The 72,089-nt window shown below is 36.3% G+C and overlaps 1 protein-coding gene and 4 long non-coding RNA genes across 6 annotated transcripts; 3 read left to right on the forward strand and 2 right to left on the reverse strand.

Annotated features, from left to right (window-relative positions):
* Positions 1-3,343: 3,343 nt before the first annotated feature.
* LOC132615766 (kirola-like) lies at positions 3,344-4,998 on the reverse strand. Its single transcript, XM_060330360.1, has 2 exons — positions 4,718-4,998; positions 3,344-3,901 (listed from the first exon to the last, which is right to left on the reverse strand). The coding sequence occupies exons 1-2, from the start codon at positions 4,902-4,904 to the stop codon at positions 3,648-3,650; spliced, it is 441 nt and encodes a 146-aa protein (XP_060186343.1). The 5' UTR covers positions 4,905-4,998; the 3' UTR covers positions 3,344-3,647.
* A 4,772-nt stretch (positions 4,999-9,770) lies between these two features.
* On the forward strand, positions 9,771-16,809 carry LOC132615938 (uncharacterized). 2 transcript variants are annotated; one of them, XR_009572905.1, is made up of 4 exons: positions 9,771-10,127; positions 10,930-10,982; positions 11,940-13,978; positions 16,305-16,809. It is a non-coding gene; the product is annotated as an uncharacterized LOC132615938 (long non-coding RNA). The 2 variants fall into 2 exon arrangements; XR_009572904.1 differs by having other exon boundaries at positions 11,940-16,809.
* Positions 16,810-23,577: 6,768 nt separating this feature from the next.
* Positions 23,578-26,527, forward strand: LOC132614589 (uncharacterized). Its single transcript, XR_009572355.1, has 3 exons — positions 23,578-24,360; positions 25,163-25,215; positions 26,224-26,527. It is a non-coding gene; the product is annotated as an uncharacterized LOC132614589 (long non-coding RNA).
* Positions 26,528-37,559: 11,032 nt separating this feature from the next.
* Positions 37,560-39,165, forward strand: LOC132614504 (uncharacterized). The gene is made up of 2 exons (XR_009572320.1): positions 37,560-38,166; positions 38,894-39,165. It is a non-coding gene; the product is annotated as an uncharacterized LOC132614504 (long non-coding RNA).
* A 720-nt stretch (positions 39,166-39,885) lies between these two features.
* LOC132615806 (uncharacterized) lies at positions 39,886-45,084 on the reverse strand. The gene is made up of 2 exons (XR_009572849.1): positions 43,632-45,084; positions 39,886-40,168 (listed from the first exon to the last, which is right to left on the reverse strand). It is a non-coding gene; the product is annotated as an uncharacterized LOC132615806 (long non-coding RNA).
* Between the last annotated feature and the right edge of the window lie 27,005 nt (positions 45,085-72,089).

Consider the following 72,089-nt stretch of genomic DNA (forward strand, 5'->3'; position numbering starts at 1 on the left):
TATATATATATATATATATATATATATATATATATATGCGTATCGTTGATAGGTGTTATACATATTCACAGTTTAGGTCATATATGTTAAGTTAATTTCAGTAACTAAGTCCAACTTTAAAAGTATTTTCATACGTTTGTGAAAAACTAATCAGTTATTAATTTAGTGATTCACTTGATGAGAGTAATTAGCTTGGTGCCTATCACGTACCTTAGATTTGGGTTGTCAACAATTATGTTTACACTATCTATATATATATATATATATATATATATATATATATATATATAAACGTACCTTAGATTTGGGTTGTTTTAAATTATGTTTACACTATCTGTGTGTGTATGTATATATATATATACAAGTTAAAATGGGTGTTGTGACTTCACCACCAGTTTTGGTAAACCATTTATGTTACCTTTCATGTAGAATCGTCAAATTGGTATTTAGAACAGGGAAAGGAAAAATAGAAGGAAAAATGAGAATTATGTTGCCCTCAGGAAGAGCTTTCAACATGGAACCCTCCTATTTCTTGCTAAGAATGTTTAAAATTAAATTCCATGAATGAGAATTCCATTTTTGGGACCTCGGAATAGAATTCGATAAATGCAACACCATACCAGGACCATATATTCAGATAATATAAGTTGAACATAGACAATAATAATCAAATGTTATCTAGAATATTGTGTAAAAGACATAGAAATTCAAGATTGACTAGTCTATTAATCATCGGGTTAATTTTACGAATATTCAATCAATTTTTATTTTATTGCACTGAAATCACTAAGTTATTTTTGTAACATAAAAAGTTATTCAACTCCGCCTAAGTATCACAAAAGTTACTAAATTATTTTTTTGTCAGTTTGCTTAAGTATTACATAAGGTCATTAGATCATAGATTGCCACAAAGTCTCGTACAGAAAACTCACTCAAATAATTCATTGACTTTCTATGATACTTAGGGTGTATTCGGTATGGAGAAAAATATTTTCAATTTTCTCATGATCATTTGGTAAAAAATTTTCTTTAGGAAAACAAGTTCCTTAAAAATGGGGAAAATGATTTTCTTAATAAAAATAAGGAAAACAAGTCCACAATGCATTCCACCAACCACTCCCACCACCCCACCCCACCCCCATCCCCACTGCACCCCCCGCCCACCACCTCACCCCCCCTCTCCAAAGAAAAAATTAATTTTATTTTGAAAAAAAAAAGTTCGGATTTTTTTTTTTTGGTGTGGTATGGGGGGGGGGGGGGGGTGGGGTTGGGGGGTGGGGTTGGGGTGGAGTTGTGGGGCTTGGGTGGGTATTTTTCTGAAAATATTTTCTACCTACCAAATGAACATGAGAAAATAAGTAATAAATTTACTTATTTTCCGCTACCCAAACGAACATGAGAAAATAAGTAAAAATTCACTTATTTTCCAAAAACACATTTTTTGTCTTCTGATGTGGGACATTTTTTTGCCAAAATTTGAGACCAAAAGATTTGTCACACAATTTCGTCACTAATTGGTGTGACAGAATATTCTGTCACAAAATCGAATATTATTCTTTTAATTAAAATTTGTCTTGTTAAAAAATTTGTGATAGAATCCTTATTTGCATTGCAATTTTGTGACGGAATCACAATTATATCATAACTTTGTGACGATATTGTATGTAACATGTTCTTATTTTTGCCATAAATTTATGATAGAATTGTGACTGACCAACATTTCTGTCACAAACTTCTAACTGATTGTGACGAATCATCATGTCTTTCACAAATTTTGTTTACATTGATGATTTTGCATTAAAATTATACAAATATGTCAGGAAATTGTGGTGACAATTCCGTCACAATTTTATATTTTTTTGTAGTGCTAGTAAGAGACTCTTTTTTCGTAAATTGAAATAGAAGTAACAACAAAGAAATTAAACCAAATGAGCAGTAAGCACAAAATGATCAATGAGGATACAATACTTAGTTATGATAGAAAAATGATAAATAGTTATTAGGAAATTAAAATATGAATGAATATATTTTACTTCCCTGGCAAGATATTGTCAAAAATCGTTTAGAATCGTAACTTTTTATTAAAAAGGGGGGAAAAGGGTAAAATTAATTTGCCCCTGAACTATGCATAACATAACAAATTTGTCCTTATTTTTAAATGGTGGAAGCTTAGCACCCGGTGATGCCCCATGTCATGCAACTACGAATTAATTGTTTTAGAAAACACAGGGTAAATTTGAACCTTTCGCATAGTTTAGGAGCAAATTTGACCCTTTCACATAATTTCAAGGGCAAATTTGACCCTCCCCCTAGTTTTAGGTTTTCAAAATTTTTTTATTCATCTTTTTTCTCTTTCGGCCACTACATCTACCACCAATCATCCTTTCTTTTTCTTCCTCGTCTCTCCCTGCCAGCATTGTTATCATCACCTGGAACCCTCACCATCTTCTCTTCCCCTTTCCACTTGACACCCATAGTTGCAGATGCTTCGAATACAGTAAGTTGTCAGTTGTACAGAATGGGTCGCTCGCGTCAGTAAGGCACTAGGTGCCTGTCCACCTCACCTATGTTGGGGTGTGACAAAACTTTCAAATTCTTGCTTTCTGGCTTCATTGCTCGATAATCTTGCCGAAGACAGCCTAATAAGGTTCAAGTACTCTCTTTTATTTGCTATTTCGTATCTATTGCTTTCGTTTAATACGTTAATAATATTACATGCAATTTAGCAACAAGAATCGTTTGGTCATTGTAATCTGTTTGTCTTTGAACCACTAAAGCAAATTAAGTTGTTATTCTAACTCACGAATTTAAGGGTAAACATATTTAAATATATTCCTTTGAAATGTCTCATTATTTACATTAAGGGTGTGGTTGCTATCGAGGAAGTTTTGATTTTTCCATATTTGGTTGGTAGAAAACAAGTTCCTTAAACATTATGAAATGACTTTTATATTATTGGACGTAGAGAAAAAGTTTCATAAGTGGCATTTCAACACCCAACCCCGCCACCCCTGACTCACACTGCCCAGCCCCCCTCCCCCCAGTGCTTTCCTAGGTTACTTATAAACACATTTAGGACAGTAATTCTTTTGTTTATTAATCAAACACCAAAATATATATAAGTAAGAAAGCCACTTATTTTCCAAGAAAATACATTTTTCTTGTCTCAAACACAACCTAAGTAACTTTTCATTCTCGTTTTCCCTTATTTTTTATCTTTCCCGTAATTTAAATGCTTTACATGAGTTGGGGCGGCTATTAATCAATTCTGCATATTGAACATTTTGTAAGTGTTAGTTCTCACTTTAGAACTAGAGAAACTCAAAAAGTAAAAGAGTTAGAATAGCACAATTACAAATATAACCTGTATTTGTTATAGGTAAATTTCATAGCTGAAAAGAACCATAATATCTGACATATACTGGCCACTGAGATTTGAGAATACATCAATAGAAGTAGAGTGCCATATACTTTATTCTTAACACAACATTCTTTATTTCACGCGCTAGCTACAACTAGCCAATATTACAAAATATAATATATAATTATAACACAAACTCACGCATAGAGACACAACACGTATATGTGTGTGTATATGTGAAAGTGCGCATGCGCACACAGAGCCATCGGATACCAATGATCTTTTACTACTTGAGAAGGTGACCCTCCAAATCTTTGACCAAATTAAGGATAAAACCAAAGGGAACAAGAGGCTCTGGGGTATCTTCAGTTTTTTTCTCGTACACAAATGCACATGTAGTCCACTGATCTTCACATGACGTGATTATAGTAAAGGAATTGTACAACTCTAGCAGATCTCCTCCAATCACTTTCCAAGTGATTGATTTCTTCTGAAGATCAACGGCTTCAATCACTTCCTTAACAAACTTTTCTTTTCCATCTATAATCATTAAAATAACAAAATATAAAAAATGTTACTCCTATGTTCAATGGTCAATTCCTCGTAAAAATATTTAAATATTCACAAAGTAATATCTTCAACTTAATTTTTGTATATCTGTTGACGTTTTTTATTTTATATTCCCCGTAATTTATCTGAAGCTCCCAATGAATGGATTATCTAATTTTTTTTTCCCTGCGAATTATCTTTAGAAATCTCAAAAGAACATTTGACATTGTGGAAAATATGAGAATTAGCAGGGAAAGCTGGAGTCTAAGTCAAACCTCCCGCCACTACAGGGCGGATTAGATTAAAAATAAAATAGGGAAAGCCACAACAAAAAAATGATTATATATATTGTTTGGTACGACCGAAGTAATTTTTCATGCAGAAAATATTTTCTGTTTATTGAAAATATTTTCTGGTGTTTGGTTGAGTAAAAGATATATTAAGGACTAATAATAATATTGACAAATTAGAGAGTGTTTTAACGAAACTTCTGAGTGCTAAAGATCAATAATATCGTCTAAGCGTTAGTTGGATCAAGTAATTAAAATTAAAAGTTAAAATAGCTGCAAGGAATAACTTCCACTCGTAAGTGAAAGAAGTTTTTCCCTTTTGATGCAAAAAAAGAAATAATTTTACCATAAATTTAATGGTAATTACCAAACACCATCAAATAATCTTTTCTGGAAATCATTTTCTTGGTAAATGACTTCCTCTATAGTCTATACCAAACGTACCCAACTACATAAATTTTTTGATGCAATTAAATCATATATAGAGAGAGAGAAAGGGAAGGAAAATGTATGTTACCGTCATTATATTTCCAGCTAACTACTGAACCAACTTTTATGATTTCACCTTCATGAATCTCAAATTTGCTAATCTTGCCGGGGCTTATGTTGGGTATATGATGAGTATTGGTGTGCAAAATATCATGAACCAAGTGTCCTCCACACTTCACCTCTACAGAACCAATCAACTTGCCTTTCACACCCATATTTCTTTCTTCGGTGTAGCAAAATATTTTGAAAAGGAAGTGGTGATAAAATGGTTAAAAGTTGTAATCTTTATATTGGTTTCAATTAGTTGTACGAAAGCTATAATAAATAGTATAAAACGTGATCCACGACATATCTATTAAACATTGTGACAAGAAGTTGGTGAGAAAATGTTCAGAAGTTATAGTGTTTATGTAGATTCTAATTAGCTGAGAAAATCTAGTACAAAACAGTATACACCACATATCTCGTATCACATGTTTTTATTGTGGTTCAGAAAGCAATGTTAGCTCATTTTGTATATAATTAGATTTTACTCTATTTTTCCAATTTATGTTAATCTAGTTTGATTTGACATAAAGTTAAAAAAAAATTAAGATATTTAAAATTTGTGATGTTTAACATGTCATAATATTTGACAATGGGTATGTTTGGTATGAATGAAAATATTTTTCAAATTTTTCATGTTTGGTTGGTTAAAATATTTTGAAAATATTTTTTTCTAAGAAAAGAGGTTCCTTAAAAATAAGAAAAACGACTTTCCTAATGAAAGTAGGAAAAACAAGACAACCAAAGTTCCATAAGTGACCCCCCCCCCCCCCCCCAACCAAACCGCCCCAAGAGTGTTTTGCTAGTTTACATATAAATGCACTTGAAATAATATTTTTTTATTTACTTACCAAACACTAGAAAATAAGTAAGAAGACCCACTTATTTTCTGAGAAAACATTTTTATTCATACCAAACACACCCTATAACAGTTTATCATTAAGGATAAATGATAAGTAAAAAGTTAATTGTTTACAAATATATAAATATATCTTTCCATTTTAAATGAATTACTACTAAGAAAATGATGTCACATATACTGAAATGGAGGAGCTAGAAGTTATAAGTTTGTCTTTCCCAATGTTTAAAACCCCGACATTTCTGCCTATTTTAAGCTGTTTGATGGTCAATTCTGATGTAATGTGATGGAAATTTAGTATTTTAAGCTTTATGTGCCAGAATTATGATGTAATGTGATGGAAATTTAGTATTTATACTATGTGTTGATTTGAACACCGTTATGTGTGTTGGGGGATGGTCTGGAGTGAGTGAAACTGGTAGTGAAGCATGATATTTGGCACAAATATCTATGTTTCTTGTCATTTTACATTCTATTTTTATGACTTTTGTCGCTTAATCTATGATGAAATCGTCGTATTTGAACTTATGTCATTATATTTCATGTGTATAGGTACGATGAAGACAAACGATGGAAAACCGGGCTAAAAGTGATTGATTTTGGAGCATATGATGATTACACGAGGTGACGAGTCGAAGACCACCAGTGATGAATTAAAAGGAAAAAATTCAACTGAAGGTCTCGCTTTTCATCCGCATCACGTGAAGAAAGCGGACAAAACAAGCTTCTGACCAAAATTCACCATCAGGCTTTTCTTCCGCATAGCGAAAGAAAAGCGGAATCAGGCTTGCGCTATCCATCCGCATCGCGGAAGGAAAGCGAGTTTCTGCGCAGCTTTCCCGATTCGACTGGGATTAGGTTTACTTATTTTTTATTTTTACCCTAGACTATATATAGACGTTTTATTAGCTGAAAATGGTGTGCTGGGATATTCTAAGACTTGTAAGCCGCCGTTTTACTTTCTCTCTCAAGATTTAATTTTATTTTCATCTTTTTAACTCTAGATTATTCATGAATTCTTGTTACTCATTGAGAATCATGAGTAGCTAAACTTCTTAATTCTAGGGTTGTGGCGAAAGATTTGAAAGTGGGTTTGACGACAATTATGCTCTATTGATTTTTCATATTTTGGGTTACTTATTTATTCTTGATCTTAATTGTTTGATTATCTGGCCAATAGTTAGACACTATATGTGGCGTGTGAATTGAACTGGGGACAGGGAATTTGCATGCGTAATAAGAATAAATAGGGCTTGTTCGATATAATCGTTTCGCTAATGAGGATAGGAATATACCCTTTAGTCTTGCTTAGTTGAATACGGAGGAGTAAATGCGTTCTTGTTATCTCTGACGACCATAGGGATATAGGCGTTATAGTAGCATCTACAGGCTTGTGAGCAACTCGGAAGATACTCATAAAGTTATAATTAATCCGTCAACTAGTAACGCAGGAAATAAGATAAGTGAAATTGTCTGAAGATCAACTGGATTGTCGAAAGCCATAACCCTAGAACCTTCTCTCATCTGATAAACCTTACAATCTTTGTCGAAATATTCTCAGTCACAAAAACACCCATCACAAATTGTTTACTTTTCAGTTTTAGTTTAGTACAACAAACATCTTGATTTTCACTTTCTTGAATAGTTTCATTCTAATTTGAATTAGTTTAACAGTAAAATCTAAGTCTCTGTGGGATCGATATCTGGACTTAACAGTCTATATTACTTGTACGACCGCGTATACTTGTGTGTGCGTTTGGGAGCAACAAAGCTAAAAGGATGAATTAAATTAATTGTGGAAAAAGCAACTATTGCACAAAAACGAATTTTTGTGTTATACCTGCCTGTAGTGGAAAGAAGAAAATTATTTGTGCTCCGTTTGCGCCACGGTGCAAAAACTCTTTAAGACCTTTTTCAAGAATTATATATAATATATATTTCTATATATAGTAAAAATTGGTTTCAACATGGCTGCTTAGTGCCATTTTAAGAAATGATTGAGGGCAGTTTGGTCATTGAGCCGCACCTCTTACCCATTTTGCAAGATTAGCTTGCTTGGAAAGGTTGTCTTCCATGCTTTGTTATTTATACCTCATCAACAGCTCCATAAAAGGCCCATTCTTTCATATTAAATTGCATATTACAATATGGCTGCTACCATTTTAAGAAAAGATTAAGGGCAGTTTGGTCATTGAGCCACACCTCTTACCCATTTTGCAAGATTAGCTTGCTTGGAAAGGTTGTCTTCCATGCTTTGTTATTTATACCTCATCAACTGCTCCATAAAAGGCCCATTCTTTCATATTAAATTGCATATTATGCCATATGTTGAAAAGTCATTAAATATGATGGGGTCATTGAAATTTTCAAAGTGACACGTATAACACAACAAGTGCTCAAACTGCCCTAAGTCTAATTTCCTCCATATATGTTCCATTTGAACCTGCTGAAGGGTACATAATTATCTATACCATGTTTATATTAAACTTTTCAAATCTATTATAATTAAATAATTTAACAAGGTGATAACTCATATTAGTTAATCACTATTTAATATTAAAAGTATACGTATAAATACATGTTATATATTCCTTGTACTTTTTTAATACCAAAATAAATCATCCTTTATTTGTCTATTTTAGCAAATCAAGAGAGATTTATTAGTTTCTTTTAATATTACCCTTATCATTAAGTAACTACATAAAGTACTAATAGTCAAACTTAGATTTTTAAAATATAATTAATAAGGTTAATTTAGTAAAATATACCCCTAATAAATACTTTCTTAAGGGTATCAAGTCAACATGGGCCAAGTAAAAAGGAATGGAAGGAGTATTTATTAACTTGATGTAAATACCTAACACAAATGACATTTTACATTTGTGATGGGTAGACAAAATTCACACTTAGATAATGTGTAACAATTCGCTATTCTTTTACATGCAAAACAAATCAGCCAGTATTTAATTAAGTCTATTACTTTATGATTTATCGATTATTACATGTGCTAAAGCTCAATATTGGATAGCAGATTTTTACGGAAAATATTATTGGATCTCTCTTTTTTGCACATACATCAGTAGGTTCATATATCCTTGAACGCACACATAATAACAGATGGATGCCATTCTTTCACAAATAAGATACTTTATATCAATACCATTTGCTTAGAGGCAAACAAGGTAAACAAAGACCAAACTCGAGGCACCATGTGAATAGTGTTCTACATTTTTTACCTCCTTTGATGTGTATTATGTATTTAACGTTCGAATGGTGTTACTAGATGGTGTACTAATGTCCTTTTGGACATACATTGTACATAAAAGTATCCTATTATACTCGCTTATATAGGAAAATTGTCACGTATGTCATGTTTTTATTTTCTCTTTTTACGTACATTTTCATGTGAAAGCAAATATAAGATTCTCTCCATCTCTATTTATGTGAAGGTGTTTTGATTGAGCATAAAATTTAAGAATGGAATGAAGATTTTTTAAATTTGTGGTCCAAAACAAGATATAAATATTGGTGTAGCTATAAATCATCTCATTAAAAGTAAAATTGAAAGTTTAAAATCAAATTATGACTAAACACATAGAAGTGTCAACTTTCACCGTATTGGGCTCGTGCTGGCACGGGCCATAACCACTGTTATACCCCGTATTTTTATACGTCGAGTTATTCGCAAAAGAATCGACGCGAGTTAAAAGACGGAACCCTTCCCGAACACTGAATAGAAACCCTTAATTTTCAATTTCTAAATTAGAACTAATTGTTTATGAATTTAATTTAGAGTAAAAAAAAATATTATTATTGGAGATTAGGAATTAATAAATTGTGAGTGGATTATTAAGTGGGAATTAGTAATTAATTAAATTAATTAATTTAATTATAATAGGTGGGCTCCACCCAAAAAATAATAATAATAAAAACATAACACTTCATGAAATTAATTGGGATTGTTGGAAAAATTATTATGTGGGCACGGCCCACATGTGTTATAGACAAGTGTTTTAATAAAATGCATGCACATAAGTGAGTAGTAGCATGATTATTGCATGAATGGGTGAAGAGTAATAAAGGGGCAATCTAGGAGGCTTACACGTGTAAGGGTGATCAGATTCCATGAAATTTTAGTTCATATCTAGTATTATTGCATAATGGAAGAGGTGCTGCACGTTGTCCTTTCTAGTTTTAAAATCATTAGCATCCTTAACTTGAAAAAGAACGTTCCAGCCTATTCATTCAAATTGCAGCATAGTTCTTTCACTTTGAAGATTAGTTCACGACATTTGGAGTTCTCTTGGAGCAAAAGAAAAGTATCCAGCAACTTTTCTTTGGATGGAGCCCATCCTAAAAAGGAAAAACGTTCCAACAACCATTTTGTCGTCTTGGGGAATAAACCTTTTGGAGGAAGAAAACTTGGCAGCAGCCCACATCCCATGTCATTAAGATTAAGAGTGTAATTGAAATGGTAAAGTCCCGTGGTGCAATTGGTGCAAGAAATTGTAGAATCTGTCCTAATTAAATTAAGGTAAGATTTTTCTTGTTTTATGGTGTAATTGTGTTAATAGTGTTGTTGAGCCGTGTAAGGGGGCTGTTGTAGTTGGCATTGATGAATTAATTTTAAGTAGTATTTTGGTTTTTGTTATCATAAATTATGTAATGAGAGTGGAGGAATTAAATGGTTAAAGTTGAGGTTGAACTTGTTTTGTGGGCTGTTGTAGGATTTGTGGTGCTATTAGCATAGTTTTCTTGCATATGAATGAATGACGTTGTTGTCATGTGTGGGCTGGTATAAATCACGAATTTGGATGAAAAGATTGTATGAAATAATGTATAAGAATCGTATGTGGTTTGCTTGGTGTATTCGTAGGTGTTCGCAAGATTTTCGAGCATCTTTTTATGTTGTTAGTTAGGGGTTGTTTTGAGTATGTTGTTATTCTTGTTGAGACGAAAGATCAAGTATAGTTAAGATTGTACATTATGTTGTTATGTTGGTTGGGCTGTTAGAAGATCGTCTAATGAAAACGTTAAGATTACGGATCATTACGGATAACTTGAATATGTAGTAGTCGTATGTGGATTGTTATCGAGTGTTGTGAATGTGGGCTATTTGGAATGTTGTGCGGGCTGTCCGGGTGTTTTCGAGTCTTGTCTTGAATAGCCTCGATATAGTACATGAACGTGTGGGTATTGATGTTGGCTTAGTTGTTGTAAAGTTGATTTGAATATAAGGGAAACGTCATCTAATTTTCTAGAAAAGAGTTACTAACGTTAGAATACGTTTTGAATCTTCCCGTAACTTAACCATAGTTCTTGATGTCTTAATATAGGTTGAAACACTTTGGACAGCGTATACGTATTGCGTTACGGATAAGCGCTAAAGGTATGTAAAGCCTATCCCTTCTTTCTTTTGGCATGTCCTAGATGTAAGTAAGATATGATATGAGCCTTGGGGTAATTCTACTCACTAGTTCCGAGCATGACTTATGATTTTTATTCATTTCTTGATGTTAGAACTCTCAGGATAGTTGAGCTATTGCCCTCGAGTCTCTTATATGATTGACTAATATATGATGTATAAAAGTTCCTATTCTTAAATAATTCCATAACGAGTGGTGTTCTTGACTTCCATAAGCTATCTCGTATTAATTTGATACATGTTTATGATCCCTGAGACGTTCCTTGATATGGTTCGTAATGATATTTAGAAAGAACTTAATATGGCTATTATCCTACCACTTGAGAGCTGATTAGTTACTTATCTATTGAGTCTCAAAAGATGATTTGTATGTATATGGTTACTTATTACTCTGCTCGTGCTTACCGTTACATCCTTCACTGAGTCCCGGGCCAGGACATGTTTTCGTGCACAGATCCACTGCATTATTCACCGAGTCCCTCACTAGAGGGCCGGGACACGTTATATATATGTATATGATGATATGATGATATGGGGATGGCGGCCAGGATGGCACATGATGATCTTATTCACCGAGTCCCTCACTAGAGGGCCGGGACACGTTATATATATATATATATACATGATGATGATATGATTTTATTTATCGAGTCCCTCACTAGAGGGCCGGGACACGTTATATATATGCATATGAACATGATGATTCTCTAATGGTGACATTAAGTTTCATAACGAGTTAAGTCTGATATTGACACCATGATTTATGATTCAAAGCTAAGCTTTGTGGTTTTCTGGTTATTGTACTGGTTTTCTATACTCCTCACTTCAGCATGATCCTGTTTATTGTATTTATGCTTTACATGCTCAGTACATATTCCGTACTGACCCCCTTTCTTCGGGGGGCTGCGTTCATGCCCGCAGGTACAGATGCTCACATTGGTAACCCGCCAGCTTAGGAGTCCTATTCAGCTATCTTGGAGAGCTCCCTTGTTCCGGAGCCTAGATTTTGGTACAGAATCTCTTGTGGTGTATGTGTATTTTATCCAGGGGTACGGCGGGGCCCTGTCCCGTCATATGATACTGTTGTTACTCTTAGAGGTCTGTAGACATACGTGTGGGTTGTGTATCGATGTTGTGCAGTTGTGTCTATATGGTTTATGTTTTGGGACGTTCCCATTCGTAGTGGCAGCCTTGTCGGCTTGCGTAGATATATATATATATATATATATACATGTTTTGAGAAGTAATGTGTTATGATAGCCTTGTCGGCTCATTTATGGCGGGGATGTTCCCTTATATATTATGAAAGCCTTGTCGGCTTATGTACTATATTGTTTGTTGAAAGTTGTACCTCCCCAGGAGACAGGTTATTATGATACGTCTAAATAATGCGACAGTTTTGAGGCGACGTCTTGCCTTGGTATTGATAAGTCTGTATTATGCTAGTTGTGGATGATTATAGTTAACAGGTACATACGAGTGTCCAGCTCGGGCACTAGTCACGGCCTACGGGGTTGGGTCGTGACAAAAGTGGTATCAGAGCAGTTCATCCTCGGAGTGTCTACAGACCGTGTCTAGTAGAGTCTTGTTTATCGATGTGTTGTGCACCACATCTATAAACATGAGGCTACAAGACATTTAGGATGTTACCTTTCTTTCATATCTAAGATCGTGCGATAGAGCCCAGCCATAGGAAATGAAATCCCTTATACTAACCTTTGATTTCAGCTGAAGAACGAGATCGACAGAAGAAAGCGATTGATGATATTGGAAGCTACACAGTACGCAGGTAAGCAATGGTGCGAAAGAGGCATGTCGGATAAGGTAAGAATACTAAAACATGATTGAAATGTAAAGTTGGAGGATGAAAGAGAAGGTAGATGGAAAGGTATAACTGGACAGATCGTTAAAGGATCAGGTACGTTTCAAGGTGCGATATGTGAGGTAAGTCCCGACACCTTTATACTTTTTCTGGAAACTGAGAAGCCCTGTGTGGCTATAATAAGATATGATATGTGCGTATATATGTTGGCCCTGTGAGGCATTGTTGGTATCTCCTGTGTGCAGGTTCTGGGATAGTAAGAATTACAGAGGGGACTCTGCCCAAATTTTCCCAAAAGTAGGAAAAAAAAAAGAATGAGACATAAGTTCATAATAGGTTATGGAAGGGTGACACCAGTACGGTAAATCTATCATGTTGGACTAGAAAATTAACAAAATATACCCCCACCTCATGCATAAGAGGCATCCTTCTTATTTGGGGGACGTTGTGTTGAAGATGCTTATATGAGCAGCAGAATTTGGAATTCATTTGAATGAACGAGAATACCTACAGTCACATTTTTTTGCCTAAAAAAAAAAAGAGCTTATATTGAAAGATGATGTTATACCCCGTACATTTATACGACGAATTATCCGCAAGCAAATCGACTCAAGTTAAAGGCGGAATTATTTTCGGACATGAAATAAGAGCTTTTAATTTTTCAACTTTGATTATCACAAAAATTGCTTATAAATTTTATTTAGCATAAAAATATTAATATTGGAGATTAGGAATTAATTTAATTATCGAAAGTAGGCCCCACGACACGTGGCGAGATTTGGTTGGCCTTGAATAAAGATGGACACATGTCATGAAAATTGACACATGTCCACTTTGTAAAGACTATATAAATGAGCATAAGTGGATGACTACACTACAATTAATCTTGCAAATTAGGTTTTAGAGAGAGGGGCTCTCAAGCCTAGAGAGAGAGAGAGGTTCGTGCACTGTTCACGGCGGCGCACTGTTCACGGGCACTGTTCACGGCCAGCCCATTTTTGCCCCCTTCTACACAATTAATTGGAGAGATTTGAAGATCAAGAGGAGGAAAAAGATGGAGCTCATGGTAGCCATGGCAACTCACGGCATGGCTTTCTTGAAGACATTTCACGGTGAAAAATTATAGCTTGTCTCTAAGGTAAGATTTAATTCTTTTCTACATGTTTTGGAGGTAGTTTAGACTTGTATAGCTTGGTAGATGTGTGTTGAATACAAACGGGTTATGTATGTTGATGTTGAATTATAAATTGAGCCGTGTAAGGGGGGTGTTTTGAGTAAGAATGAGGAATTTATTTTAGTAGCATTATGTAGGAATTAAATGGTTAAATTTAAAGTTGTGTTATGGACATATTGCTATCCTTGCTAAATTGAAAGGATTGAGGGTATGATTATGTTCATATGATTATTGTTGTTGTTATCATGGGTTATGTGATGAGAATGAAGGAAATTAATGGTTAGAAACTTTATAGAGGTCGTGTGGGTGTGTGAAGAGGAGTGTGGCCGTGAGCCATAGTAATGAAAGAGAATGGTGAATTAAAATTTATTTAGCTTGTTAGAGGTGTCGTTGTGACATTGATGACGTAGATAAAGGGTTAACGAGTTGAGTTGGTGTTGAAATTGGTTGTATGTTGTTATGAGAAAATATGTGATTTTTATATAATTTTTATGCAATTATGAAAGTAAGATGCTAAATGTGAACTATGGTTGTTATTAATGAATTTGGAAGAAAACAATGCGATTTGGTAGTTTCGTTGCAATTGTAGAAGTTTCGAATGGAATATGGAAATGGGCGGAATGGTTCGAATCCTTGGATATTGTTTAAAATGTTATTGAAATATGTTTGGGTAATCTTGAGTTAGTTAATGAATATGGAAAAATGTTGATATTAGTTGGATGGTGTGAAGTTAGAATGGAAGAGTTACATTATGTGGAAAGGAAGGGAAAATTTTTGGATTGTTGGAAATGTTGTATGAATTGCTTAGAATGTCTTTAAGTATTGTTGGTATGGATTCGGGTTAGTATTTAAATATATAAGCATCGATGTTGGCTTGAAGGTAAGTCGTCGAGTTGAATTTATGAAAGTTGTTGAATGATGTAAAAGAGAGTTACTATTATTATTTTGCCTTTCGAATTGGTTATCAATGTTACTAGGTTGGTTATTGTGGTTGTTGTTGTTGTTGATTTTGAGCGAGATAAATTCTCGGGATGGCCTATTTACAAGGGAAGTGCTGCCGAATTTTCTGTAGAATTTAATGATTAGTTTGGAATGAATGGCTTAAGTGCCCTTAGCTAATGATTGGTATTCGTTGGCGTAATTGTAGACCTTGGGGAGCCCGAGGCGTAGATTTGGATTAGCTTTAGATTGACTATCTTGGAAGTGCGTTCGAGGTATGTAAAGCTATCCCTTTTCTTCTTTTGGCATGTCCTAGGTGTACTAGGATCGGATTCGAGCCTCGGAAAATATTCTGCTCATCGGAATCCGCATTTGAAAATATCCCTCTTTTATTCAATAGAATTGAACCCTTTTTGTATGCTTTCTTGAAAATTATGCAAACCTTCCCCAAACTTTATGAAAAGTTATATAATGTCCGTAGAACCTTCGTAGGTGACCCCATAAGCCTAAAATGAGTAATTTGAGCCCACCGCCTTGCTTGTCCCAAGGTGGGCCCACTAGTCCCGGTTTTACCCTTATTGTACTTAAGGCTCGTTTTCGAGCAGTTTTTGGAAAGAAATGTTCTGACTACTCTTTTAACTACTAAACAAAAATTGTTTTAAATAATTCATTAAGTCTTATAAATTGTTTTGGCACTCGGAACAACTTCAGAAAGGTTATGCTTCTGTAATTCATTATGACATCCGAAACTCACTTATTATGATCCCGTCTGACTTCATTGAATTGGTTTGTCATTGATATGCCTCATCGAGTCTCTGAAAATATTTATGATATTTTAACTGCATTTAGTTTCTCACTACTCTATTCGTGGATGCCCTAATGTTTCCCACACTGAGCCCGGGCCAGGATATGTTGTCAAGCGTAATCCTCTGCATTGTTCGCCGTGCCTCGATGTGAGGGGGCAGGTATACGTGTACATGGGTTTGTGGAGTATGCTATGCCATGTACACATGTTCTGATATGATTTGCCATGGCCATCTGATATGATATACTATGTTACGGGGTTATGCCCCTATTCTGATTCTTCTGTGTTGTGGCACCAGCGTCGGGAGGGTGGCCACGTTCTGTCTGCCGAGTCCCTTGGCAGGGGCCGGATTTGATATGACATATGTTTCTGTACACACTCCGCATGTTTTGAAAATATGTATTTGATACTTTGGATTTTCTACTCACTTTTTCTGTACGTTCTGTACCAGTTATGATTTTGTTTCTGTAATTCAGGCTTTACATATTCAGTACATATTTCGTACTGACCCCCTTTCTTCGGGGGCTGCGTTTTCATGCCGCGCAGGTACCGACGATAGGTTTGCTGATTCGTCCGTCTAGGATATCTTTTCTGCCATTTGGAGCGCTCTTTTATTCAGAGCCCATCTTTTGGTACAGTCTGTCACTACTGTATATATATATTCTCGTTCATGGGTACGGCGGGGCCCTGTCCCGTCATATGATTCTGTCGGTCTGTTTAGAGGTCTGTAGACATGTTTGTGGGTTGGGGTCTTTCGGTACGGATGCGTGTATATGTTGTGTTTGGGCGATCCCATTCGCCGCGGCGGCCGGTCCGCATATGTTTAAATGTTGCTTTGTTGGCCCTGGGTGGTCATTGTTGGTATTATCTGTGCGCAGGGCTAATTTGGATAGTCTGTAAAACAAAGGAAACTCTGCCGAAATTTTTCTGGAAATTATCTAAATTTGAAATATAGCCTTGTCGGCTTCTGCTATATACTTGAATGCGTTTGATAAAATTTGAGATAACATTTGATAGATGTGTTTGGGTGCCCAGATCGGGCACTAGTCACGGCCTACGGGGTTGGGTCGTGACAGATGAAAGCGTCCGATAAATTACAAAGCATTCAATAAGCAGTTTGTGAACTAAACGGTTCATCCACGACTCAAGAATAAACTTGGAGATGAACTATGTGCATCAAGCACTAGAAGTCCTGTGGTGCTTGTTAGATTCTAGTTTTCTTCGGATGGTGATTAGAAAATGCTTCATGGTGACATTTTATTAGTTCTTAGTCGACTAATCGGAGATGAAATTCATGGAAGGAAAACTCAACTTATGAGCTGCCATGAATCATGTGTTCCACGTGTTATTGATGAAATCCTAAGATGATTCGGAAAGGCTTGTGATACTAAGAGATGGTCTGGAAAAGGTGGCTAATCTTAACAGAAGGTTATTTCGAGATATCGACTGAACTGATAAGCAGGGATAAGTCACGACGGAAAAGCAAATATAGGACGAATGAGAAACACCTACAACGTCTTATAGGGAAAGTTCAGAATAGAGATCAAGTGGTAACGAAAGTGAAAGCGAGCACAGGTAGAGAAGGAGTTAATAGAAGGAGGAAGATAAGAAGAAAACTAATGGGATTGCAGTGTAGCGATGCGTTATGACGTGTATAGCTAAGAAAACGAGTAATATAAGCGACAGAATTGTGAAAGACCAACCTAAAGGACGATGAGCAACAAGACAAAAGGAGTGCCAGAAATAACTGGTGTGATAAGAACAAATAGAGAAGAACAGAATATGTTTCGAAAATGAGAAAGGGGTTTTGTAGAAGTAGTGTTTTTCGAAGGATACAGGAGTAACATGAGATTCCTCGTGCACAAATAAAAGATGGACATAGATTGGAGAAATGAAAGGAATACTAAAAGAAGCACCCAAGACAGACGTAACTAATTAAGTATGAGTATAGGACAAAAGGAAAATATATAGCTATGAACTTAAGATGTAATGCGACGAGAAGGTGACAAGACAAGACCATTATCAAGACGAATTTGAGATGATTTTGAGTAAATTAGAAGTTAGTGTTGGGTATACAACAAGAATGAGAGAGTATGAGCCATAAAGGAGTACTACGTGTATGTGACTTCACCTCGGAGATGGTTAAATCCTTAAAGGACGAGGATTGTAGATTCGCGAAACAACTGATATATTGTGAGTTTATTAGAGGAAACAGGTGATATCCGTTGGGATAAATATAGTGTCATAAGAAAGCTTGGGACACTTATCATTAGAATATAAGTGCTATCGAAAAAAGAAAAAAAAATTGAAACGACTATAAGCACTAGCTAATTACTGATTGGAATGAATGGAACGTGGCTGCGGGTAAATTGCTACATTAATTACATTATTCGACTACCACTCATTATATAAGAGTTTGTACTGTATATATCGAGAGTTCTCATCGCCTCATGATTGTGTTAGGGTGTCGTACATGGGTAATCTAAGTTATAGATGATATAAAGAAAGACATGGATATGGTGCAGTATACCAAATGTATTGGAAAAGAATCATAGGAAGTTGGAAATGGAGGCATAGAACGGAATATAAATAGATAATGATGTAGGTACACCCTAAAGGGGGGAAGCGGATGAGAAAAATGCAAGTGTAAGATGAAATTAACTGATACTGCAATACGTTTAATGTGAATACTTAAACTTCAAGTGAGACCCCATGCTAAAACCAGTTAGTGAGATCTGAACCAGCGACAAACGGATAGAAGCCAAGATGATATTTGAGACGGTGCTGAGAATTATTGGTAAGGATTTTGGATAATATGACGTTAGAAGGTGGATGCTTATAAAAAGGGAAGAATACGACAGAAGAATGATAACGAGTGAGTTAAGAGATATTGTGAAAGACACCAACGCTATGCCAGATTAGAGGCTAGGATGTTGGCAAAGTTGTTCGCTAATGATACTGCAACCTATAGGTAGCAAAGGAGAAAGAATAGAAAAATCTCCGATAGTTGGAATCAAATGGTGAATAGAGGAAGGGGAAAGAGTATGGCGAAATAGACAGCAAGTGAGTGATAGTACAATAAAGTATGCCGAGCAGAATAAGCCAGGAGAAGGAAAGACTAGGACTAAGATTAGACGCACTTTGTACGAGTTGTACCAGAATAGTTATTGTTACATCCCGCGTTTTCACAAGTTGTAAAGCGTACAAGTTCAATGACATTAGTAACGAAATAAGTTTGATGAATTTTGAAACTATTATATATGGTCTTGATATGGTATTTTAATAACAAAAGTTTTGGAAGCTTATGTATTTCAAAGAAATATTAAAATATTAGTGTACGAGATTATGTCTTATGATTTTACTTTTTATATTAAAATAATTGGAGGGGTGGCATATCATCCACGTTACCACATGGATTTTGGACATGTATTAGACATCATTACTACCTATTCATTCTTTATAATTAAGAAATTTGGCCAGTAATAATCTTTTTTCTGATAAGTTTCCATCTGATCCCATAACATCCCGTATTTTTGGATGAAGAAATTAAACCGTCCAACATGAGCGATTTTACCGAGGCCGTAGGATTTGGTCATATTTAAGCATGAAAATCAAGAACTAGGTGTATACAAGGGATTTAGTCCCGAAATGATTTAAGACGAAGAATTGTGGTGAAGGTGATTGGAAATAATATTTTATGTGTGACAAGTGAGGCTATGAATTAGTGATATACCACATGATTACGATAATGAGTATATAAAGGGTATCCAAAAATAATTTATTATTTAACTAAATTGAGTGCAAAAATTAATTAGTTGTATTTGATTAAATGTTGGATTGTAGTGAGATAAAGAAATAAATTAAGTTAATGACATGGTGGTGAGTGGGACACCAATCCACGCGTGCTCTTGACTAGTGGGGCAGCTGGTACATTAATATATGCATAGGCATGCATGATTAATATTTGGTGGCACCCTTAGATTACGTATAAGTGGATAAAAAAAAAGGTGCCATGTGTGATTAATCACAAAAGTGATATGAGGTTCTTTTCCTCAATCAATAAGTACAGACAAAGATATACATACAAAAAAAAAACTAATTTAATTCTTAAGGGATGAGTAATATAAGGGACACATGTCTTCTTATATATCAATTAGACTAAATATTTCCAACACCCATTTTCATTGATTTTGACGACAAGTCATTGAGAGAATTAAACGTTGGCACTTGACAGTAGCTATTTTCTTATGTTGGGAGCAATTTCCAAACGTAACCAGAAAAAAAAAAATCTCAAGAACTTATGCAGCAACGTTTCATACTTATTTTATGAAAGCAAATATAGTTCTTGTTCAAATATCTAACAGAAGCAAGATTGTTCTTGGCAAGTTCAAGTGAAAAGGGTGGTTGATAGATTCATCAATTAAGGTAATATTTTCTCGTTTTATGACGTAATTTGTTAATTGTATTGTAATGGAATTATTAGAATTGGATTGGACGAAATTGAAATTAAGAAAACGCATGAAATCGGTGTTATAGGAAATTGTGGGCTGAAATGAATTTAGAGAAGTTGTTGGGTTGTTGGAATTGTTATGGGCTGGATTGTAAGAATTTTATATGTATATCTCGGTTGTTGGTATTTCTGTGTTAACAGAAGAATAATTGAAAATTCGGGTTAGGCGAATATACAGGGGAAATGCTGCCCGATTTTCGTTAAGTCCTTAATAAGGGAAAACCCTTTAACGAGAAAGTATAAGTTAAGAAAAAATGAGTTCTATAAGCGATGGGCTATGAATTTACGAACTAGAAAGCACAGTTACTAACGATAGCATTACTTTTATATTAAATAGGCTAAAGGGGCGACAAAGCGAACGAGATTACGAATAACATTCATCAGGTATGTAAAGCTATCCCATTTCTTCTTTTGGCATGTCCTAGATATACTAGGTTGGATATGAACCTCGGGGACAACTCCATTCTCCGGAATCCGCACCTAAAGTTTCCCCTTTTTCATTCAGTAGAATTGAATTAGAAATTGTGTAAAATATTGGAAAAACTTCCTAAACATCTAGAACTGGCATAAATATGACCCGACTACCTTAAAACCCTCACAAGTGACGTCATGAAATATAATGTACGTAAATTTGGTACGCCGCCTCATTTGACCCGAGGTGGGCCCATTGTTCCCGGATTTTCCCTATTGCTCTGTTTGACTTATTTTGGAGTAGAATCCAAAGGAAACTTTTGATCCTCGTTCCGATTATCAAACGATAAGTACTGTACCATTCTAATGGAAATATGTATATGTATATAAATCATGTATATGTATATAAGATATGTATATGTATATAAATATGTATATGTATATAAGATATGTATATGAACATGGGATGGGGGGAAGGGATACATGGGGGAATGGGAAAGGAAACATATTTCATTGCCACCTGATCAGCTGGCTTATCATCCTGGACGCGGGATGCCCGGACGCAGGATATATGGGCGAGCCGGTATTTCGGCGCTATGTGGGCGAGCCGACATTGTTCGGTGCTATGCTATGACATGACCTGATATGCTATGATATGATATGCTATGACATAACCTGATATGCTATGATATGATATGCTATGATATGATACGCTATGACATGCTATGCTATGATATGATACGCTATGACATGCTATGCTATGACATGATACGCTATGACACGCTATGCTATGACATGATACGCTATGACACGCTATGCTATGACATGATACGCTATGACATAATATACTATGATATGATATGCTACGACATGATATGATACGACACGCTATGAGATGATAGGATATAATATGATAAAACATGACATGATATAAACCCTATTTTCTATGCCTATGAAAAAGGAACGTTTTAAAAAGGGAAAGACAAGCATGCACGGTATCCGGCCTAAAAGGGGCGTTCCTACGTACAGGTCACTTTCTAGCCTCATTATATGTCCTACGACCTCATGATATTGTTAATCGTACTCTATGTTCCTGCTTGTATTATCTTTTATGCCTTACATACTCGGTACACTATTTGTACTGACGTCCCTTCTTGTGGACGCTGCGTTTCATGCCGCGCAGGTCAGCAGGTAGACAGACCTGATTCCTAGGAGTTCTATCAGCAGTAAGTGGCAGCGCTCCAGTTATCCCGGAGCCTCAGTCCCTTGGTAGTATTTTGTGTATATATTCGGGCACGGCAGTACTCGGCCCTTCCTATGTATATGTGTACTATGTTTAGAGGCTCGTAGACAGATATGTACAGTCAGATGTTTTGTACTTTTGTTGTCCTCGTCGTTGTATAACGTGCTAGCAAAGTTTATAAGTCCATGTTTACAATTATGCCATTAATGTTAGCGTTAAGCAACAAAAAAAAAAGAGAAAAAAAAATACGGTATAGTCTATACGACCCACCTAGTAGTAAAAGTATGATATGAGATAAGGGGTGCTCAGTACAAGTATCGGGTACCCGTCGCGGCCCCTAGTTGGGTCGTGACAGTTATGAAACCTACGAATATGTGTACGCTAAGGATGAGACCAAGTGAGTACTTGATAAGAAGAGTAAGGATTCAATAACAACAATACAGTTACGATATTTCGGATACATCAAAGAAAGGTATAAGATGGTCTGAGGCAAAAACTACAGAGATATAATTAGTACTGAGGAAAAAACCCCATAGTTGAGCCTTGATATCAATTGAAAGATATAAGAGGAGAATATAGGGTCTACATAAAGACTAGCGAGGCAACGCTAAGGTATTTTCCGGGCTGACTTGAGCACCTACACATACTTGTGTAAAGATTGCAATAGAATGCGTGGTAAGAGAACTAAGAGCAAATTTGAGTAAAGCGGCAATAGAAGAGTTTGAGTCAAAAATAGAGAAACGACACGAGATAATACGTCTAAAGTATGGCCAGTTAGAGTAACGGAAATTACAAAATGATTTAACCGAGACAATCGGAGCAAGTGGGTTATGGGTTACTGGATGATAGTAAAGTTGTAATATGAGAGAACCCTAGCGCTATTTAATAGCCAATCCTAAAGATCGAGACCAAGAAGTAAGAGCAAGTAATAGTTAAAGACCTTTAAAAGAAAGTCAGAAAGTGACATGTGACGCTAAAGAGTCCAGAATCCAGACTATCACAGCAGAGTAAAACAAAGGTATTGGAGTGCAAGAATGTTACCCTCTGGGAAAGTTCGTTTCACTCGTAGACCAATGGACCGACGAGAGACGTCTACGCGTGGTAAAAATCATATTTAAAGATGGAGAGGTAAGATAAAAGAAACGAAACCCTAAGGGAGTAACTATAAAGAGGAGAAAGAGTCGAGTCATGACTACGTGTACCATGAATACAAATCTGAATCAATCGACGACTATACCACTAACAGTATGCAGACAAGAGGGACAGTAACACTTCAGCAGAACAGCTCGAAATGCAGCTGATAACCAACTGTGAAACAAAGAGAAGGGCAAAAACAACGGTGTGGAATAATTACCTCGAGAAGCAACAGAAGAAGGAGATGTGATAGGAATGACTGTGTAAAGACCTGGAATGCGTTATAACGAACTAAAGCGAGTCGACAAACGGAAAAGGTATGTGAAGGACACAATTAACTAAGAGCCCACTTGAGAAAGTATAGGGAGTGCAGGATCAATTCAACATTCGAGGACGAATGTTTTAAAGGGGGGAAGGATGTTATACCCTGTATTTTTATACGTCGAGTTATTCGCAAAAGAATCGACACGAGTTAAAAGACGGAACCCTTCCCGAACACGGAATAGAAACCCTTGATTTTCAATTTCTAAATTAGAACTAATTGTTTATGAATTTTATTTAGAGTAAAAAAAAATATTATTATTGGAGATTAGGAATTAATAAATTGTGAGTGGATTATTAAGTGGGAATTAGTAATTAAATAAATAAATTAATTTAATTATAATAGGTGGGCCCCACCCGAAAAAAAATTAAAAAAAAATAAATAACACTTCATGAAATTAATTGGGATTGTTGGAAAAATTATTATGTGGGCACGGCCCACATGTGTTATAGACAAGTGTTTTAATAAAATGCATGCACATAAGTGAGTAGTGGCATGATTATTGCATAAATGGGTGAAGAGTAATAAAGGGGCAATCTAGGAGGCTTACACGTGTAAGGGTGATCAGATTCCATGAAATTTTAGTTCATATCTAGCATTATTGCATAATGGAAGAGGTGCTGCACGTTGTCCTTTCTAGTTTTAAAATCATTAGCATCCTTAACTTGAAAAAGAACGTTCCAGCCTATTCATTCAAATTGCAGCATAGTTCTTTCACTTTGAAGATTAGTTCACGACATTTGGAGTTCTCTTGGAGCAAAATAAAAGTATCCAGCAACTTTTCTTTGGATGGAGCCCATCCTAAAAAGGCAAAACGTTCCAACAACCATTTTGTTGTCTTGGGGAATAAACCTTTCGGAGGAAGAAAACTTGGCAGCAGCCCACATCCCATGTCATTAAGATTAAGAGTGTAATTGAAATGGTAAAGTCCCGTGGTGCAATTGGTGCAAGAAATTGTACAATCTGTCCTAATTAAATTAAGGTAAGATTTTTCTTGTTTTATGGTGTAATTGTGTTAATAGTGTTGTTGAGCCGTGTAAGGGGGCTGTTGTAGTTGGCATTGATGAATTAATTTTAAGTAGTATTTTGGTTTTTGTTATCATAAATTATGTAATGAGAGTGGAGGAATTAAATGGTTAAAGTTGAGGTTGAACTTGTTTTGTGGGCTGTTGTAGGATTTGTGGTGCTATTAGCATAGTTTTCTTGCATATGAATGAATGACGTTGTTGTCGTGTGTGGGCTGGTATAAATCACGAATTTGGATGAAAAGATTGTATGAAATAACGTATAAGAATCGTATGTGGTTTGCTTGGTGTATTCGTAGGTGTTCGCAAGATATTCGAGCATCTTTTTATGTTGTTAGTTAGGGGCTGTTTTGAGTATGTTGTTATTCTTGTTGAGACGAAAGATCAAGTATAGTTAAGATTGTACATTATGGTGTTATGTTGGTTGGGCTGTTAGAAGATCGTCTAATGAAAACGTTAAGATTACGGATCATTACGGATAACTTGAATATGTAGTAGTCGTATGTGGATTGTTATCGAGTGTTGTGAATGTGGGCTATTTGGAATGTTGTGCGGGCTGTCCGGGTGTTTTCGAGTCTTGTCTTGAATAGCCTCGATATAGTACATGAACGTGTGGGTATTGATGTTGGCTTAGTTGTTGTAAAGTTGATTTGAATATAAGGGAAACGTTATCTAATTTTCTCGAAAAGAGTTACTAACGTTAGAATACCTTTTGAATCTTCCCGTAACTTAACCATAGTTCTTGACGTGTTAATATAGGTTGTGACACTTTGGACAGCGTATACGTATTGCGTTACGGATAAGCGCTAAAGGTATGTAAAGCCTATCCCTTCTTTCTTTTGGAATGTCCTAGATGTAAGTAAGATATGATATGAGCCTTGGGGTAATTCTACTCACTAGTTCCGAGCATGACTTATGATTTTTATTCATTTCTTGATGTTAGAACTCTCAGGATAGTTGAGCTATTGCCCTCGAGTCTCTTATATGATTGACTAATATATGATGTATAAAAGTTCCTATTCTTAAATAATTCCATAACGAGTGGTGTCCTTGACTTCCATAAGCTATCTCGTATTAATTTGATACATGTTTATGATCCCTGAGACGTTCCTTGATATGGTTCGTAATGATATTTAGAAAGAACTTAATATGGCTATTATCCTACCACTTGGAGCTGATTAGTTACTTATCTATTGAGTCTCAAAAGATGATTTGTATGTATATGGTTACTTATTACTCTGCTCGTGCTTACCGTTACATCTTTCACTGAGTCCCGGGCCAGGACATGTTTTCGTGCACAGATCCACTGCATTATTCACCGAGTCCCTCACTAGAGGGCCGGGACACGTTATATATATGTATATGATGATATGATGACATTATGATATGATGATATGGGGATGGCGGCCAGGATGACACATGATGTTCTTATTCACCGAGTCCCTCACTAGAGGGCCGGGACACGTTATATATATATATATATATATATATATATATATATATATATATATATATATATACATGATGATGATATGATTTTATTTACCGTGTCCCTCACTAGAGGGCCGGGACACGTTATATATATGCATATGAACATGATGATTCTCTAATGGTGACATTAAGTTTCATAACGAGTTAAGTCTGATATTGACACCATGATTTATGATTCAAAGGTAAGCTTTGTGGTTTTCTGGTTATTGTACTGGTTTTCTATACTCCTTACTTCAGCATGATCCTGTTTATTGTATTTATGCTTTACATGCTCAGTACATATTCCGTACTGACCCCCTTTCTTCGGGGGGCTGTGTTCATGCCCGCAGGTACAGATGCTCACTTTGGTAACCCGCCAGCTTAGGAGTCCTATTCAGCTATCTTGGAGAGCTCCCTTGTTCCGGAGCCTAGATTTTGGTACAGAATCTCTTGTGGTGTATGTGTATTTTATCCAGGGGTACGGCGGGGCCCTGTCCCGTCATATGATACTGTTGTTACTCCTAGAGGTCTGTAGACATACGTGTGGGTTGTGTATCGATGTTGTTCGGTTGTGTCTATATGGCTTATGTTTTGGGACGTTCCCATTCGTAGTGGCAGCCTTGTCGGCTTGCGTAGATATATATATATATACATGTTTTGAGAAGTAATGTGTTATGATAGCCTTGTCGGCTCGTTTATGGCGGGGATGTTCCCTTATATATTATGAAAGCCTTGTCAGCTTATGTACTATATTGTCTGTTGAAAGTTGTACCTCCCCAGGAGACAGGTTGTTATGATACGTCTAAATAATGCGACAGTTTTGAGGCGACGTCTTGCCTTGGTATTGATAAGTCTGTATTATGCTAGTTGTGGATGATTATAGTTAACAGGTACATACGAGTGTCCAGCTCGGGCACTAGTCACGGCCTACGGGGTTGGGTCGTGACAACCACCTAGTATATATATAGACACACACTAATCTGCTCTAAACAAAAGAGCCTTTGTCGTATTTATTCGGGGGTTCATAAGTGATATTGTTGGGTAGCTAGGAAGTTCTAAATAGGAGTTGAATACTTAAATTCCTGAGCTTCATGGTTAACAGTATCAGTGGCGGATCCATAATATAAATTATATGGGATCAACCTTAAGGTTCTTAACATTGAATTCATTATACTTTTAAAGTTATGACTTTATATTTATTGTTTATTACATTTTTTGTGAATTTTTTATATATAAACTTATGTTTTGCGTCAAAATACTGCGTTCAGATGAACCCGGTGTCGATACTCTACATCCGCCTCCGAACAGAAGTCAATTTATCTGGTAGTATGTTCTGATCGAACAGCATGCTACAGTAAGTAATTAAACATAGTCACTATATATATAAAACATGATCTAAGAATTGATCACTTTCCTTGGGGATATAGATTGTTACATGTTAACCCTTGAATTTCAGTGTCCTTGCCCATAATATCCAGGACAACATGATTTGATTGTTATTTTCTATTTTGAACTTATGATGTATGAATATATGGTCCTTTTATATAGTAAATTGATGTTGCTTAGATCCATATTGTTTTTCCCTGTGGAAAATACCAATTGAGCGATTTTACATGAAAGGTATATAACATAACTGTCTGCTAAGTCTCATGATATTCACAAACAGTACAGGTATATTTTTGCAATGACGGCTATAAAATAGAATTAATAAGACACCGTTTGGCTGCCTAAAAATCATTTTTTAAAAGGAACTCTGTAACTTTTAGTCCCCATATTACAACCAGAGAAACCAAAAAGGAACTAAAAAGTGTTGAAAAAGAATGAAAATAGCACGCTAGTAAATATATTTTGTACGTAGTTATAGGTGAAATTCAAACCTGGCAGCATTCGTAATATCTTACATATAGCAACCATTAGAAATACATCAATAGACGGAGCTAGAGTGGCATGTATATAATTTGTTCTTCAAACACAACATTATTTATTTCACGCGCCAGCTAGAACTAGCCAAACACACAAGCAGAAACACACACATACATTATTTATTAATGTATGATGAATATTGCAAATATTCATCACACAAGCACAAACACACACACATATGTGTGTATAGTCATCGAACATCATTTTTCTATTTCTTGAGAAAGTGACCATCTGTATCTTTGGTCAATTCAATGAAATAACCCAAGAAAGCGTGAGGATCTTGGGTGACTGCAGTTTTCTTCTCGTACGCTAATGTCCATGTAATCCACTGGTGTTCACAGGATGTGATGATAGTAAAACGGAAAAGGGCCAAATATACCCCTATACTATTGTAAAAGGGCTAAATATACCATTCGTTATACTTCGGGTTCAAATATACTCCTCCCGTTATACTTTGAGTCCAAATATACCCCTCCAGTTATATTTTGATCCAAATATACCCCTCTTCCGTTAAACTTGTCCAAGGTGGACACTAAATATAAGGCATGTCACCTCACCACCCAACTCATTTACCCTCTTCCGCTTCTTCACTCACCACTACCATCTCCTCTCCCTTTACAATCACTGCCACCATTAGCACCGCCACACCACCATCTCCACCTTCACTCCCTCGGCCAACATCAACCCTAATTTATTCACTGTGCTTAAGCCCATACATACCTTTTACCAATAATAATAGCCCCATTATAGAAAAATCAAGCTGTAGGAAGAAGAAGGTCGAAATTGTTACATTATTTTTTATTTGGATTAACTGTAAGTCGAAATTAAGGTAAGAAAAGGAAGTTCATTTGTATTTTACTGTTGAAGATATGTTCTTAATGAAAAGTGAATAAATAAAGTGATTGTCGTGCTCGACCTCCAAAGCCACCATCGCCTATGGTCTATGCATACAAATATAAATAAGTTGATTTATATATATACAATTTATATATAGCATTTGCAAAACTGTATATTTTAGTATTGATGAATATTGAAGAAATCAATCACTTTGATTTTTTTCATCTGAGAAAATCGAGAAGTTTGTGATGTTTGATCGGAAAAGTGAGGTCCAGCAATGCTATAGAACTACAAAGTCGTTAGAGTTTAGAAATTTAGATTATTCGTGCAGTGGTGCTATAATGGTAGTAGTGGTTGTAAAGGGAGAGGAGACGATAGTGATGAGTGAATAAGGGGAAGAGAGTGGTAAATGAGTTGGGCGGTGAGGTGGCATGCCACGTGGTGTCCGCCTTACTGAGTTGTCAGTATCACGTCAGATTTGGTGTCCAATTTGGATAATTTTAACGGAGGGAGTATATTTGGACCAAAGTATAACTTGAGGAGTATATTTTGACTCAAAGTATAACGGAGGGGTATATTTGAACCCAAAATATAACGGGAGGAGTATATTTGAACTCAAAATATAACGAAGGGTATATTTAGCCTTTTTTCAATAGTACAGGGGTATATTTGACCCTTTTCCGATAGTAAAATTATTGTATAGCTCTAACAAATCTCCTTCAATCACTTTCCAAGTGATTGATTTCATCTTCTGATCAACGGCTTCAATCACTTCCTTAATAATCTTCTCTTTTCCATCTATAATCACTAAAATCGGAAAATAAAGGAGATGTTACTCCAAATTCACCTGTCCAATTCCTCATAAAAAACTTGAACATTCACAAAATAATATCTTCATGTTTTTTATTTTGTTTTTTTCTCATTTTCTCCAAAAATTGTCTAATGCTCATGCATATGGGTGTCAACGGGGCAGGATGGATCGAATTTGGGTGGGTCAAAATGAATTGAGTTAATAAATGGGCGGACCAATGCCCCCACCTTCACCAAAAAAAAAGAAGTTACTTGGTCAGAAATGGTTGGACTGAAATGGGCTAAAGAAAAAGTCATAATTCAACCTACCCAATTCTAATTAAGTTTTAATTTTCTTGTTTTTTGTTTTTTATAATTTTTTTAAGTACCTTTACAATATATAACAAAAATTAAAAACATTTAATAAAGTTTTTCATAAGTCAATTTGAGCTACATATTAGCCCAATTTTTAAATGAGTTGTATTAGGCAGATCAAAATGGGTTAGGTTAAAACTTGGGCAGGTCAAGCGGGTTAGACGTATCATGTTTTATGGTCTAATTTTGTCACCCTTACTTATGAAGAAGAGACTGTGTTCTTCTTTTTCTTGAAGGGAATTGTCTTTACAAATCTAGCTAAAAGAACATTTGACATTGTGGAAAATATATGGCAATTGGTAGGTAAACCTATAAATATGATAATAATGTGTTTGGTATGACTAAAGTAATTTCCCATGAACAAAAAGTTTTTTCCGGGAAAATGTTTGGAAAAATTTAAGGGTGTGGTCAATGAAGAGAGGAAAATCATGAGGTATAAGGTTTAAATTCTTGCGGAGGTAAAAGCAGTGGGTGATTTATGTCCATCTACATAAGCTTTGGTAGATAGAGTTACCTGGTACATGTTGCTAATGGGATAATATTCTCTCTTTGGTATAGCAAAATGTTGTGAAAAGACTGTGGTGACAAAATGTTCATCAGAAGTTGTCCTTATATAGATTTTAATTATGTGTGAAGTTCTGGTAGAAAATATTATCCACAACACACATGTTATAGGTGGTTGTACAAGAAGCCATAAAACTTGTACTTCTTGAAATTGTAAATTCTCTTTGTTCCAAATTGATACATTTTCCAATAGATATAGTTTTTGCGGCGATATGTGTTTAACAAATATATTTTTTTTTTTTTGGTGGCACAGCTTGTTTTTAATTCTATTTTCCATGGACCAGTGATGTTTTTTGTTCTTTCAATTAGGAATTTGTTCTTCTCCATGAAGCTTATTTTTAAAAATGATGAATTTGGATGGTTGAAAAATTTGACAAACAAGTGTTAGGCTTAAACTCATATTCTTAAAGGTGAAGCACATTTATTGATTATGTCAACGTCATTAGACTATTTCTCGTAATATAAATCACCCAATTTACGTAAGTATCATAGAAGTCTAATCTATTTTTTCTTTGGAAAAAAGTAAAATTTGCCCATGAACTATGCAAAATGGAACAGATTTGTCCTCAGTTAATAAGTGGGGGTCAAATATGCCCTCGCCGTTACTAACTAGGGCCAAATTTGCCCATATTTTCAAAATGTCGAAGCTTAGTACCAGGTGATGACATATGTCACGCAATTAAGGATCAATATTTTAAAACAAAGGGAAAATTTGAACTTTTTGCATAGTTTAAGGGCAAATTTGACTCTCTGCCATAGTTCATGCGGAAATTTGACTCTTCCCCCTAATTTTGAGTTTTAAAGTATTTTAATCCTCCTTGTTCAATTCCCGCCACTACCTCTACCACCAGTCATCCTTTCTTCCTCCTTCCTCCTTGTATCTCCCTACCATCAATGTTATCATCACCTCCATCACCATTTTCTCTTACCCCCTTTCCTTTCTCTTTCTCTCTACCCGTCCCCACCTACACCACTAGGAGGGAATGCGCTAAACTAATTGATACATGTAATGTAGATCATACTATTTCAATACAGGTATATAACTGCATAGGGGTCAAAGAAGGAAGAAAGAGTGATTGGTGGCAAAGGTAGTGTTGCGCAGAGAGAAAAGAGGAATAAAATTTGACCCTTATATGGCTGTATATATATTTTTTATTCATCATTTCTCTCTCCGCTCCACTACCTTTATCACCAATCACACTTTCTTCCTCCTTTGTTCCCTATGTGACTATACACCTGTATTAAAATAGTATTCCCTCTGTTTCAATTTATGTGAACCCATTGAACTGGGCGCGACATTTAAGAAAAAGTGAAGACTTTTGAAACTTGTGGTTCAAAATAAGTCTTGAATATTTGTGTGGCTGTAAATCATTTCATAAAGTAAATTTATTTCTAAATTAGGAAAGAGGTTATTCATTTTGGCACGGACTAAAAAGGAAATAGGTTCATATAAATTGAAACAGAGGGAGTATTCAACATTACATGTATCAAGTTGTTTAGCGCATTCTCTCCTTGTCGTGTAGATGGTGGTGGGGTGACGAGGAGAGAGGAAGAGAAAGGGCCGGGCCGGGCCATTTAAATGTGGGCCACAAGGGGCCGGGTCGGGGCCGGGCCGGGCCGTAAGTTAAGTGGGCCGGGCTGGGGGCCGGGCTTGGAGAGGGAAAGGGTGTCCGGCCCAGCCCACCTCGGATAGGGGCTACACGTCGGGCTAACCGGGCCCGTTAGTGGGCCGGGCCAGGTTTTAATTAGTGGGCCGGGCCGGGTTTTAGTTAGTGGGCCGAGCCGGATTTTAATTATTTAAAAAAAAAATTCTAATGCTAAAATTTATTAAGTTTAATACTTTAAAATCTAGTTGTTGTCAACTTTATTTTAACCTTCAAGTTCCTTAAATTATACTTTGGCCCTATTTTCAAACTATAAATACCATTCATTCTTCTCCATATTATCTCACAATTCCCTACTCTCCTCTTTCTCTAAATTTCCTACTCATCTAAATGGGAACTAAATGGGAACAATGCACATGAGTTTTGATACTAAACCAAAGTTCTTAATTTAATTATCTCATCTGATCCTAAGTCCTAATGTCATGTGCAGATTGTCACGTCTCCATCATCGGTGGAGACATTTCAATATGCTAAAACATATTTAATTATTATTATATATAAAATATTTGAAACTAATAAGATTATATTAATATATTATTATATATATAACTAATAGTTTATATTATTATATAGTATACTGTATAACCTATTGAAATATTTTTGAACTTGTGTAAGCCAACAGCAAGATAGTAACTTAAAAGGGGTATTTGATTTATTTCACGCATCAGCAATTTCAGAGGCTTGTCATTTCACTGATTTTGTCAGCCTATTATAATGTCTTGTTGCTTTTGGGCACTGATCAATGTTTGTACCTCCTTGCAGAAATTTATCTTGGAGTTGCTACTTGTGTAGGATTAGTTTTACACAATTACATTTATAGTTCTATTTTGACTGCGTACAAATTATTATTCTTGTAAATAAAATTATAACACAAATTTGAAAAGAAATTCAAAGGCTCAGTGAACCTTTAGTTTTATTAATCGATAATTGCAAAGTCGAATTTAAATTTTAAATCTTACAAACTTACAACTACTTTTCTTTGATTTCGTAAACTTAAACTAGAAAAAGAAAATTCAATTTGACAACTCTTCAAATTTAAATCTACATATTTTCCACCATTTTATTCAATTCTTTCATTTAGTAGCAATTAAATATTAACGAATCCGATTCCTCTTCATTTTTATTGTCTCCATTTTTCTCAAGTTCTTACTTGAATAAGAGACACATTACATGAGTTAAAATTAATGGTTAAGTTTTAATTAACTAAAGTAAGATTCTAACTATGGTTTGAATAATTAATAAATATTTCATATATTTGCTTCCAAAATTTTAAGAATCCCACAATTATAGCTACAACTATTTTATTGGGATACAATGTTTTTAAAATACTTATTATTAGTAATAAATGTAATACTTATCTTTTTTTTTTTTTTTTTAATTTGAAGTGGGCCGGGCTGGGCCGGGCCGGTGCCCCGGTGGGCCATCACCCGGGCTGATGGTGGGCCGGGCTGGTAGGCTGTCCACCTTGTCCGGCCCAGCCCCCTAATAAAACCCACCTAGCCCAGCCCCTTACACCTATTAGTGGGCTTGGGCCGGGCCGGTGGTGGGCCGGGTTTACCGGGCCTGGTTCGGGCTGGCCCGGCCCACTTGACACCCTTATCTGCAACCAAAAAATCTAAAACATATATGTATACATGGGCCTACAAGGCCTCAACCTGTATGAACTCTCTACTGACATAATATAACTGACCACAAGTGTAAATACATCTATAAAAGCCTCTAAGAGTGACTCACATAACCTGTCCTGGCCTACCCATGAAGTCTACAAACATGATCTGATAATCTGACAACTAGACTCGGCTGCACTCCGGAAGAAATGGATTCTTACCGACCGTTTGCTGAATATCGACCCTGTCTACTGTAAGGGTTTCATCAAACGGGCTACCTAAACCTGCAGGCATGAAATGCAGCGCCCCAACAATGGGACGTTAGTACAAAGAATTGTACCAAGTATGTATGGTAGATAATAACTGAATAACTGAAACTGAAACTGAACTAATATACATGATATATTGAATATAAACAGAGGAGTCAATGATAATATGGAAACATATCTACCTGTCTCTGTCTCATATCATAAATGCAATACTGAAAATAAACTATCCGGCCTCATGCGAGGTCCAGTGTGTAAGCGCATAGCCCCGAAGGCAACATGAATGGTCTGAAGACAGTGCACAACCCTGAAGGAAAATTTAAAGGATGAAGAATGCATGTTATGCAATGCAATGCAATGCAATGGCCATATGTCAAACTTTGTACACACACGCTAGTGGTCATTCCATCTAGTCGTGACCCATAAGGGGACTCGCGAGGTCCATATACCTTATTGCGGCGTGCAACCCAATCCCTTATTGCGGTGTGCAACTCGATCCAAATATATAGGTTCGAATGAATGCATGTGTGGAACAATATCAAGATTGATACCAATCATATAAGCATCAGTCAACAACAATAAGTTAAGAATCTTATCCACAAGCTCTTAAGCTCGTAAGTAACTTGCTATAGTTAATAATTTACAATCCTTATTAACCAACTTACTACCTCCTTGTTCATATTCTACTCACTCTCTCATTAAGAACGTTTATGATTATCTTATGAACTTATAGCTATCCTTATTAGAACTTTTAAGATCTTATTCTAGAGGTTATGCAATTATTTCTTTCATGAACCATGTGATATATCTGGCTTGTTTGACTGCTCATATGAAAGTATCAATCAATAAGTAATAAGCTTACGGGTTTGTATTCGAACGATTTATAATCTCATCAAGAGATTTCCTATATTCTGTAACTTTATACTAAATAGGTAATATATGTCGTCTCTTAACTCTTTCTTATATTAAGTTCAATCTTACAAAATTTAGGAGCGATATAACTATCTTCGTAGGTTTCTATCAATCTTGTAGACATATATCTATAGACGTTGGATGTCATAATGCCTTATAGGTCACACTCTTCTTCTTATTCTGCAAACTATGTTTTACGCTTAGCTCATTAAACTGTTCATATGCAGCTTGATAACATCCAAATCCACTCATCAAGTGAGAAAGTGTACACAGTCGTATGCAATATAATTTACTCAACTATGAGTCGGGGTCGAATCCCACAGAGAACAATATACTAGGTGATTAAGCAAGTAAGGAATTTTCACTTTCTACACTAATCCAAACACTTCATACTATTTTAATTTTGAGAAATATTATAACTAATAAAAAAATATAAACTAACCTAAAAAGCAAGTAAAATGATCAATGGTCACAAGCATGGATACAAGGAACTCTCAAGTAACGATCTAACATATTTTATGATTTTACAACTAAGAGCACGTCTATGTTAATAGATAATGATTTTTAAAATCTCGTTGAAAGTCTTCCAACCAAATCAATGAATTTCACCCTAAGCTTTTCCAAGCCTTAGAGTGTGATATTAAGCGCACAATTGAATCTCAAGTTAACTTTTTTATTCCTAACTCAAGTTATTAGATGGGGTTTAAAGCCCTAAATCCTTGTTAATAATCTTTCCCAACCTCAATTTTCTCTTCCGAGCCCAAATCGAAGTAAATGCGCGAATCTTAGGGTTAGCTAATCCCTTAAGAAACACTAAAAAACAAGATTAATTAAAGCAACAAAGAGCCACTTGATTAGAAATAAGAATCATTCAATACATAAGCAAAACAAGAGTTTTAATCCAAATTTTTAATCATGAATATTCCCATAAACAAAATTCAAGTGAAGAAATAAATACTACACACTTAAATGTTCAATACAAAGCATGAAATTTAAGAAATGAAGTAAAGGTTCAAGAAAGTACTCAATCAAATCTTCAAATCTTCAACCCCAAAGTGTGGTGTAAGAACCCTAGCTCCCAAACTTGTGTGAATGGACAAAGATGAAAATAATTGCTCCTAAGTCATGCACTTATAGCTCCCCAATTTTCCCACATCAAAGTATGACCAAAACAGCCCCAAATATTTAGTTTTGTAGATCTGGCCCGTTTTTGCACTTTTAACAATTGTTTTTTTGTTTTCTTCAATTTGACCTCTTTTGACTTGTTTTCACTTGGTTTCTTTCCGGATCACTTCTAAATCACATAAACTAAATCTTCAAATCTTCAACCCCAAAGTGTGGTGTAAGAACCGTAGTTCCCAAACTTGTGTGAATGGCCAAAAATGAGAATAATTGCTCCTAAGTCATATGCTCTTATAGCTCCCCAATTTTCACACATCAAAATATGACCAAAACAGCCCCAAATATTCAGGTTTGCAGGTCTGGGCCGTTTTTGCACTTTTTGCCACTTTTTGTGTTTTCTTCAATTTGGCCTCTTTTGACTTGTTTTCACTTGGTTTCTTTCCTAATCACTTCTAAATCACACAAACCTGCAAAATAAGAGTAAACCACAGTAAATGCATTATCTTCTCAATTAAACATAGCAAAAATCTAAGATTAAAGAAGCGATAAATAGGTATAATACCAACTTATCAAACTCTCGAACTTCAACTATTACTTGTCCTCAAGCAAATCAAAACTTACAATTTCCTTCAAAGGAACCAACAATTGTGCACCAACATCATACCAAGCCAAAAAGTTCACTTTAAGCACAAACACATGACTTTAATTGGTACCAATAATTAATCCAAAACATATGAATCAGTAACTTCTTCTCAAAAACTTCATTTTCATTTCAATTGCTCAAACATTATGTTAATCAAATTACCAATCAAGTCATGACACTAAAGCTTCAAAAATTTTCCTCATTATCACAAAACAACTTTCTTTTGTTCATTCCTCTTTTGTTCATTCCTCTCAATTGGAAAATGAAACAAATTCACATCTCAAATTCTCATGTGCCCTCACACTCAGGAGAGAATCCCACATATAAAAAATGCAACTCAACAGGGATATCAAATGGAAGGAATTAACTCTCTCCCTTTAACAAAGATGTTCAAATGCACACAAGTAGTGCCATAAGCTTGCCGTTGTTGACACCTAATTTTGGCTCGACGTGCTTAAAATTAACGTTTTGGGGGGCCCTGATTCGTTAAAGAGCACGAAATACATTTTTTACACATTTTTACATTTTTTCAACAATTTATTGATGATTACCCTTTTTTAGGAATTTTCTCAATTTATTGTCATTTTTTTTCAAGAACCATTATTTTGCACATGTATAGCACAATATTACCATTTTCGTGCAATTAAATTGTTTCTTAATTTTATAGCAATACATTTTCATATCTTGCACATTAATATTTATATTTTATACTTACGTTATTATTTATACGTGTATTAATTAATTATGTTTTAGTGCAGTCCGATAGTGTAGAAAAAATTGAAGTAATTAATTTTTAAACGCGGAGCAAGAATTCGATCAAGTAAAGGTCTTATCATTTAAAAAAAAAAAAAAGTTGATTGAGGTGATGTGTTGGGGACAAAGGGGTATGACTTCATTATTTTTTAGATAAAAAAAAAGGTGTTTGTTTATATTATAAGAAAAGGGTGGGGTTAATTTAATGAGGGGACACACACAACACTTCCACTTCTCAGATTTTTTTTTCCCTCATTATTCTCCATACCTAAAATTTTTCAGATTTTGGCATCCTCTCTCTCTTCTAAACCTAATATTTCTTCTCCCCCTTCTCTCTTACAAAATAGCCGCCGCCGACCACCACCCCGGCGAGCCACCATCTCCACGAATCGAACCCCACCACGCCACCGCAGAGCCACCACAGTCCCACTCCCTTTTCCCTTTTCTTCCCACTGCCCTTTTCCCCTCCAACCACAACTCCGCCTACGAGAAACCATAGCCACAAGCCACCAGCTGCCCGTTCCTCCCTTTCCCGTCACTGCTCCGATGAGCTAAGACCAGCGAACAATAACTCCGCCACCAACCACCGCGAAACAACCAGCAACCAAACAACACCACAACCAGCAACCAAACGACACCACCACTAGTCCACTTCTTCTTCCTCGACACCACTGCCAAACAACACCATTCATAAGCAAAGCTCTTTCATTTGCTTCTTTGATTTCCATCTCTCTGTTTCCTCCATTCATTTCATTACTTAGTATTCTCTTTTTCTTCCATTATTCCATTCCATATATATTCCTCTTATTCTTTTGCTCTGTTTCTTTTTCTTCAAAAGGTAAATGCTGCAACCTCCGTTTCATTCATTTGATCATTATGTCATTTTCTGTTGTGTCGGTGCGTAAGAATTTTTTCTCTAGTCTTGATCATGAAAATTTGACGTTCTCATCCTTAGAAAAGAAAAAGGAATGTTTTCTTTTTAATCTTTTATCAGTGATATTTACTTGCACTACTGGTCCTGATGATGGCTTTCATTTTCAGTAGCTCTTTTTGTTACCACCTGTTTTGTCGTTTCTTATTTGATAGTAGATGATCATCCAGATTTTGCAGCTAAAAAAACCAAATGTACATTTTCAAAATCTTTGCCATATTCTTTGTTGTTGACTGAAAAGAGATCAGATTGTGGGAATTTTCTTGATAGAAAAGTCTTATTTTTTTTTCAGCTAGTCAAAACCGAGAAAAGAAAGATGGGGTTCTAGAGTTATAGTCTGGAAATTCCAACTTCACGTTTTTTTTAGTGATAGAAAGTGTGAACACTAAGCTTTGACAAAAAATATTGGTAGAAAAGTCTGGTGGTAACCGTCACCGCTAGAAAAAATAGTATACGTTATCCATTGAAACATAAATATAACATAATTTGACTTGGCCGATGAAGAAATTTTCGTCGATTTCCAAAGCCTTTCATGTATAAAGACGGATTTTTATTTTAAGTTTATTCATTATTTTTTAATTCATCCGATAATTATTTATTCTCTTACTAACATTTTTTATTAAGTCTCATGCAGGTATCTGAAGTTATTTTTTGAAGATGACATTCAAAAGAAGTTCAAATAGCTTCTTAAATTCTTTGTTTATATATTTTTTTTACTTTCTTAAATTATGCAAGCATAAAATATAGTGAAACTTTACTTTTTAGGGTGTAGGTTAGTGGTATTTATTTATGATCTGCTTAGGTGATTTAAATTTTATGTGTTTTAGACAAATTAATATTAGACAGTTATTATTTTTGTAGCTAATATTCTTATAGTTATCATGTTTTGCTAGAGTTTTAATTCAATAGCTTAGCACACTTAAGTGAATAAATAGGGTGATTTGCCTCAATATTTAGGCTTTAGAATATACTCTCATAATTAATTGATTAGGTGTACATACTTAGCTAGTTAAATTAGTTAACTCACTTCGAGTGCAAAATAATTACATGCCCATTTTTTTTATACCTTTGTCACATACCTAAGCTTTTAAGTTGCACATAACTTTTTTTTAATAATTATTATATCACATATGTATAAAATACGTATTGCATGATTATTTATGTGAATATTCATATCATTCTTTAGTCTAAATTTTATTAATTTTTGTAAATAATAAATCCTTTTTACACATCCCTCGTATAGTTAAATTGGTCCAGCCGGGAACCACATTTGTGGATTCTGAAAGATGCTTAACACCTTCCCTTCGGAATAATCTGAACCCTTACCTAGAATCTCACTTATTTTCATAGACCATGTTAAGCTGCATATATTAATAATTCATAGGTACCCTAGTATACCTTAAATGCTAGGTGGCGACTCTGTACATAATTAACTATTTCAGAGTTCCATAAGTTGTGCTTTGTTTAGCCCTTGGTAAAAATAGGGTGCAACAGCCGTTCATGTATTTTGTCACGACCCAATCTAGCTAAGTCGCGTGGGCACCTACCTTTTCCACCTCGGTAGGCAAACCCTTACCCCAACAATATCAAAAACATGAATTAATAAATAAATAAGCGGAAGAGATAGAAATCATGTAAGTCTGACGTAATAATAGATAGAATATGCGGAATACATCAAACCTCCCCAGATATCTGTCTAGTCATACAAGAGCAACTAACTAGATACTACAAGTCTGAAAATAACAAAATACACCAATGTCTGAATATGTCTCAGAATATAAATAAGATGTAGAATAAGGAAGAATCTCCAAGGCGGCGGACTTCCCCGTGCTTACCCTGTAAGACTCTGAGTAGCAACTCTCGCACCTCAATCAGCCACGAGAAATGGAGGTTGATCCTACCTGGAACTCTGCATTCATAAAAGAATACAACAAGTGCAGATCAATACAAATAACAAGTACTGGTAGGTGTCATAGCCGACTAAGTTTAGCTAACATATATCAAGTCAATAAAGTAAGATAAATAGGTAATCAATCAAGGTATAAGTCAAAAACAAGCCAGAAATCAAGTACACGCCATCACCTAGGTTATAACATCTAAACCCAATTGTGTCAAGTCTCAAATACTCAGTCTGAATCCGTATATCACAAGTACATCACAAGAATATCACAACAGAAGCCAAAGGGCAATGCAATGCAATAATGTATGAAATATATATGCAATGAAATGTTGTGTACACATGTACTCCGGACGAAAATATCTACGTCTTGGTAGCACAACCCATGAGGGACTCGCAAAGTCCATGTACCTCACGGCTCCGGCACAAACCTCGGCAATCGTTACCTTACGATTCCAGCAAAAACCTCGGTAATCGCTATGCACAACCTCGATTTCGGGATAACCATCGGATATCAGTCTTCACGTCACTCTCATCCAACTGAGCCCAGCTCATCACAATGTTTTCTCAAATATCATTAGTGTATCAACAATATGTCATGAAGGATGAGAATGCGTATAATGTATGAGTTCAATGTCAATAATCAGATCAATATCACAAGTATCATGCATGGGTACGCCACCAATATCATGAAAAGGCTACACAAGCCATATAGTACACTATCCTCGTATCAAACGTCACAAGTAAAATACTACAATATCATGATCAAGATATATCAATAGTCTTCAATATCTACTATCATCATGTGGCATCAAGCCAACAACAACAGAACAAATCAAGTCACAACACAATGGGGTGGCTAGCCCTAATCACACAATAGGGCCCAACCTAAGGAAATATTCAACCCAACTTCATACCCGAAGGTTTACATGCTTTCTCCAACAATATCGTCTAAATATATGCTTCACTAAACGAAATCTCACCATAGGATAAACCATAACCTACCTGGAAGGCCGAACAACAATATCACCAACAATCACTCCTTAGCCTTTCCTTTCCTTTGAGCCTTGATATCAAGGAAGTCTAAGCATATTCGAATCATGGAACTAGAATCAAGAAGAACATCAAACAAACCCTACTTCTATTCAAGACCCAAATCCCTGACCTATGGAATAGGTTTAATGAACTAGAAGGGTGAAATTAGAAATCTAAAGGTCCCAACATGAAATTAAAACTCTTGGTGATCAATTCCCATCAATAGCAATCTAGAATAAACAAAAATTCACTCAATTTCAGATTCTAAGCAAAACTCCCAAATTTGGGTATAAACCCCAACTTCCAATTCCACAAATTAGCCTCTAATTAGGAAGAAGTTATGAAATACATGATTCTAATAATCAATTCAATGCTTAAAGAAACTAACCCAACCAACAAATCATGATTTAAAAGCCTAGAAAGAATATTCATTAAACCCACTTTAATCTTCAATCACTTAATGAACTATCAAGATAAAGGGATTCTAAGATGATTAGGGATAATGGAAGAGCAAAGAGATTAGAAGAACTTACCACCAAGATCTTCTCCAAGAATACCCTAGATTTTCTCCAAGTAGCTCAGATTTCGGAATAATAATAAATGAGAGACTAAAGGGCTTTTAATACACAATTAATGAAATAACAGGCTTGATACCGATTCGGTGGCAGCGGGACCGCCCTCTCAGACCGCCGAGACGGTTGGGCTACAAATACACTTGGCCGCCCCAGTGGGCCATCCCACCGCTATGACGGTACCGCCGGGACTGTAAAGGTGCCGCCATGGCAGACACCAGCACCAGATTTTCCAAAAATAATTACAATCTCAATCCAAAATCTCGACTAATACCTGAGGTCATTTGCTCACAAATTACATACACAGACACACAAAATGGCCTCAGAATTCCCAACGGAGATCTCGTTGACCGAGTCAACTCCTGATAGCTCAATTCCAACTTCCCAACCCAAGTTCCAAAATGCACCCGAGTGCATTGGGAGCCGAACCAGATATGCACACAAGTTCTAAATGACCATCCGGACCATTGAAATCGACGGATTTCTGAAAGAGATCCGTTTATCCAAAAGTCAACTTTGACTCAACTCTTTTTCGCTTAAAGCCAATTTTTCCCCAAAAATTCACCAAAATCAACCCCGAACAGCTCGGGAAGAGTGTTAATGGTCTTCTTAGGTCAAAAGTGGGCTAAACAAGCTCGGGGAAGGGTCAAAATCCCCGAAAGGATTATAACGACTAAGCGTGTCGTCACATATTTCTCCAGTAATGTAGACACACTTGGCTCAAAATCCATTAGGACTTAAAAGGGTTGTAATGTAGGCTTTTGGTTAAGGTAGGGCACAATTTGGGTAAGAGTGACTCAAAACCTCCATAAGCACTACAATTTTCAACGATCAAACACACTTTCTTTAAAACTTTTCCACTTTTTTCTTCATCTTTTCATTTCACCCCTAGTCTTCCCTTTATTCACAACACTTCATTCTTTCTTCCTTTTTCTTCATTCTTTTTGTTATTTTTTTTTTCTCAAAATACCAAGGAAGGTTCCATTTTTTTTTTCTGTTCTACTACTTTGTTTCCCCACCTTTTCACCTTTAAAGTAGCTCACACATCACAACTTTTTCCAAGCATCACCCCCAAACTTAGGCTTTTAGCCTATGTTTTCACTTTCAAAACACTTAGGGGGTAGGATGCCAAAAGATAGGTCAATTAAGAACAAACGGTTAAAACTTGTAATATGGTTGCCAAAGAAAAGGTTAAAAGCTCAAAAGGGGTTGACTAGGGAAAATATACAAGGGTAGGAAATTTAAGGCACAAAAACGGTCCAAGGAAGGCATAATATCATTTTTCAACCCAAGTGTAACCTAGAATTTCGCCTTGAAACACATTTTGGAAAAGTTTCAGACCACAAGATATGCAAAAGAACTCACAAATAAACCTCACCACACATGGTAAATGAAGACACAAGTAAAATATGTATCCAAGATCCAATAGTAACAAATATACTCAAAAAGTCACTCTTAATCTAAATAGACTAATTAGTGAATGAAAGAGTCAAAATTTGAGTCTAAAGGCCAAAACAAGAATCATTACTTCAATCATTTTTTTTCAAAGATAAAAAATTCATATGCCAAAGTTTAAGTCATGTTGGTACCAAGTAAGCCACACAAAGGGTCAAAAAAAAAAAAAAATCACAACCAACACCTATTATATAAAGAAACTAAAAAAAAAAAAAACTTATACTAACTAAAAAGAAAGTCATTTTACCAAATTGTCATTCTTCACATGGCAAATCACACCCCATCACAAAAATATCTATTAAAATGAAGCCTCCCCCAACTTAAAATGTTGCACTGTCCTCAATGCAACTAACAATAAAAGCAGACTAAGAGGAACTCCATGAAAAGAAATAGCATTCAACCAAAGTGGCAACCTCATTTCTGGCATATCATTCTTCAAGATGGAATCTTTGAAATATGGTGTTTGGTGCATCAGATTCTCATCCAGCTTTTCATCATCAAATTAATGTTAGCAGAGTATATTTCATATTGCATTATACTCCTCCACAAACAAGGCCTGCGAGAAAATAAAGTCATCCCAACAGTTGAAAATATCTCTCGAGATCGGAATGCCATTCTTATCGTATTCCAGAATTCCATCTTCTGAAACCTTGAGCTTTCTATCTTCAAATTCTCTCACCCCCAATCATGTAGAATATACTGATAATAACCAAGCACCCAAGTAATCATTCAACAAAAAAGATCTCACCACAAGATGGTCCCAAACAGTAATTTGCAGTGCATCTCATCACATAAAGCTTCACCACAATGTTAATTGCTTCAAGATAGCATAAAATGAATCTCTCAAGAGGAGTGTTTGATGCACAGGCAATCAAGGAAATATTCAGCAAACAAATAAAATCACTGCCATGACAGTCCCTTTTCATCAAATTATTAGCATGTACACACTGCCATTACTTGTCTCAAACATCAACAATGTGTTTTAGGAAATTATCCTAACCAACATTACCATTGATTAGCACAAAGTGTTAACCTAACCACCACAATAGAGAAATCAACATGATTCTTTTCATTCAGCTACGTGCAAACACATAAAACCTACTAGGGAACAAGCCACGATGAAAAATCGCAAGCCTAGCTACACTTTGATGCCCAAAAGAGTGTTTTTTTCAATAGTTGCAATGTATAGCTCGAGAAATCTGAATAAAACACTTTGAAATCAACCCGAACTACCCCCACTTACTTCTTCACATCTCCTAGTATCACTCGGTTACTCAGACTTCACCAGCGAACTAGTTTTCCTCTCAGACAATTCATCGAACAGGTTACGTGCAACCAAACCGTTTGAAACATATAGGCAATTGATTTACCCTTCCAAATTAATGAGAATTATAATCAATCAATCATACTTCATCCCAATCATCCAACAACACCAAATTGCACAGTTATGCTCTAGCTCCTCAACAAAAGAATTACATCGACAGAAAGAGAAAAAGAAAAATTATGTAATAGAAAGAAAGTGATGGAGAGAAAGAGAGTAGAAAACATTACCTGGTTGATGTGTTTCTGGTGATATCGTGTGTGCAGGGTCGCGAGTTGGGGTTATAAACAAAGAGTGAATAAAATTCAAAGGGTAGAGAGTTTGAAATAAAATGGGAGAGGTGAGTAGTCTTGTGTTTTTAAACACTTACCTGGTGAACCAGTACCCAAAATGAAGAGCTGCACTGCTGAAGACATATTTCAGATATTAAAGAGCTGTCTTATTTTTCTTTCTTTTTGCACTGCGTAACCACTGTAACGTCTTAGATTCTGTCTAAATCAATTTCAAAATTTATGAAGCTTGATAAAATGATCAAAAATAATAAAATAAACTTATCCAAAAATTAAAATTATAAAATTAAACAAAAAATTAAGAAAACATGAGTTGCCTCCATAAAGCACCATATTTAACGTCGTGACACGATGTATATCAACTTTACCACTTTTCCCTCCATTTGGAGGTTATGAATTTTCTCCCCAACTTTGAATCAAGACTACGATAGCGCTCGTGGAGTAGTGGTAGGAAAGCAAAGAGGCCAACTCTCGGGTGTCACATCTTACACTTTTTGGCCTTTAAGTGAGGGATATCATTTTGTTTTCTGGGCATGACAAACTTCAAAATGAACTCACCTTGTTCTTCACCTCCAAAATCCTCCATAGGCTCAGTTAGTTCGATTTCCATATCATCAACCAAGCACAATGTTGAAAAATGGTTGGAATGCGGTCTAAGGCGATCCATTTTCAACTTTGCTCCATTTTTGACATCCTCATCCCCAAATGAACTAGAGTCCTCAAAAATTATTTGATGAACCTTTTTATGCAACTCTAGTATCATTTCTTCAACTTCAGCATCATTCACTACTTTTGGGTCGGTTGGTTGGCAATCTACCATTAGCTCTTCAAAATCAATCTTGACCTGTTCTTCATTGAAAACCAACTCAAAACTACTATCCATGACCCTTTGATATTGAGCATCACATGCTTCAATTTTTGCATTCAAATCGGTCTCCAATTCTCCGATAGCAATTTCAAGTAGCTTTACTTCTTAACTTTGCTCAACCTGAATTTTTAGAAATTCTTCCATCATTCGTGCAATGCCTTCACGGTGGTCCCCATAGACTTCGAATTTTTGAGCTTGATTCATTAGCCAATCCTGGCTCAAAATTTCCACATTGTCAAGTTTTTCTTCATTGTGAGTCGTCCAAAGCATGTAAAGATTCTCCCATGGTGAAATCCATGTTTTGGATAGTTTCATCATCTCCATATTGAACTTTTTCGGTTCTTCCCACCATTTGGCCACAACTTGCCCATATTTCTCATTCCTCCCCATTATGCTATTTAATATTTCCTCAATTTCTTCTTTTTGAGAATTAGAGATTTCTCCTTCAAGATTTTGCTCCTCTTCTTCAAGTTGAACCACTTCTTCAATTCCACAACTCTCGTCATGGTCACAAGAATTTCCGCCCTCATCTTTTAAGTTTGAAATCTCTTCTTCAACCAATTCACTTTGAGGAGTAGACACATCCATGGAAATTGAGGAATTGGCGCCAAAATTGATAATGTCCAAATCCACTCCTCAAGTGAGAAAGTGTTCACGGTCGTATGCAATATAATTTACCCAACTATGAGTCGGGGTCAAATCCCACAGAGAACAATATACTAGGCGATTAAACAAGTAAGGAATTTTCACTTTCTACACTAAGCCAAACACTTGATAATATTTTTATTTTGAGAAATATTATAACTAATGCAAACATATAAACTAACATAGAAAGCAAGTAAAATAGTCAATGGCCACAAGCATGGATACAAGGAACTTTCAAGTAACGATCCAACGTATTTTATGATTTTACAAATAAGAGCGAGTCTATGTTAATAGATAATGATTTCTAAAATCTCATTGAAAGTCTTCCAACCAAATCAATGAATTTCAACCTAAGCTTTTCAAGCCTTAGAGTGTGATATTAAGCGCACAATTGAATCTCAAGTTAACTTTTCTATTCCTAGCTCAAGTTATTAGATGGGGTTTAAAGCCCCAAATCCTTGTTAATAATTTTTCCCAACCTCAAATTTTCTCTTCCGAGCTCAAATCGAAGTAAATGGGAAAGTCATAGGGTTAGCTAATCCCTTAAGAAACATTAAGCAATAAGATTAATTAAAGCAACAAAGACCCATTTCATTAGAAATATGAATCATTCACTACATAAGCAAAACAAGATTTTTAATCCAAACTTTTAATCATGAATATTCCCATAAACAAAATTCAAGTGAAGAAATAAATACTACACACTTAAATGTTCAATACAAAGCATGAAATTTAAGAAATGAAGTAAAGGTTCAAGAAAGTGTTCAACCAAATCTTCAAATCTTCAACCCCAAAGTGTGGTGTAAGAACCCTAGCTCCCAAACTTGTGTGAATGGCCAAAGATGAAAATAATTGCTCCTAAGTCATGCTCTTATAGCTCCCCAATTTTCCCACATCAAAATATGACCAAAACATCAAAATATTTTCACTTGGTTTCTTTCCGGATCACTTCTAAATCACATAAACCAAATCTTCAGTGTGGTGTAAGAACCCTAGCTCTCAAACTTGTATTAAGTCCCATATTAAAATATGACCAAAACAGCCCCAAATATTTAGTTTTGCAGATCTGACTTTCTTCAATTTGGCCTATTTTGACTTGTTTTCACTTTGTTTGTTTCCGGAGCACTTCTAAACCTGCAAAATAGGAGTAAACCACAGTAAATGCACTATCTTCTCAATTAAACATACCAAAAATCTAAGATTAAAGAAGCGATAAGTAGGCAAAATACCAACTTATCACAGCTAACCATTTAGCACTCACCCACTCAGTACGAACAAGATACTGGACTTCCCGAAGGCTCTATTCACTGTTAGGGATTACTCTGATGGGTTACTATCAAGGACAAAGCATTTGTAGCATAATACTACTCATAATCTCATAAACAGACATTAATCGCCCAACTGGAATATAAACATTAACTTGTCCCCTTGGATTTCTTAAAAGGAAGACGTAACTCACGAACTCATGTCAAAAGCAAGAAGGAAAACCTTATATACCTCTAAACCGACCTTCAACGGAATGACGAAATCAGTTTCCCTTGTAACTCAAGCTACAATCAAGAAGACAATACTACTATTAACAATAAGAAACATAACAACAAGCCAAGGAACGACAAATCATTCCTATACAAGCTATTACGACATATATCTTCACCTAGCTCCCTTATAATCCTTGCAACTTCATCAATCAACACATGAACATACATGTAAATATTTCCAGCCCTTTTCTATAACAAAATGATCACCAAAACCAGCCCCAACACATTATACAATACAAATAACACTTCAACTACTTCACCTGGCCATTCAACTTGTAATTCACATCTTCTAAGCATAAGCAAATCATCAACTTCACTCATATACTATATGTTTATACTCCTAGAATCTAAACAAGTATATTCACATAGTTTCCCTCCTTTTCACAACTAGCCTACAACACAAAACAATACTGTTATCAACAAGAAGGAACATACCAATTAACTATCGAGTGATAAGCTCGTTCTACGGAAAATAGGATAGCATCTCCCCTGTTTCTTTTCTGTCAAGTCAAGAACAACATCAATACAATAAAAATCAACCACTCTATGTCCAGGACATGAAGAAAATAAGAACAACCCATCTTAAACACCACACAACACCCAACATGTTAACAATAACTTTTGACTGTCGATTTGTAGCATCTAGCATATCTAAAGCTTATTCTAACTTACACACATGAAGAGGGGTAGATTCTTACCTCTAATAACAAGAGTCTGCTCTATTTCAACCTTGCTACAACTCACCAAGAACATATCCCAACAACTAGAAGATGAAACTCCACTTCACTAGCATCCAGGAATCTTCTAAGGCAAGATTTATGTTGTTAACCTTTGGATTTGCTTTGGGATGATATAGAAACCTTTAGGGAGTGTTTAGAAAGCTTTAGGGTCTATTTTTTTTCAAATATATGAAGTGAAATGAGGGAGCACCACTTAAATAGAAACTTGGAAAGTTCCACCACCTCAAGTGGTTCCCAAAGGGAGCTGCCTGCGCAGTCTCGCGAAAACGCGAATATCTCTCTACTCTGATGTCATATCGATGAACGGTTTAATGTGTTGGAAGCTAGAGCGTAGACCTTCAATTAGGCTGGTGGATTACCTAATACCTCCAAGTATATTGGGAGAAAATCTTAGTGTCATTAGACCCAAATCTCAATAAACTTATGAACGTAAATTGCGATAACTTTTGCCGACTTTTGTTTGACAACTCGCTTGACTTCAAAAACTTAACATACGATGATTATACGATTCAAGTAGCTCATAACATGACATTATTAGCATGTTGAACACTCCTAGTCTTAGCCTAAATGTACGGGTTATAACATTCCCAACTTGTCGGCTGTCGACGAAACTTATTTTCTTCGACTCGTTTAACTTCTAAACCATCCAACATATGCTATACATGGTTTTAAACACTTATGAAATTGAGAATGATCTTGCTCTGTGAGCTTACGTCGAATCACTTTCGACGGACTTCATTGTATGAAAGTACGGGTTGTAACATCCTCCCCTCCTTATGAACATTCATCCTCGAATGTTAGATTTATATGTACAATACCCAGGATTTATTAAACCAGTACTACTTGGTGCTGCCTTAAGAACATATACTATCATGACCCAATTCATGAATTGTGATGGAACCTACACTGTCCCCCCAGGTAAGCGAACCATTCCCAAAACATTTTAATCATTTATAAGAATTATGCAGAAATAGACAATGTTTTAGCTAACAGACTCGAATCATATAGATAATAAATACGAAAGTAATAACAACCCCAAAATCTAGTCTGAACTAGTACAAGAGTCACTATTTCGAGATACAAGTCTGATGTGAAGTAAAAATCTCAAGTATAACAATACGATCTCAAAAATACAAAATAGACAGTTATATACAAAGGAAGAGTCTCCGGGTTGTGGATCTAGCCAAAGCTCACCTTGGAATCTCTATCAAGTAGACTCAGACCACTCTCGACGACAGGAGCTGGAACTAGTAACAAACTCTGCACTTAAAAGAAGAGTACAACAAGAGTAGCATCAGCATAAACAACACGTACTGAGTAAGCATCATAGGCCGACTAAGATTAGTTCACGCATATGAGCATAAAATCAACAAGATAAGCAGGTATTAACATAATACTCAAACCAAGTCATAGAATATCCCATAACCGAATCACCACCTAAGATGAAGCTTCTAAACCACAAGTCTATCTCATCACAATAATCTCAATCGATAATCACAACCCAAGTTCTGACCTAGGCAGAGTCACTACTCAGCAGTCTAACCCAGCCTATAATTCGATCCATGCCACCATAATAATACGAACCGACCATATCAAATCAGAAATAAAGAGTCGTATGATAATATGTCATGATGTGTAATGTAATACACTGGCCAAATACCTCAAACCTGTACACACATGCTAAAGGCTATTTTTGCACAATAGTCATGACCCATGGGGGACCCGGGAAGTCCATGTATCCCTCTCTCCGAAACAGATCTCAGATCATAAGTTCACAAACAGGCCACACCCTCACCCCCTGTCAAATGTACCTTTAGTATATATCAACGTAAGCCACATTATCACCCCCTGTCAGATGTACCTTTTAAACATATAATGTATGCAAGATGAGTATTCAAGATATTGTTCAAGTCAAAAACCCTAATATTAAACATCAACTCAACAGTAGCATGATAAATCAATGAAATCAAATGCCAATGAAAATGCAAGTCACAATGCCATAAGCCATATCAGGACTTAGCTAAATCAGCTCAACCATGGAATAAATCATACAGCCCGACTCGATCGTCATAAAGAGTCTTTGACACCTTTTACTTCCAAATATAGCACGTGCACCTCACAACTGAGTCTTGTGTCACCAAGTGCTCGACTTTGTCATGTATCATCATCAGTACCAAGTTATAAATTGATATCAACATACATGTGAAATGAGAATGTATGTCATGGATGATGTCATCATAATTATATAACACGATTCAGGCTAAATCTCATTATCCTTCCTTTCTCCGATGATAAATGACATAACAAGAGAAAACGAGTGCAACACGTATCACAACACAACAAATTAAGTAACAAGCCTAATCATAATAACAGGGCAACAAGCCACAATCAACAACATGAGTATATATTAACTCTTTCCTCCTCATATCACAACAAATATACCTCCTATTCAATACATAAAGTAATGGCGACAAGCCCACATAATCATAAGTCATACCAACCTAGGTAATATCCAACTAGTCATCTTGTCTGAAGGCCTATTCATGTTTTCTTCCGTTAATTCTACACAATATATACATTTTGCTAATCAAAGTCTAACTAAAGTAAGCCATAACCTATCTCAAATGCAGAAACTAAAATAAGCCATAACCTACCTCGAATGCAAAACAGGAGCCACGAACTACTCCATACGAGCCTTCTATTTCCGAAACACCTCAAAACGATGGTAGTCTAGTAAATAATGACAGACCATAATGCTAAGTAAGCCACAAACCATCTAATCAAACAAAACAACAATTAGGGAAGAAGACCCAATTACTTCTACCCTTTTCAATTGGGTGAAAAATCACTTAATGGTGAATTTTTCATAATCTCAATCCCAACAATCATACTATTCCAATTCGTAGGTTTTCTAATCAATTTAACCCATTTCAAACAAATTTTTGGCCAAAGTTCTCATTTTTATTAGAACCCTAAGTCTCAATATGCAATTTCCACCATAGATAATCAAATTCCCTTCATAGAAAGTGATAAACTATAAAGCCTGGATGATTAATCCACAAAAAAATCAACAACCCATCAATTATTTAAGGGTTTACTAATTCTAGGGTTCTAGTCTTTTCCTTCACCATTAGAGAACAATAAACTATTCATGGAACTTAAAGATAATAAGGGAACGAACAATAAAAGGGTTAAGAGTTACCTTCAAAGAAGAGTTTCACCCTAGCCTTAGAAAATCGCCTCACTTTCTTGGAAATTGTTTTTGATGTTATGTGGGGAATGGCTTCGAAATTTGCAATATAAAAGTCAGTTTCTGCCTCCCGTCGACCGCTGCAGCAATCAAAGTTTTGCTATAGCAGTCTGGGTATAGCGGAACTTCCCTTGCTATGGTGGACTCACCAGATATGGCAAAAGCTGTCCGCGCTAAAATGACCGTAACTTCATACGAAGGCGAAATGCGACGATTCTTTTTGCTATAACTTCGTAATTTTGATACGGATCTAATAGTTCAATCAAACACAAAACAAAGGTAGTTTGATAAATATGGTGACCTTTATCGCCAAAGAACTATGGCGAAAACATTGAATGTGAGTGCAACGCAACCCAAATCCATCTGAAACTCCTCAGAATCTTACCAAAACTTGTGGACAAGTCCAAAATCATTATACGAACTTGTTCGAACTTTCAAAACATCGACACAGGGTCATCTTAAACCGATGTTGACCATGGTCAACTCTACCTCTTTACTTAATCAGTTCCTCCACCAATGACTCAAATCACACTCAAACCTTTCGGGAACCAAACCAATGACTTCACTAAGTCATAAATCACGTTCCGGACCTAATGGAACCATCGAAATTCTATTACGGCCACTTTTACCCAAAAGTCAATTATTGGTCAAAGGTTTTTTAATTTAAGATTTAGATTCCACAAATTCTACTAGAACTCACCCGATGACCTCGAGAACCGTGTCGCTCATCTCCGCGGGTCAAAATCATACTAACGGGACTCGGGGAAGGGTGATCAAGGGTAAATGGGTCAAAACACTATAACATCCAAATAGGTCGTTACATATAGAACTAGGACATACTCTTTCTTTACACATTATTCTCGTACTAAGGTTTGTCGAACTTACAACTATTGCTACCTTATGTCACGTAGCCTACATAGTTTTGTCCTTACGGTTTCCTCACCTCTTTGAGATTTCATGGAGATCTTAATTGGATCCAAAATTGTTTCTATAGTCATTATCTTACATATGCTAGTCTATATCCTTCAATGCTATCTTATTGTACTTCCTTTTGAGGTGGAACATTCTATTCTTATTGGGCACTTTGCTGCGCGGTTCTACGTAGATAACATACAAATCTTCTCTTAGATCTCTTGCCCTACAACCTTTGTTAAACAATTCTATCCTTTTCATCTTACTCAACTAACTTATAATCAAATCTTATGTTATCGTAATAGTATAAACGCTATGTTAGCTCTATTCTTCCGATCGAATTATCACGTACTCTTGAATTAGGGGTTGTATAGGCTAGTTCTACTCAACTTAGCCAATTTACTATAAGCTCTTACCATCCATTAATAATTCATCTTAAGCGAAACTCACTGATACTTGAAATCCCTACCCTCCTATCACTTATTCTCTTATTCCCATTACACTGATTCTACTATCTTTACAATGCCTTATCTTTTTCATATTGTCCTAACCTTGAACTCTTATAATTCACTGTATGCTATATCAATATATCAACTCGTTTTCCGCCTTAACTTCTAGGTCTATTTTGCTCTCGTCACTTTCCGATTCACCCCCTTTTCATCTTTCTCCTATCTATCGAGAATCTTTATTACGGTACCCTACTTTAGCTTAGGACTTTCAATTATCGGTATATAGCTCTTCTCAACTCTCTATATATCTTACGAACACCATAAACTTCCTTACGCGGTCCTAAAAGCAAATTATGGAAACACTAAGTCTCTTGATCATACCTCATCTTATACTTACTATGCGAAGCTAGTGGAATGGTCTTACCAGCAACCCCTGGTCATTTGCCAGCCAAACTGGCTAATTGTCTAGAGGGCTGTGGTATCCTATCACTTTGGGATCCTCTACCATCGCTGTCTGATCTCGCCCTCTTATTTTGTCCACTATTTTTATCTTGGTCAAGCTAACCCTGCTGCTTCTGCTCCTCTAAAATTTGGGCAAAGGCTTGAATTCTAGAGATATTCACCTCCGGGTTCAAGGATGCTACTGTATATTCTCCAACTAAGTATGGTCTAAACCCTGCATAAATCAATGAATTCTATCTCGCATTGAATCCACTATAGTCGGGACATATCTAGCTAGCGAGTCAGACCCAAGGCTATATTCTCTTACACTCATATTCCTCTGCTTAAGGGATAGAAACTATTCAACCCTAGAGTGTCTGATTTCTATTGGCAAGTAATGGTCTGAAAAAGCTTTAACAAACTCTTCCTATACTGCTGCGGGTGCATTCTAACCCCTGGATCGCTCCCAAGTGTCATGCCAGAACACAACGATATCTCTTAACCTATATGCTGCTAACTCTACCGCTTGGTCTCCATAACATGTATAAATCTAAAGGTTCTCTGAAGCTCATCTATAAAGTTCTATAGGTCTTCTACTAAATTTGATCTTGTAAAATCCGGCGGGCTTAAGCTAATGAACTCACGCACCCTCGAACTAGGCGATCTATCTGAAGGCTCAGCACTTGGGAGTGCTCCTACATATCACTGTGTCTGTGTGGCTACTATCTAGGTTAATAACTGTACTGCTTCCCATAATTTTTGCTCAACTGAACTTGATGAGGGTGATGAGGGTACTGGAGCTCTTTGTGGCTCCTCTAAGACTGATGGATCGGGGATGTCAACCCATGCCGGGTCTCAATCTGACTTTCATCTACTAGCGGCTTATTACTAGGCCTCTCATCTGTAACTCAATGACTCTCTGTTTCTCTCTTACCTGCTGGCATCTGTGTAAACATATAATAAAACATGAGTTATAGTCAAACTCCTACGACTCAGCTCTATGGCACGATCTGGAGATGAAAGAAGCATAACTAATCCTAAATCCCTTATAGCTTCCTATTTATAAAATGTGGTGCAAAACATACTTATAAACAAGACCCCACTAGACACAGCTTTGTAGACTCCGTGGGACACAAACCTGCTCTGATACCACTTTGTCACACCCCAACATAGGAGAGGTGGACAGGCAGCTAGTGCCTTACTTACGCGAGCGACCCATTCTGTACAACTGACAACTTATTGTATTCGAAGCATCTGTAACAAAAAAATCCCGACAATATATGTATACATGGGCATACAAGGCTTCAACCTATATGAACTCTCTGCTGACATAATATAACTGACCGCAGGTGTACATATATCTACAAAAGCCTCTAAGAGTGACTCACATCATAATACGGTCGTGATAGGGTCCTGGCCTACATATGAAGTCTACAAACATGATCTGATAACCTGACAGCTAGACTCAGCTGCACTCCGGAGAAAATGGAGTCTTACCGACCCTTCGCTAAATATCGACCCTGTCTACTGCAAGGGCTCATCAAACGGGCTACCTAAACCTGCCGGCATGAAATGCAGTGCCCTAACAATGGGACATCAGTACAAAGAATTGTACCAAGTATGTAAGGTAGATAATAACTGAATAACTGAAGCTAACACTAAACTGATATATACGATATACTGAATATAAAGGGAAGAGTCAATGATAATCTGGAAACATATCTACCTGTGTCTGCCTTATATAATAAATACAATACTAAAAATAAAATATCCAGCCTCATGTGAGGTCCGATGTGTGAGCGCATAATCCCAAAGGCAACATGAATGGTCTAAAGATAGTGCATAGCCCCAAAGGAAAATGTAAAGGATGATGAATGCATACTATGTGATGCAGTGCAATGGCCATATGTCAAACTTGGTACACACGCTAGTGGTCATTCCATCTAGTCGTAACCCATGGGGGACTCACGAGGTCCATACATCTTACTGCGGAGTGCAACCCGACCTAAATGTATAGGTTCGAATGAATGCATGTGCGCAAAAATATCAAGATTCATAATAATCATATAAGCATCAGTCAACAACAATAAGTTAAGAATCTTATCCACAAGCTCATAAGCTCGTAAGTAACTTCTATAGTTAATAATTTACAATCCTTATTAAGCAACTTACTACCTTTTTGTTCATATTCTATTCACTCTATCGTTAAGAAGGTTTATGACTACCTTATGAACTTATAGCTGTCCTTATTAGAACTTTTAAGATCTTATTCTAGAGGTTATGCGATTCTTTCTTTCATAAACCATGTGATATATCTAGCTTGTTTGACTGCTCATATGAAAGCATTAATCAATAAGTAATAAGCTTACGGGTTTGTATTCTAACGACTTATAATCTCATCAAGATACTTCCTATCTTCTGTAACTTATACTCAGTAGGTAATATATACGGTCTCTTAACTCTTTCTTATATTATGTTCAATCTTACAAAGCTTAAAAGTGATATAACTATCTTCGTAGGTTTCTATCAATCTTGTAGACATATATCTATAGACGTTAGATGTCATAATGCCATATAAGTCACACTCTAAATGTTATTCAACAAACTATGTTTTACGATTAGCTCACTAAACTGTTCATATGCAGCTAACCATTTAGCAATCACCCTCTCCATACGGACAAGATATTGGACTTCCCGAAGGCTCTATTCACTGTTAGGGATTACTTTGATGGGTTATTATCGAGGACTAACCATTTATAGCAACACTACTCATAGACAGACATTAACCACCAAACTGGAATATAACATTAACTTGTCCCCTTGGATTTCTTAAAAGGGAGACGTAACTCACGGAATCATGCCTAAAGAAAGAAGGGAAACCTTACATACCTCGAAGCCGGCCTTCAAAATAATGATGAAATCAGCTTCCCTTGCAACTCAAGCTACAATCAAGAAGATAATACTACTATTCATAATGAGAAGCACAACTACAAGCAAACGAACAACAAATCATTCCTATACAAGCTTTTACGACATATATCTTCACCTAGCTCATTTCTAATCCTTGCAACTTCATCAATCAACACATGAACATACATGTAAACATTTCCAGCCCTTTTGTTATAACAAAATGATCACCGAAACCAGCCCCAACACATTATACAATACAAATTACATTTCAACTGCTTCATCTAGCCATTCAACTTGTAACTTACATATTCTAAGCATAAGAAAATCATCAACTTAACTCATATACTATACGTTTATACTCCTAGAATCTAAAAAAGCATATTCACATAGGTTCCCGCCTCTTCACAACCAGCATACAACACAAAACAATACTATTATCAACAAGAAGGAACATACCAACTAACTATCGAGCAACAAGCTTGTTCTATGAAAATTCGGATAGTATCTCCCCAGTTTCTTTCACATACCTTAAGTCAAGAACAACATCAAAACAACGTCAATCAACCACTCTATGTCTATCACATGAAGAAAAACAAGAACAACCCATCTTACACACCACACAACACCCACCATGTTAACAATAACTTTTGACTATCAATTAGTAGCATCTAGCATACTTAAGCTTATTCTAACTTACACACATGTAGAGAGGAATATTCTTACCTCGAATAACAAGAGTCAACTCTGTTTTCACCTTGCTACAACTCACTAAGAACTTATCCCATCAACTAGAAGATGAATCTCCACTTCACCAGCATCAAGAAATCTTCTAAGGCAAGATTTATGTTGTTAACCTTTGGATTTGCTTTGCAATGCTATAAAAACCTTTAGGGAGTGTTTAGGGTCTGTTTTTGTCGAATATATGAAGTGAAATGAGGGAGAACTGCTTAAATAGAAACTTGGAAAGTTCCACCGCCTCAAGTGGGTCCCAAAGGGGGTTGCCTGCATAGTCTCGTGAAAAGCGAATAGCTCTCTACTCCGGTGTCGTATCGATGAACGGTTTAACACGTTGGAAGCTAGACTTGTATACTTCAGTTAGGTGAGTGGGTGACCCTATAAATCTAAGTATATTGAAAGAAAATCTCAGTGTAATTAGACCCAAATTTCAGTAAACTTATGAACGTAAATTATGATAACTTTTGTCGACTTTTGTTTTACAACACGCTTGACTTCAAAAATTAATATACGATGATTATACGATTCAATAACCTCATAATATGACATTATTAGCATGTTAAACACTCCTAATCTTATCCTAAAAATACGGGTTATAACATTCCCAACTTGCCGACTTTCGCCGAAACTTATTTTCTTCGACTCGTTTAACTTTTAAAACCATCCACCATATGCTATACATGGTTTTAAGCACTTAAGGAATTGAGAATAATCTTCCTCTCCAAGGTTACATCAAATCACTTTCGATGCACATCGGTGTATGAAGTACGGGATGTAACAAGTTTGTGTTACAACTTGAGAATAATGGAGTAGTAGTAATGAAAATCAAATAGATTCAATTGAGGGAATTTTTAAATTCTGAGCTAAAACTGCAGCAACATTTTCCATAGACCACGCCCCTCATAATGATCCATATATGCACATTTATAACAACTACATGGACAACTATGAAACTGCTAAAGAGGATCTTGTATTCTTCGGGAATGATCGCTTTTGGAGCTCATCTTGACTGGTCGTTGCCGCGTTCCCGATCTTATTTATCTGGAACTAGGTGGGCCTGCATCATGGATTCAGACTCTTATAAGAACAATCTTACCGGACGTGTTCAAGTGATGGTATTGCCTTGGCTGAGTCATGCCTGATCTATCCTCAATCTTGACGTGTCATCCTTTCATTCGTCCCACTTTTTGAACTGTATTTTCACACCCATACAAAATAAGTTAGTAATACATGAGCTTAGTATGAACGTCGCTAAACTTAATTGAAAGGGTTAAATGTAACACATCATGTATTTCAAGCTCTGTTTTAAAAAGCTTTTTGGAACTTGCCTAGAGCTTACCTTTGGGTGAGGCACTTGCCAAACATCCTGAGACTCATGCGTTGGGTTTAGTTTTGTAAGGCTTACCCCTCAAGGGTCTGACTGTGTCCCTAAACATTGCGAACGCGACTTAACGCTCAGGACTCACTAAACAGTTCCTACCAAAATCACGTGTCAAATTTCCTAATTAGCATGGTTGACCCTCAAATTCTTTAACAAATGAATAATAAAAGATTAATTCATCTATAGAAATATAAAAATTGAGAATAACGAGTCATAGTATTGCATAATTACTAATTGAGAACATCATGAAGATGAATTTCGTTTGAACATCCTTTTAAAAATAGCTAGACACCAAAAATTTATATATATACTATTAGTCTTCATGTCTTAGTTCTATGTCTCTCAAAATTATTAGAATTTTATTATTTTTCTATTTGAAAGCAATTTTGTATTTATTCATGAAAGAGTAATGTTTTAATTTGTACTGATAATTATTATTGATTATTTACTTTTAGGGAGGTAATATGTGTAGTTTGAAAATATATTTTAAGAAATTGTGACTTTTAGTTGATTTGTAACTCATGATAAGTTTAACACTATTGCATTGTTTATACATGTAAACAGTGCTAGTTATTTTTTTTCTATTGATTTTTTAAATTTTATTAAACTTTACTGCATTTTTTTAAAAACGTTTTGGTGCTATTACGCTATTTATTAAATTATAAATTAAATAATGGGAAATTAAAGAGCCACGGAGCTTACGCCCCATGTCTCGAGGCTTATGTATCGCCCCATAGTAAGTAAAAGCTCTATCTAATGCCCCTACCTTTGATTTAAAACACTGGTTTCAAGTGAATATGATCAATAAACTTCAAATGGAAAGATTAAATAAAGGAAAACTGGTAGCCTTAAGTGATTTTGTACGTAATTGCACCGTTATGCTTGCAATATGGTTAATCCAAGCGGGAAGCTAATAACAAGCCACTTGAAAATTTTAGGACATTAACTTATAATTAATCAATTTAATATTAACTTATTAAAGACCTTAAAAAGATAAATCTAAGAAATCTATATTCAAAATTTAAAACCTTATGTAGACTAACTTGGTGGAAGAAAAACTACCCCGAGTTTATCCTTATCAGTAAGGAAAATAAGCTTACTATGAAATTATTGAATTAGCACCATGAAATGAGCTTCAACTCATCCATGGTGGTTTCGACACCTTGGAGGGAAAAACAGTTAGAGGAGAGGAGAAGAGAAATGTGTATTGATTTGATTCAATTCAATCATTACAAGTGAGTGGAGTATATGTAAGTGCAACTAACATGCAAGCTGTATGCAGCTGGCCATCATCCACATGTGATCACTCTAACAAACTAACTAACTTTAACTAACTCTCGAATTAACAAGTGCACTCTGTGATATACACTCGATATGCGCGATATACTATTCGATATACTAAATATACTACTCGATATTCATCATATTTCAGCATTCCCCTTCAAGATGGTGGGTGCAAAAATATCAAGAATTCCCAGATTGGATAAGAGGAAATGATGTTGAGCAACTCCCAAGCCTTTGGTAAGCAAGTCTGCAAGCTGCAACTTTGTGTTAAGATAAGTGGAATGAATCAGTCCACTTGTGTACCTTTCTCTAACAAAATGACAATCAACTTCTATATGTTTGGTTCACTCATGAAATATGGGGTTCACTGCTATTTGAATAGCTGCTTTGCTATCACAAAAAACCTGTATTGGTAGAGAGACTGAAACTTGTATATCCTTAAGTAATCCTAGCAGCCAAACAACTTCTAAAACTGCTGAGGCCATTCGTCTGTACTTTGCTTCTGCTAACTGTATGTTGCTTCTTAGATTTCCATGAGATTAATGAACCACCAAGTTGTATGGAATAACTGATGTCCTAGTGCTGGGGCAAGCAACCCAATCTGAATCACAAAACACTATCATATCTGTAGTAGCATTTGTATTCAGTAATACACCTAGTCCAGGTGAGTTCTTCACAAACCTGACCACCCTCAAGGCTCCATCCCAATGTGACTTCTTGGCAAGTTACATGAATTGGCTAAGTACTTGTACTGCAAAGCATATATTTAGTCTAGTGATAGTCAAATATATCAGCTTTCCAACTAGTTTTGATAACTTCCTGCATCAGTCAAGACTGGATCATCTATTTTCTGTATTGACTCATCACCTGTTTTCTTCACTACTTCATCATATTCCACAGAAGTCAACCTTACATTTGCTTATAATGGCGTAAAAGCTGGCTTAGAACCACCTAGCCCAAGCTTAATAATCAACTCAAGGGCATACTTTTTTTTGATTGAGTATTATTCCATATTTAGACGTCAGCACTTCTATCCCCAAAAATACTTTAAGATCCCCAAATATTTTAGCTTGAACTGACTGTGCAAGTAGCCTTTTGTCTCATTAATGAGATCTGTACTATTACCTGTTATAAACAAGTCATCCACATATACGAGCACTATGACCAGCTTTCCCTTGTCCTTCTTAGTGAACAAAAGAATGATCATGAGTACTTTGTGAGTTTACTACCCTCACCAAGGTAGTGGTCAACTTAATGTTCCACTGTCTTGATGCTTATTTGAGTCCATACAATGACTTTACCAGCTTGCACACTCTTGTCTCCCCTTGTTTGTGGAAACCTTATGGAAGGGACATGTAAACTTCCTCATCTAGATCACCTTGGAGAAATGCATTGTTAACATCCATTTGATATAACTCCTAATCATGAGATGCTGCAATACTGATGGCTATTCTAACAGTAACCATTTTTGCTACAGGTGAAAAAGTCTTATGATAGTCCAATCCTTCTCTTTGTGTGTATCCTTTTGCCACCAGCCTTTCCTTGTACTTGTCCACCTCACTATTAGCTTTCAAATTGACATTGTACACCCATTTAGAACCAATTGTCTGCTTTCCTAGTGGCAAAGGAGCCAGTTTCCATGTGTTGTTTTCTTCCAGTGCATCCACGTCCTTTTGCATGGCTTCTATCCATAAAAGATTATTAGCAACTTCCTTGAAGTTCTTAGGTTCCACTATTGCTGAGAAACATCTCCACTATTCTTGATAAGTGGAAGGCAAATGAGTATGTAATGTGGTTGGAAATAGGATGTAACGAGTCGTTTGGTCGTTATTCCGTTTTCTATCCTTTTAATCCTTTTCCGAGCTTTATTACCCCATATTTGACTCGCGGGACCATTGGCATGCTTCCCGAGGTCATCGGAGTTGATTTTGGTAAGTTTTGGGGAAATTTGGCTTAAAAGCAAAAAATTGTTGACTCAAAGTTGACTTTTGGGTAAACAGACCTTTTTAAAAAAATCTGCCAAATTCGAGAGGTCCGGATGGTCTTTTAGAAATTATGTGCATATCTGGTTCGGTTCTCAATGCACTCGAGTGCATTTTGAGACTTGGGTTGGGAAGTTGGAAACTAAGGTATCGGGGGTTCACTCGATCAACGAGACCTCCGTTTAGAATTTCGAGCCCACGAGTGCATTCATAGTGTGTTTTTATGTGTGTCTGTGTGTGTGGTTTGTGAGCAGACGGCGAGTATTAGTCGGAATTTTGGATTGAGATTGTGATTATTTTGGAGAAAATTTAGTGCTGGTGCCCTTTATAGCAGCACCCTTACCGCCTCAGCAGTACCACCATAGCGGTTAGATGGGCCGCCACAGCAGCCAAGTGAATTTGAGGGCTGATCGTCATGGCGGTCTAAGTAACCGTCGAGGCGGGACCGCTGCAGCAGTCCCACTGCAGCGGTCCCACTGCCCTGAAGTGGTATCGGACTAGGTATTTCATTAACTGTGTATTAAAAGCCCTAAGTCCCTCATTCTTTATTATTTCGACTTTAGAGTTCTGGGGAGCTTTTCAAGGTTATTCTTGGGGGAAATTCTTGGTGGTAACTTCTTCTAGTTCCCTTACTATTCCATTGTCCTTAATCACCTTAGAATCCCTTTATATTGTTAGTTCATTATGTGGTTGAAGATTTAAAAGAGGGTTCCACGAGTTCTTCCTTCTAGCCTTCTACATCATGATTTGTTGGTTGGGTTAGCTTTATTAAGCATGGAATTAATGACTAGAACCTATAATTGCATGATTCTTCCTAATTAGTGGCTATATTAAGGGACTGGAAGTTAGGGTTTATATCCAAATTTGGGGGTTTTTCCTAGAATTCTAAATGTGGTGAATTGTTGATTATTCTAGCTTTCTATTCATGGGAATTCGTCACCTAGAGCATTAATTTCATGTTGGAACCCTTAGATTCCTTATTTCACCCTTGTAGTTCATAAACCCTATTCCATAGGTTTGTGATTTGGGTCTTGAATAGAAGTAGGGTTGGTTTTATGTTCTTTTTTATTCTAATTTCTTGATTCAAATGTGCCTAGACTTTATTTATCTCGAGGGTCAAAGGAAAGGGAAGTCTAAGGAGCGATTGTTGGTGATATTATCATTCGACCGTCTAGGTAGGTTACAGTTTACCCTATGGTGAGACTTCATTTAGCGAAGAATATAATTAGACAATATTGTCGGAGAAAGCATGTAAACCATCGGGTATAATGTTTGGTTGGATATTGTCTTAAGTTGGGCCCTGTTGTGTGATTGGGGTTAGCCACCCCGTTGTGTTGTGACTTATCTTGTTCTATTGTTGTTGGCTTGATGCCACATAGAGATAGTAGATATTGGAGACTATTGATATATCTTTACCATGATATTGTAGTATCTTACTTTTTGACGTTTGATACGAGGATAGTGTTCTATTATGGCTTATTGTGTAGCCTTTTCATGATATTATTGGTGTGCCCATGCGTGGTACTTGTGATATTGATTTGATTATTGACATTGAACTCATACATTGCACGCATTCTCATCCTTCATGATATATTATTGACACATTGATGATACTTGAGAAAATACTGTTACGAGCTGGGCTCAATTGGATGAGAGTGATGTCAGGATCGATGTCCGATGTTTATCCCGAAATCAAGGTATGAGTGTAGCGATTGTCGAGGTTGTTGCTGGAACCGTGAGGTACATGGACTTCGCGGGTCCCCCTTGGGTTGTGCTGCCGTGATATGATGTTCCATTATTGGAGTACATATGTACGGTGCATATGCATTGCTTTTCATACTTCATACATTATTGCATTGCATTTTACTATGGTTCTTTTGTGGTATTCTTGTGATATATGGATTCAGATTAAATATATTGAGACTTGGCACATTTGGGTTTAGATGCTATGACATAGGTGATGACGTGCACTCGTGATTGACTTATACCTTGTTGATTTACCTGTTTATCTCTCTTTATTGCCTTGATATATGTAAGCTAAACTTAGTCGGCCTATGATACCTACCAGTACTCGTTGTTTGTACTGACCTGTACTTGCTGCAGTCTTTGATGAATGCAGAGTTCTAGGTAAGATCGCTCTCTATTTTTCATGGTTGATAGTGGATCGAGAGTTGCTGCTTAGAGTCTTACAAGGTGAGAACGGGGACATCCACCGCCTTGGACATTCTTCTTTTATTTATGTCTTACTTCATATTCCGAGACACATTCAGAATTTTGATGTATTTTATTACTTTCAGACTTGTAGTATCTAGTTAGAGGCACTTGTATGGTTAGACCAGACTCTGGGTGGATTTGATGTATTTCCTTACTTCAGCATATTTTTATATTATTATCGTCAGACTTACGTGATCTTTATCTCTTCCTCTTATTTATTTGTTTATTCATAATTTTATGATTGTTGGGATAAGGGTTTGCCTACCGAGGTGGGAAAGGTAGGTGCCCGTGTGACTTAGCTATATTGGGTCGTGACATGTTGGTATCAGAACCCTAGGTTAACAGGTCTATAATGCAAGAGCGTGCCTAGCAGAGTCTCGTGGATCGGTACGATGAGCTCTGTACTTATCTGCGAGAGGCTATATGATATTTAGGAAACTTCCAATTCTTTAATTCTCTCGTGCGACTTCATTCAAATTGGTATCTAGTCGATTCCAATTGGTATATGAACTTTCTTATCTTAATCACCCACGGAGGGTGGACACTCATCCTTAAATTCTTATGTGAATGGTTGATCTATGACGCGTTGTGGTTTGGTACTAGATGTGTTATTCTGATTTGGAAACATGATCAAGTTCAGTCTCTAGTTATGGCCTAAGGATTCGATTGTATGGAGTCGCGATTAGGCTTATTTATTTTGAGAGTTCATGAGAAATGGGAAAGATAGTTCAGAATGTTACAGGGTTGCCATGTTTCAGCGTTGGGTCGCTCAGAATTGACAAAGTGCCTTGATGGCTTGACAACATTGGCTTGCTCGATGATATGATCGGTTTGGGAAAAACTTCAGCTTCGTAAAGGCTTAATGTTTATATGCGTGACACTAGTGTACCAATGGCAGGTCGACTATTCAGCAATGGTAGAGTATTAGACTTCGGTATATGAGAACAAGTGTAAGTTTGATAATGACCATCGAATTGGGCAAACGTATTGTGACAGTGTGTAATAAAGAAAAGAAGTTGACAATAAGGACATGAAGGAAGACTTTTGTGGAAAGCGTGTAGCGAAGTGAGACTTCATAGAACATCTTAGACATGAGTACTTTTCATGAGATTAGGAAGGGAAAATTGGTATCTGACATAGTTGTCAGGATAAGGTTGTGACTAGTACTAAAAGTTATTCTTGATATAAGCTTGTTGATGTTAAGGACTACTCTGTTATTAAGTGAATGCTATGGGCACATCATTTGATCGGTAAATTAACTGGGTTGTAGACTTCTGAGGAGTTAGCAATCGACAGATGGAACTGACTTTAACTATGGGCGTATGCAATGAGTTAATGACTTGAGGACTTACTGGTTGTTTCACTTAGATTTGAGAAGAAATATTGATTTCATTTTGTGGTTCGTTTGGCTTAGATGGACCATTAGTTTAGAGGATCGAGTGAATTTGAGTGGTTGTTAGTTGATAGTGATAAACGTGATTTGAAATGACATATAGGTACTTGAGTCGTGTTTGGACTGTGGGGACATTTTACCATGACGTACAGTAAGGGTGTGTGACCGATGAGGTTGGTTGGTGTCTTCGAGGTTAAGGGAAGAAAGGAAATCATTGAAACAAGAGTTATTGATGTGTGAGCTTAGTTGTGATTGTACAGTGTAGAGTGGGCTTGAGAGTTTATGGATGAGCTGGTATATTCCGTTATGTCATAAACTAACAGAGGTCAGTGGTGGACTAAGGTTAGGAACCTTGTATTCATTGTGTAACAATTGGATAGATCCCTCTACTAGTGGTGTTATTACTCGGCTTAGGTGATTGAATAAAAAGGGATAGTCGTGCGAGTGGTCAGGGGTATTCAGATTCGATAATTGAGGTAAGAGGTGATTCTTCGAGGACTAGTAACGTTAAGTATTTGAGTAAGGGATTAGTAAACATGGATACTTGAAATGTTAGATCGATGATTGGTTAACTAAGTTATGTTCGGGGTAACATTTCAGAAATTGAGTAAGGCAAGTCGGGCAATGACACTTCAGTGAGATACATGAGGATATTAGTAAGACTGTTATGCAATACGCAGGATTTAGAGAGTGTTCAGTTTAGAATGATAAGCGTTAAGGAAACTATAATGGATAGAGTTTGTGGGCTACTATTATCTTCAGGTGTGATTCAGTTAGTGTACGAGACTTATGGTTATGTGATAAGACTACTGAGTGGGTTCGAATAATGGCCAGACGATGGTGGTATAAGTGAATTGATAGAAATTGAGGAATTAAAGATTCAAGAAAAGGTATAGTTGATTGAGAGTCAGCAAGAATGAGGTACATCTTGGGATTACTTGAGTCTATTTAGATGGTGGCATCGTTGTCTTGCATATTTAGATGAGGTGTGATTGTTGCGTGAGCTTAAGGACGGAAGTCTACAGAAATGGACTAAGTGATATGAGAAAAATTCCGTGAGATTCCTGATCGGTAGCTAGTGATAAGCATATTTCAGTGAACTGACATGCTGAGATTTATAAGAAGTGGCTTGGTGGTACACCATTCGAAAAGTTCGTAACATTCTACAGTGGATGAGTTAGTGTGCTTTAAGAGAAAAGATTGTGGAATTCCTACCATGTGAGGCTAGAGTTATATTTTCGGGGTGGGACCTTACTCGTTGTAATACAGTATGATTGCAAGTAATATTGACTAGACTGTTTGGGTAAGCGCTTTTGGATATTAAAGACTTGGGAGCAATTACGTGAGATTTAGAGCGGCAGTTGTAAGATTGGATACTTTTGGAGAAATTATGGTATATCGAGATGATGCAATGAGAGGTTCGATGGTTAAATAATTATTATATGAGGCTTCAGGTTTTGTGCCGAAAAGTTCAGGATTGTATCGGATTTGTGTGTCTGGTAAAGGTTGAGAAACATGAAGATTGGAATCATAATTTATAGCTCTTCGGTACTAAGATGATAACTTGAATCAGTTCTAATGACTATTGGTGATATTTGAGAGTTGTGCATTCATTCCGGGTCAGCATTGTCGAGTTAAACTTAAAGGTCTATGATTAAATTTCCAGGAAGATATTAAGGATTCGATGCGTTTCGGCTCAGATTTGCGGTATGACAGATTTACCGAGCTTTGCCAGGGTTTTCTAGTGAATTTGATGATGCTTTCGGAGAACAGTTACGTGGGTAGAATAATGGTATACAATGAGCTAAGTACAGATTTGAGAAGGAACTGTTGTGCGAGAGGTCTTTATAGTGATCAGTTGGGTTCTAACAGACTTTGCTCGACTAGATGCTCGGTGGTATGTTTCTATATAGTGATTTCAAGGTTTAAGGAGACTTAGAACTAGCCAATTGGCTGTCAATAAGATCAGTTTTGATGGAATTGCATAAGGATCTCAGATGAATCAAGGATTCTTTCTGGCGAGAGTAAGTTATGGTTTTAGAATTTTGGTATGTGTGTTCATGTGTTTCTAAGGAATCACGGTACGAAAAATGGGTTTAGCAAGTGCGAAAGAAAGGTTAGCAGAATCAAAACATCTTCTCGGTTCAGAATCGGCTATGGTTGTGGCCATGTTTCGAAGGATTGCGTTGGTTTGGGAAAGTATTTGTGGGCCTATTGATCGCGTTCAGAGTTGCGATTTTATCAAATCATAGAATGCGAGCAAAAGCAATTCGTTTATTCGAGGATCATTTGCGAGGGAAATTCGAATACAAAGATATGAGAATTGGAGCTTGATCTAAGTTTAGAGGGTTATGACTGGTAAAAGTGAGTGATCAGGTTTTTCTGAATGTTACACACAACAAGGGTGTCATGCCAATTGGGAAGGAGAGAAAGTGAGCCCCAAGTATAGTGGCCTGTTTGAGACTATCCGTTGTGTTGATCCTATGTTTTGCGAGTTAGTTTTCACCAGGCCTGTCGGGTGTTCATCTGATTTTCCATGTTTCTATGTTGTAGAAGTACCGTTCTGGTGGCTCCTGTATCATTCGTTGGGATTCAGTTTTGTTGATGAAATCTTTCTTGCAAAGAGAAGCCCGACATGCGTAGCCGATATCCTCAGTTATTGCTGATTCAGGTATTTTTCGTCCTCTCTTCCTTGTCGCTTGAGGACGAGCAATTGTTTAATTGGTATCTAAAGTTCTTAGGTTCCAACAAGGGTGTCATGCGATTGTTTATTGTTTAATTCGTTGTCGCTTTCTTGAAGTTCTTAGGTTCCACTACTACTGAGAAACATCTTAGATATGCTTGATAAGTGGAAGGCAAATCAGTATGTAATGTGGTTGGAAATAGGATGTAACGACCCGTTTGGTCGCTATTGCGTTTTTGACCCTTTTGATCCTTTTCCAAGTTTTATTAGCCAGTATTTGACCAGCGAGAACCGTTGGCATGCTTTTCGAGGTCATCAGAGTTGATTTTGGTAAGTTCTAGGGAAATTTGCGAGAAATGGTAGACTCAAAGTTGACTTTTGAGTAAATGGACGTTTTTCGGGAATCTGTCTATTTGAGAGGTCCGGATGGTCTTCTAGAACTTTTGTGCATATTTGGTTCGGTTCCCAATGCACTCGCGTGCATTTTGGGACTTGGGTTGGGAAGTTGGAAATGGAGGTATCGGGGTTTCACTCGGTTAACGAGACCTACGTTTGGAATTCCGAGGCCACGAGTGCGTTCGTAGCATGTTTTTATGTGTGTCTCTGTGTGTGGTTTGTAAGCAGACGACCTCGGGTATTAGCTGGGATTTCAGATTGAGATTGTGATTATTTTGGGGAAAATCTGATAATGGTGCCCGCTATAGTGGCACCCTTACCGCCTCAGCGGTACCGCCATAGCGGTTAGATTGGCCGCCACAGCGGCCAAGTGAATTTGAGGGATGATCGTCACGGCGATGTCACGACCCATTTTGACATAAGTTGTGCGGGAACTTACCTTTCCCACCTCGGTAAGCGAACCCTCAGCCCAATGTTAAGTAAAGAGATGAATCATAAACCAAGCAAGCGAAAAAAAATAAATACGTAAGTCTCACAATATTATATAATAGAATATAGTGCGGAATAAGAAAAGTGTTACACCTCGGAAAATCCTCCATTGTTGCCCAAGTGAACGGGCCCGCGAGGAGTACGAGTATCCGATATTTTCACGAGTAAGAAATAACATTTGACGACCCTAAGTAAGATTCCGAAGGCAATTGCAATAAGAGATAGGTTATGCTTCATAATGACAAATCATAGGTTCTGAAAATATGGAAAACTGCAGATCTGCATTTTGGCCAGTTGCACATAAAATGAAATACGGACCGTAAAGTGGTATACGGTCCGTAAACTGCCATGTCGTATTTTGGCTTCCAAAACTTCAACTTTCTGCCAAATGATCAAATGGCTAAAAATGACCTGGAATACGGACCGTAAAGTGGTTTACGGCCCGTAAACTGAGACCGTAAATCACTATGTCTTCAGCCTGCCTTTCTGGATTTTGATATGCTTAAATACGGTCACAAAATACGGTCCGTAAATTGGAATACGGATCGTAAACCCAGTTTACGACCACTGTACTGTTTATTCCGGATCAGATTTAAGTCATTAAATAAGGGATCCAAGTTTATTATTTCATTTCCACATTTCATCCCTTCTCTCTAATGACATCTCTCTACATTTATTTCTATAAGTTTTCAAGGGTTTTTAGTGACCAACAACATAAACCAAGTGAATCAAGTGTAAGAAAACCCATTAAAATCATTCAAGTCAAGAAAACTCATCAAAGGGAAAACTAGGGTTTTTGCTCAAGTGGAGTATTTTTGACCAAGGCTCGTTCCTACAACATCTAAGGTATGATTTATGGTATTTATATGTTGTTTAAGGTATTTGAGAGTTAAAATGCTGGGACATTAGATGAGTATAGTAAAATGGGTCATTGATACGCTCAAATTACACCTATTAATGGCGTAAAGAGGACGTTGTCAAATATAGTAACCCAACAAGGTTGGGGTCGAATCCCACAGGGAATATGGAGAGAAAAGAGTACTAATCGTATGCGATACCAGTCTTTAAATGCTTTAATCCTATTCCGGATAGTTTGAATTGATTGTTGAATAATGTAATTGAATACTTTGACTTAAAATGTAATTAATGTGAGAGAGAGACTAAGGTTGTGTTCCCCAATTTGATTAGATATTATGCTTCAGGTTTCAATGTGATATACTTCTAATGGTTGTTCTATGAATATGCACTTGGTCTCTTAAGGACTTCTTAATGTTTCCCAACAGTTAAGCAGTATTTCCTCTTTATGATTCTTCCGAATATAAAAGAGTTACAATCGAAGAGCGACCAATAATGCCAATTTAGACTTATTCTTATTCCTAAGTTAGTCTATTAAACGAGGGTTAACGCCTCGAGTCATTGTTATTCAATCTTACCAATATTTACTCTCTTTCCCAAGAAAAGTCAATATAATGGCTTCGGCTAATGCTTGCAATCATTACCCAATGTTACAGCTCAAAGATAGAATAAATAACAACAACCATTATGCATATATCAATAATAGAAACCCATCCACATAATACCCATCATGGGATTCACAACTTTAGAATTGAAATTAGCTACTCATAATGTTTGTTGATAGAAAAATCTTAAAGATTAACATAATACACTTACAATGCTAATACAATATGGAATGGAAGTGAAGTTGTTGCCTTAAATGCTCAAACAACTTCTAAGATTAAAGACCTAGGGTTTGTGCCTTCAAAACAAAATCTGAATCATGAAATAAAACCCTACATTAAGTATTTATAGAGCAAAAAATCGCGCCAAGTTTCTGGACAAAAATGCCCTTACGCTGCATTGTTACGGACCGTAACCTGTGTTACGGTCCGTCCTTCAGTTCGTCATTTGTCAGCTTTGATGTTACGACCACCATGCGACGGACCGTAACCTGTGTTACGGTCCGTCCTTCTGCGGCGTAACTTGTGACTTTACTTGGCAACTCTCTGGAAATTTGGCTGATGTTACGGTGATATGTTATGGACCGTAACACTACACCGTAACACTGATGGTTTCATTGAAAAGTCTCTGGAATTTTATCTCATGATACGGTGATATGTTACGGATCGTAACACGAGTTACGAACCGTAACATAACACCGTAACACTGATGGTTTCAATGAAAACTTTCTGGAAATTTAAGCCCTGTTACGGTTCAAAGGTACGAACCGTAACATGAGTTACGGATCCCGTTACGGTCCGTAACATGAGTTACGGACCGTCATTTAGCTCCAATTTGTCCGTTTTCAGCGTTTCATCTCATTTCCGATCCTTTGTCAACCAATCCTATAAAACACAAAAATAACATAAGAAACAATGTAACAACACTTAAAAACACGCATCATTTCTAGTTACAAAGGCATAAAATGTGCCGAAATTTACGGCACATCAACACCCCCAACTTAAGCTTTTGCTTGTCCTCAAGCAACTACAACAATACTCACTACTAACACACGACATCTTAGTAAAATAAGAATGACTACGGTGGTTTTGGCATGTGTTTCTAGCACAGACTCTTCAATTCAAGAAAACTATTTAGGCTCTTATCCATCTCCTATTTGTGACACAAGACGCACATTTCAGAAAAATTGCAATTTACTATGCAACCTCAATTAATGACACAATCATAGTACGGGGGTCTCTATGCACATGAATTTCAACTTCCGGAAAGCCAGTTACTTTGAAACCTACAATCCTTACGCCCTCACATAGACCAAAGAATGTCCCAACACACATTTACAACATAAATGGGACAGAAGACTAAAGAGACAGAAGAACTCACACTCATAAAGAAATTTGCATATCATGCTTGCACATACCATAGGCTTGCCTTTATTTTCCCTTCTTTCAACTTTGAACAATTTGATTGTGATCACATTAGGACTTTTTGGGCC

This window comes from Lycium barbarum, chromosome 10 (assembly GCF_019175385.1).
Source record: "Lycium barbarum isolate Lr01 chromosome 10, ASM1917538v2, whole genome shotgun sequence".
In the NCBI taxonomy this organism is placed as follows: domain Eukaryota; kingdom Viridiplantae; phylum Streptophyta; class Magnoliopsida; order Solanales; family Solanaceae; genus Lycium; species Lycium barbarum.

Bases quoted from the DNA above. Each gene is read 5' to 3' on its own strand.
- LOC132615766 (XM_060330360.1), bottom strand. From the start codon at position 4,904: ATGGGTGTGAAAGGCAAGTTGATTGGTTCTGTAGAGGTGAAGTGTGGA. The intron at 3,902-4,717 runs GTAACATACATT...TAATGATTATAG, and splicing joins TAGCTGGAAATATAATGACG to ATGGAAAAGAAAAGTTTGTT.